General features: G+C 44.8%; 1 protein-coding gene across 1 annotated transcript; it reads left to right on the top strand.

Annotated features, from left to right (window-relative positions):
- Positions 1 to 17358: 17358 nt before the first annotated feature.
- LOC115123491 (E3 ubiquitin-protein ligase TRIM21-like) lies at positions 17359 to 47008 on the top strand. The gene is made up of 15 exons (XM_065025224.1): positions 17359 to 17575; positions 22523 to 22647; positions 22771 to 22924; positions 23493 to 23611; positions 27133 to 27309; positions 27669 to 27757; positions 29230 to 29325; positions 31202 to 31435; positions 34159 to 34306; positions 39743 to 39784; positions 40075 to 40101; positions 40583 to 40647; positions 40780 to 40890; positions 44385 to 44600; positions 45741 to 47008. Exons 2-15 carry the CDS (start codon positions 22590 to 22592, stop codon positions 45933 to 45935), a joined length of 1731 nt encoding a protein of 576 aa, XP_064881296.1. The 5' UTR covers positions 17359 to 17575; positions 22523 to 22589; the 3' UTR covers positions 45936 to 47008.
- Positions 47009 to 72089: the final 25081 nt, after the last annotated feature.

Genomic DNA, 72089 nt, shown 5'->3' with positions numbered 1-72089 from the left:
AAGCTTCAATTGACACAAGGTATGTTGAACAGTATAAAAAGCAGTTTGCATGTTCTGGAAAGCTTTTGTAAGAGACGAGGCACAACAGTTTTACTACAGCCCCTTCGATGTGAGTGAGGACATGCTCTCCCCTCTTTATCCTAAAGTCCATGATCATCTCCCTGGTCTTACTGATGTTGAGGGAGAGGTTGGTATCCTGGCACCTTTTTTGACGTTGACATTTTAGTAATTTAGCAGACGCTCTTATCCAGAATGACTTATAAGAGCAATTAGGGTTAAGTGCCTTGCTCAAGTGAACAGCGACAGATTTCAAACCAGCAACTTTTTGGTTACTGGCACCAACGCTCTTAACCATTATGCTACCTGCCGCACGCAAACACTAGTACCACAATGCTAAGTCTCTGACCTCCTCACTGTAGGCTGTCTCATCACCGTCGGTGATCAGGCCGACCATTGTCGAGTCGTCAGCAAACTCGATGGTGGTGCGTGGCTACGCAGTCGTGGGTAAACAGGGAGTACAGGAGGGGACTAAGCACACACCTGAGTGGCCCCCTTGTTGAGGGTCAGCGTTGGCGGAGATGTTGTTACCAACCTCACCACCGTGGCCCGGCCTGTAAGGAAGTCCAGGACCCAGTTGCAGTGGGAAGTGTTCAGTCCCAGGGTCCCACGCTTAGTGATGAGCTCTGAGGGACCCAGGAAGTCCAGGACCCAGTTGCAGAGGGAAGTGTTCAGTCCCAGGGTCCCACGCTTGGCGATGAGCTCTGAGGGACCCAGGAAGTCCAGGACCCAGTTGCAGTGGGAAGTGTTCAGTCCCAGGGTCCCACGCTTGGCGATGAGCTTGGAGGGACCCAGGAAGTCCAGGACCCAGTTGCAGAGGGAAGTGTTCAGTCCCAGGGTCCCACGCTTAGTGATGAGCTCTGAGGGACCCAGGAAGTCCAGGACCCAGTTGCAGAGGGAAGTGTTCAGTCCCAGGGTCCCACGCTTGGCGATGAGCTTGGAGGGGACCCAGGAAGTCCAGGACCCAGTTGCAGTGGGAAGTGTTCAGTCCCAGGGTCCCACGCTTGGCGATGAGCTCTGAGGGACCCAGGAAGTCCAGGACCCAGTTACAGAGGGAAGTGTTCAGTCCCAGGGTCCCACGCTTGGCGATGAGCTCTGAGGGACCCAGGAAGTCCAGGACCCAGTTACAGAGGGAAGTGTTCAGTCCCAGGGTCCCACGCTTGGCGATGAGTTTGGAGGGACCCAGGAAGTCCAGGACCCAGTTACAGAGGGAAGTGTTCAGTCCCAGGGTCCCACGCTTGGCGATGAGCTTGGAGGGACCCAGGAAGTCCAGGACCCAGTTACAGAGGGAAGTGTTCAGTCCCAGGGTCCCACGCTTGGCGATGAGCTTGGAGGGGACTATGGTGTTGAACGCTGAGCTGTTGTCTATGAACAGCATTCATCACATAGTTTTGTAAAGTGCAATTGAGATTAGCGTCGTCTGTGGATCTGTTGCGGCGATATGCGAATTGGAGTGCCAGCTGGCCAGCGCTTTGAGAACGTGGTTTTCCGTCTGGGGGCCACCGGCCTTGTGACTTTACCTGTTTAAATGTTTTGCTCACGTCGGCCACAAAGACACAGTGTTGTATTCCTTGAAGCGAGTGTAAAAGGCACTTGGCATGTTTTTTGGGGCAACTTGGCTGGGATTTCCCTTTTGTAATCCGTTATCGTCTGCAAGCCTTGACACATACAACGAGCATCGGAGCCAGCGTAATATAATTTCACCTTTCCTCCTACAGTATAATTGTCCTTTTGCATGCTTGATGTCTCGTCAGAGGTCGTAGCGGGCTTTCTGATATGTGTCCAAGTCTGTTTCCGGTTCCTCATAAGTGTTTGAGCTCTAGCCTTTAGCCTTTAGCCTTTAGCCTCTAGCCTTTAGCCTTTAGCCTCTAGCCTCTAGCCTCTAGCCTTTAGCCTTTAGCCTCTAGCCTCTAGCCTTTAGCCTCTAGCCTTTAGGATTTAGCCTTTAGCCTCTAGCCTCTAGCCTTTAGGCTTTAGGATTTAGCCTTTAGCCTTTAGCCTTTAGCCCAGCGCGGATATTGCCTGTAATCCACGTTTTTTTGTTTTGTATATGTTTGTATAGACACGGTGGGGACGATATCGTCTATGCACTTATCAAAGCCCGTGACAGTTATAGTAAACTCCTCAATGCTATCGGATGAATCCCGGAACATATCCCAGTCAGTACTAGCAAAACAGTCTTCATCTGCTCCATCTGAACATTTCCTTATTGTGCACATCACTGGTACTCCTGTTTGAGCTTTTGTTTGTAAGCAGGAAGCAGGAAATTGAGTCAGGGTCAGATTTGCCGAAGGGACGATGAGGGAGGGCCTTGTATGATGCGTTTACATTTCTAAAAGGTTGTAAATTACTGAAGGCCTGTGCTAAACAATGCTACAACCGTTACACTATAAACCACCAACATGTAAGCTAACATTGACCGAAACCAACTAGCCTAGAACTAGCTAGTTTCCAGACAAGCTACATTTGGTTAGCATCAAGCTAGCGAACTGTTAAATGTCATGTTCTGTGCAAATATTAACACTTTAATACATTTTACATATATTACCTAAACTAAACCGAGCCTTCGTTCATAGAAAATAAAACTAAATTGAACTAAAACGTTGTTAAAAAAAGTTTGGACGCCATCTTAATCCCTTCTCTTACATGTAAACCATTAGCAACCTAGCCAATCTCCATTACTTACAATGGGGTAAACCATTAGCAACCTAGCCAATCTCCATTACTTACAATGGGGTAAACCATTAGCAACCTAGCCAACCTCCATTACTTACAGTGGGGTAAACCATTAGCAACCTAGCCAAATCTCCATGACTTACAATGGGGTAAACCATTAGCAACCTAGCCAACCTCCATTACTTACAATGGGGTAAACCATTAGCAACCTAGCCAACCTCCATTACTTACAGTGGGGTAAACCATTAGCAACCTAGCCAACCGCCATTACTTACAATGGGGTAAACCATTAGCAACCTAGCCAACCTCCATTACTTACAGTGGGGTAAACCATTAGCAACCTAGCCAACCTCCATTACTTACAGTGGGGTAAACCATTAGCAACAAAGCCAACCGCCATTACTTACAGTGGGGTAAACCATTAGCAACCTAGCCAACCTCCATTACTTACAGTGGGGTAAACCATTAGCAACCTAGCCAACCTCCATTACTTCAATGGGGTAAACCATTAGCAACCTAGCCAACCTCCATTACTTACAGTGGGGTAAACCATTAGCAACCTAGCCAACCTCCATTACTTACAGTGGGGTAAACCATTAGCAACCTAGCCAATCTCCATTACTTACAATGGGGTAAACCATTAGCAACCTAGCCAACCTCATTTACTTACAGTGGGGTAAACCATTAGAAACCTAGCCAATCTCCATTACTTACAATGGGGTAAACCATTAGCAACCTAGCCAACCTCCATTACTTACAGTGGGGTAAACCATTAGCAACCTAGCCAACCTCCATTACTTACAATGGGGTAAACCATTAGCAACCTAGCCAACCTCATTTACTTACAGTGGGGTAAACCATTAGAAACCTAGCCAATCTCCATTACTTACAATGGGGTAAACCATTAGCAACCTAGCCAACCTCCATTACTTACAGTGGGGTAAACCATTAGCAACCTAGCCAACCTCCATTACTTACAGTGGGGTAAACCATTAGCAACCTAGCCAACCTCCATTACTTACAGTGGGGTAAACCATTAGCAACCTAGCCAACCTCCATTACTTACAGTGGGGTAAACCATTAGCAACCTAGCCAACCTCCATTACTTCAATGGGGTAAACCATTAGCAACCTAACCAATCTCCATTACTTACAGTGGGGAACTCAATATTTTGAGAGTCATATTGCACTTTTGCACATTACCTACCTGAATTAACAGGATAGGATGATGAGATGGAGAAACGTAGTAGGCATTCTCGAAGATTGTGAAGAAGAAGACTCCGAGACCTCACGATCTCACTAACGCTCCCATTTGACGTTACAGCTCCCCCTAGTGGCAGTACTCATACACGTTTGAACAAATGAAATAAAACATAAATAATATAACCGTACATATGCGCATATGGTACACAGTGATTGCACATTTGAGAAGATGATTGAGGGTAGAGATGTTCCGTGTTGACACCTCCTTAACCTGGCAGGTAGGTAGCCTAGTGTAGCCGAGTGTTGGGTCAGTAACCAGCAGGTAGCCTAGTGGTTAGAGTGTTGGGCCAGTAACCAGCAGGTAGCCTAGTGGTTAGAGTGTTGGGCCAGTAACCAGCAGGTAGCCTAGTGTAGCCGAGTGTTGGGTCAGTAACCAGCAGGTAGCCTAGTGGTTAGAGTGTTGGGCCAGTAACCAGCAGGTAGCCTAGTGGTTAGAGTGTTGGGCCAGTAGCCAGCAGGTAGCCTAGTGGTTAGAGTGTTGGGCCAGTAACCAGCAGGTAGACTAGTGGTTAGAGTGTTGGGCCAGTAACCAGCAGGTAGCCTAGTGGTTAGAGTGTTGGGCCAGTAACCAGCAGGTAGCCTAGTGGTTAGAGTGTTGGGCCAGTAACCAGCAGGTAGCCTAGTGGTTAGAGTGTTGGGCCAGTAACCAGCAGGTAGCCTAGTGGTTAGAGTGTTGGGCCAGTAACCAGCAGGTAGCCTAGTGGTTAGAGTGTTGGGCCAGTAACCAGCAGGTAGCCTAGTGGTTAGAGTGTTGGGCCAGTAACCAGTAGGTAGCCTAGTGGTTATAGTGTTGGGCCAGTAACCAGCAGGTAGCCTAGTGGTTAGAGTGTTGGGCCAGTAACCAGCAGGTAGCCTAGTGGTTAGAGTGTTGGGCCAGTAACCAGCAGGTAGCCTAGTGGTTAGAGTGTTGGGCCAGTAACCAGCAGGTAGCCTAGTGGTTATAGTGTTGGGCCAGTAACCAGCAGGTAGCCTAGTGGTTAGAGTGTTGGGCCAGTAACCGAAAGGTTGCTGCGATTGAATCCCTGAGTTGACGAACTAAAAATCTGTCATTCAGAGCGAGGCAGTTAACCCACTGTTCCCTGGGTGCAAAGACATGGATGTTGATTATGGCAGCCCCCCCCGCACCTCTCTGATTCAGAGGGGTTGAGTTAAAATGCAGGAAACACATTTCAGTTGAGTGCATTCAGTTGTACAATTAGCTATCCCCCTTTTTTCATACCCCACCATGCCTTCCTCTTTTCCGGTGATTGAGTTGAATCTCATCCGAATTGGGAGGTGTGAATCGCGATGACTCTAAAACTCGACGACGCTGCAAGTGAGCAAAATGTCCGTATATGGAGTTTCTTGCTAAGAGTTTGCGTTCCAAAATGTCACTGAGCCCATATACGGAGTTCCTGCTCAAGGGCCATGTTCCAATAAGAATGTCCGTGCCCATGTATGGAATTCCAATACGGACGACAATGCCCATATATGGAAGTTCTGTGGATTAGATGTGTCTAGCGCTGAGAGGACTGCTTCAAAAAAAATATATATATATATGTTATTGTAGTTGCTGTGGTTTGTTGGTTTATTCTATAGGTTGGACTACTTTGAACATCATCACTGCTAGTTTTAAAGCTTCTGAAAAGCTAACGTTAGCGCATGTGACAGATAATAAATAATAAATATTCTGTTGCAATCTTTACAAGGTTCCTATTTCCTATATTATATAATGCTTATTTCATCGAGAGTGTAAGTGTAGTTGAAATCTGGCCATAAAAAAATCAATGACCGATAAATACCTATTTTACATGTCTGTAAATGATCTATTTTCAACGTTCAGAAAATACATATTTTCAGTGTCGGAAATGGGATCAATATGAAATATTACAGGGCCTTCAGAAAGTATTCAGACCTCTAGACTTTTTCCACCTTTTTGTTGTGTTAAAGACTGAATTTAAAATAGATAAGATTGAGATTCTGTGTCATTGGCCTACACATAACACTCCATAATGTCTAAGTATATATTTTATATTATTGGCATGGGAAACATGTGTTAACATTGCCAAAGCAAGTGAGGTAGATAATATATAAAGTGAGTATATAAAGTGAAATAAACAATAAAAATTAACAGTAAACATTACACATCCAGAAGTTTCAAAACAATAAAGACATTACAAATGTCATATTACATATATATACAGTGTTGCAACGATGTACAAATGGTTAAGGGTACACAAGGAAAAATAAATAAGCATACATATGGGTTGTATTTACAATGGTGTTTGTTCTTCACTGGTTGCCCTTTTCTCGTGGCAACAGGTCACAAATGTTGCTGCTGTAATGGCACACTGTGGAATTTCACCCAGTAGATATGGGAGTTTATCAAAATTGGATTTGTTTTCAAATTCTTTGTGGATCTGTGTAATCTGAGGGAAATATGTCTCTCTAATATGGTCATACATTGGGCAGGAGGTTAGGAAGTGCAGCTCAGTTCCCACCTCATTTTGTGGGCAGTGAGCACATAGCCTGTCTTCTCTTGAGAGCCATGTCTGCCTACGGCAAGGTTATGCTCACTGAGTCTGTACATAGTCAAAGCTTTCCTTAATTTTGGGTCAGTCACAGTGGTCAGGTATTCTGCTGCTGTGTACTCTCTGTGTAGGGCCAAATAGCATTCTAGTTTGCTCTGTTTTTTTGTTAATTCTCTCTCTCTCTCTCTTCCTCTTTCTCTCTCTCTCTCTCTCTCGCTCTCTCTCTCTTTTGCTCTCTGTAAATAAAGCTGTGTCATTCTCATAGCAGTGAAACTGAATGTTAAGATTACGGATGATGTCACCTAGGGGAGGTATGTTCTGGGAAAAAAGGATGGGGCCAAGAATTGACCCCTGAGGGACCCCATAGTGAATAGGTGCTGGAGATGATACTGAAACATCCGTGCCGCATAAATATGACCTTAACCATTCAAACGGGCGACGCCAGAGATTCCCATCCACCTCTCTAGCCGGTTGACAAGAATGTTATGATCTATCGTATCAAACGCGGTTGAACTGCTGTCACAGCTTGATTAATAGCTCCGTCTGTACAGAAATAGTACTACTCTGGGTAGAACTGCTGTCACAGCTTGATTAATAGCTCAGTTTGTACAGAAATAGTACTACTCTGGGTAGAACTGCTTCAGCGACTACGTGACAGACGAGTCCTGATGTTGTTCCCTTCTTTCTCTCTCTCTCTCTCTCTCTCTCTCTCTCTCTCTCTCTCTCTCTCACCCTCTCACCCTCTCTCTCTCTCTCTCACCCTCTCACCCCCCCCTCTCTCTCTCTCTCTCTCTCTCTCTCTCTCTCTCTCTCACCCTCTCTCTCTCTATCTATCTCTCCATCTCCAGGGGCGGGAGGTAGGGAGGACTGCAGCCTTGGTGTCATTTGCCATGGCGTCTCGGAGAGGATGACCAGCAGAGAAAGGGTTGGAATGTGGATCTGGAGATGAGTGGGAGTAAAGTTGCTGAATCAGGGGTAAAAATAAATGAACAAATAATGAACAGATAATACTACATAAAGAAAATACACAATGCCTGAGGCTGATGCCACACACACACACACACACACACACACACACACACACACACACACACACACACACACACACAAAAACTTGCTATTTTAATTATTTTGTTTTTTCTTTGTTCTTGTCTTTTTTTCTCTCTGTTCTTTCTTATTGGTCGTTGGTGGGTAAGTGTTTGGTTGGGTTGGACAGGGATGGTGGCTCGGAGGGGTGGAGATTTGGGGAGGGGGAGGACTGTGGCGGGGGTCGTCAGATCTGAGCGTTCCATGCAACAGCTTGTGGGACAGTGGTGTCATCAGTCCATTGTTACAGCGGTGAGCTTAGATCTGTTATTTAGAGATACAAAATATGGAGTTCCAAAACGGAAGGCAATGCCCATATATGGAAGCTCCTGCTGTGGGTTATATGTGTCATATGAATTTGTGAGAAGTAGGACACCATCAATCATGTGGCACAATGCCATCATCTTCTTTGAACAAATCATGTGAAAAAAATCTAGGTTTGACCTGCTTTGGTAAACACATCTTTGAACTCTATGTACGTGACAGAAGAGCCCTGATGCAAACACACAAACACACTCTCTCTCTCTCTTTATCTCTCTCTCTCTCTCTCTCCCTCTCTTTATCTCTCTCTCTCTCTCTCTCTCTCTCTCTCTCTCTCTCTCTCTCTCTCTCTCTCTCTCTCTCTCTCTCTCTCTCTCTCTCTTTCTCTCTCTCTCTTTATCTCTCTCTCTCTCTCTCTCTCTCTCTTTATCTCTCTCTCTCTCTCTCTCCCTCTCTTTATCTCTCTCTCTCTCTCTCTCTCTCTCTCTCTCTCTCTCTATCTCTCTCTCTCTCTTTATCATGTCAAATCAATTCAATTCAAGGGGCTTTATTGGCATGGGAAACAAATGTTATCATTGCCAAAGCAAGTGAGGTAGATAATATACAAAAGTAAAATAAACAATAAAAATTAACAGTAAACATTACACTCACAGAAGTTTCAAAAGAATAAAGACATTACGAATGTCATATTAAGTCAGTATACAGTGTAGTGTTGTAACGATGTACAAATAGTTCATGTACAAAAGGGAAAATAAATAAACATAAATATGGGTTGTATTTACAATGGTGTTTGTTCAGGAGGTTAAGAACTGCAGCTCAGTTTCCACCTCATTTTGTGGGCAGTGACCACATAGCCTGTCTTCTCTTGAGAGCCATGTCTGCCTACGGCAGCCTTTCTCAATAGCAAGGCTATGCTCACTGAGTCTGTACATAGTCAAAGCTTTCCTTAAGTTTGGGTCAGTCACAGTGGTCAGGTATTCTGCCACTGTGTACTCTCTGTTTTTTTGTTAATTCTTTCCAATGTGTCAAGTAATTATCTTTTTTTTTCTCGTGATTTGGTTGGGTGTAATTGTGTTGCTGTCCTGGAGCTCTGTGGGGCGTGTTTGTGAACAGAGCCCCAGGACCAGCTTGCTTAGGGGGCTCTTCTCCAGGTTCATCTCTCCTGTAGGTGATAGCCTTGTTATGGAAGGTTTGGGAATCGCTTCCTTTTAGGTGGTTGTAGAATTTAACGGCTCTTTTCTGGATTTTGACAATTAGCGGGTAGCGGCCTAATTCTGCTCTGCATTATTTGGTGTTTTACGTTGCACACAGAGGATATTTTTGCAGAATTCTGCGTGCAGAGTCTCAATTCTATGTTTGTCCCTTTTTGTGAATTCTTGGTTGGTGAGCGGACCCCAGACTTCACAACCTTAAAGGGCAATGGGCTCGATAACTGATTCAAATATTTTTAGCCAGATACTAATTGGTATGGCAAATTGTATGTTCCTTTTGATGGCATAGAAGGCCCTTCTTGGCTTGTCTCTCAGATCGTTCACAGCTTTGTGGAAGTTACCCGTGGCGCTAATGTTTAGGCCAAGGTATGTATAGTTCCTCTCAAAATTTTTAGAAAAGGCTGTTGCGCAGCAACTCACTGCCTTCCTGAAGACAAAAAACAATGTATACGAAATGCTTCAGTCTGGTTTTAGACCCCATCATAGCACTGAGACTGCACTTGTGAAGGTGGTAAATTACCTTTTAATGGCATCAGACCGAGGCTCTGCATCTGTCCTCGTGCTCCTAGACCTTAGTGCTGCTTTTGATACCATCGATCACCACATTCTTTTGGAGAGATTGGAAACCCAAATTGGTCTACACGGACAAGTTCTGGCCTGGTTTAGATCTTATCTTTCGGAAAGATATCAGTTTGTCTCTGTGAATGGTTTGTCCTCTGACAAATCAACTGTAAATTTCGGTGTTCCTCAAGGTTCCGTTTTAGGACCACTATTGTTTTCACTATATATTTGACCTCTTGGGGATGTCATTCGAAAACATAATGTTAACTTTCATTGCTATGCGGATGACACACAGCTGTACATTTCAATGAAACATGGTGAAGCCCCAAAATTGCCCTCGCTAGAAGCATGTGTTTCAGACACAAGGAAGTGGATGGCTGCAAACTTTCTAGTTTTAAACTCGGACAAAACAGAGATGCTTGTTCTAGGTCCCAAGAAACAAAGAGATCTTCTGTTGAATCTGACAATTAATCTTAATGGTTGTACAGTCGTCTCAAATAAAACTGTGAAGGACCTCTGTGTTACTCTGGACCCTGATCTCTCTTTTGAAGAACATATCAAGACCATTTCAAGGACAGCTTTTTTCCCATCTACGTAACATTGCAAAAATCAGAAACGTTCTGTCCAAAAATGATGCAGAAAAATTTATCCATGCTTTTGTCACTTCTATGTTAGACTACTGCAATGCTCTACTTTCCGGCTACCCGGATAAAGCACTAAATAAACTTCAGTCAGTGCTAAATACGGCTGCTAGAATCCAGACTAGAACCAAATAATTTGATCATATTACTCCAGTGCTAGCCTCCCTACACTGGCTTCCTGTCAAAGCAAGGGCTGATTTCAAGGTTTTACTGCTAACCTACAAAGCATTACATGGGCTTGCTCCTACCTATCTCTCTGATTTGGTCCTGCCGTACATACCTACACGTACACTACGTTCACAAGACGCAGGCCTCCTAATTGTCCCTAGAATTTCTTGGCAAACAGCTGGAGCCAGGGCTTTCTCCTATAGAGCTCCCTTTTTATGGAACGGTCTGCCTACCCATGTCAGAGACGCAAACTAGGTCTCAACCTTTACGTCTTTACTGAAGACTCATCTCTTCAGTGGGTCATATGATTGAGTGTAGTCTGGCCCAGGAGTGGGAAGGTGAACGGAAAGGCTCTGGAGCAATGAACCGCCCTTGCTGTCTCTGCCTGGCCGGTTCCCCTCTTTCCACTGGGATTCTCTGCCTCTAACCCTATTACAGGGGCTGAGTCACTGGCTCTCTCATACCGTCCCTGGGAGGGGTGCGTCACCTGAGTGGGTTGAGTCACTGATGTGATCATCCTGTCTGGGTTGGCGCCCCCCCCTTGGGTTGTGCCATGGCGGAGATCTTTGTGGGCTATACTCAGCCTTGTCTCAGGACGGTACGTTGGTGGTTGAAGATATGCCTCTAGTGGTGTGGGGGCTGTGCTTTGGCAAAGTGGGTAGGGTTATATCCTTCCTGTTTGGCCCTGTCCGGGGGTGTCCTCGGATGGGGCCACAGTGTCTCCTGACCACTCCTGTCTCAGCCTCCAGTATTTATGCTGCAGTAGTTTATGTGTCAGGGGGCTAGGGTCAGTTTGTTATATCTGGAGTACTTCTCCTGTCTTATCCGGTGTCCTGTGTGAATTTAAGTATGCTCTCTCTAATTCTCTCTCCCTCTCCCTCTCCCTCCCCCTCCCGGAGGACTTGAGCTGTGGGACCATGCCTCAGGGTTACCTGGCATGATGACTCCTTGCTGTCCCCAGTCCACCTGGCCGTGCTGCTGCTCCAGTTACAACTGTTCTGCCTTATTATTATTGGACCATGCTGGTCATTTATGAACATTTGAACATCTTGGCCATGTTCTGTTATAATCTCCACCCGGCACAGCCAGAAGAGGACTGGCCACCCCACATAGCCTGGTTCCTCTCTAGGTTTCTTCCTAGGTTTTGGCCTTTCTATGGAGTTTTTCCTAGCCACCATGCTTCTACACCTGCATTGCTTGCTGTTTGGGGTTTTAGGCTGGGTTTCTGTACAGCACTTTGAGAAATCAGCTGATGTACGAAGGGCTATATGAATACATTTGATTTACATTTACATTACATTTACATTTACATTTAAGTCATTTAGCAGACGCTCTTATCCAGAGCGACTTACAAATTGGTGCATTCACCTTATGACATCCAGTGGAGCAGCCACTTTACAATAGTGCATCTAAATCTTTTAAGGGGGGTGAGAAGGATTACTTTATCCTATCCTAGGTATTCCTTAAAGAGGTGGGGTTTCAGGTGTCTCCGGAAGGTGGTGATTGACTCCGCTGTCCTGGCGTCGTGAGGGAGTTTGTTCCACCATTGGGGGGCCAGAGCAGCGAACAGTTTTGACTGGGCTGAGCGGGAACTGTACTTCCTCAGTGGTAGGGAGGCGAGCAGGCCAGAGGTGGATGAACGCAGTGCCCTTGTTTGGGTGTAGGGCCTGATCAGAGCCTGGAGGTACTGAGGTGCCGTTCCCCTCACAGCTCCGTAGGCAAGCACCATGGTCTTGTAGCGGATGCGAGCTTCAACTGGAAGCCAGTGGAGAGAGCGGAGGAGCGGGGTGACGTGAGAGAACTTGGGAAGGTTGAACACCAGACGGGCTGCGGCGTTCTGGATGAGTTGTAGGGGTTTAATGGCACAGGCAGGGAGCCCAGCCAACAGCGAGTTGCAGTAATCCAGACGGGAGATGACAAGTGCCTGGATTAGGACCTGCGCCGCTTCCTGTGTGAGGCAGGGTCGTACTCTGCGGATGTTGTAGAGCATGAACCTACAGGAACGGGCCACCGCCTTGATGTTAGTTGAGAACGACAGGGTGTTGTCCAGGATCACGCCAAGGTTCTTAGCGCTCTGGGAGGAGGACACAGTGGAGTTGTCAACCGTGAAGGCGAGATCATGGAACGGGCAGTCCTTCCCGGGAGGAAGAGCAGCTCCGTCTTGCCGAGGTTCAGCTTGAGGTGGTGATCCGTCATCCACACTGATATGTCTGCCAGACATGCAGAGATGCGATTCGCCACCTGGTCATCAGAAGGGGGAAAGGAGAAGATTAATTGTGTGTCGTCTGCATAGCAATGATAGGAGAGACCATGTGAGGTTATGACAGAGCCAAGTGACTTGGTGTATAGCGAGAATAGGAGAGGGCCTAGAACAGAGCCCTGGGGGACACCAGTGGTGAGAGCACGTGGTGAGGAGACGGATTCTCGCCACGCCACCTGGTAGGAGCGACCTGTCAGGTAGGACGCAATCCAAGCGTGGGCCGCGCCGGAGATGCCCAACTCGGAGAGGGTGGAGAGGAGGATCTGATGGTTCACAGTATCGAAGGCAGCCGATAGGTCTAGAAGGATGAGAGCAGAGGAGAGAGAGTTAGCTTTAGCAGTGCGGAGCGCCTCCGTGATACAGAGAAGAGCAGTCTCAGTTGAATGACTAGTCTTGAAACCTGACTGATTTGGATCAAGAAGGTCATTCTGAGAGAGATAGCGGGAGAGCTGGCCAAGGACGGCACGTTCAAGAGTTTTGGAGAGAAAAGAAAGAAGGGATACTGGTCTGTAGTTGTTGACATCGGAGGGATCGAGTGTAGGTTTTTTCAGAAGGGGTGCAACTCTCGCTCTCTTGAAGACGGAAGGGACGTAGCCAGCGGTCAGGGATGAGTTGATGAGCGAGGTGAGGTAAGGGAGAAGGTCTCCGGAAATGGTCTGGAGAAGAGAGGAGGGGATAGGGTCAAGCGGGCAGGTTGTTGGGCGGCCGGCCGTCACAAGACGCGAGATTTCATCTGGAGAGAGAGGGGAGAAAGAGGTCAGAGCACAGGGTAGGGCAGTGTGAGCAGAACCAGCGGTGTCGTTTGACTTAGCAAACGAGGATCGGATGTCGTCGACCTTCTTTTCAAAATGGTTGACGAAGTCATCTGCAGAGAGGGAGGAGGGGGAGGGGAGGGGGATTCAGGAGGGAGGAGAAGGTGGCAAAGAGCTTCCTAGGGTTAGAGGCAGATGCTTGGAATTTAGAGTGGTAGAAAGTGGCTTTAGCAACAGCGACAGAAGAGGAAAATGTAGAGAGGAGGGAGTGAAAGGATGCCAGGTCCGCAGGGAGGCGAGTTTTCCTCCATTTCCGCTCGGCTGCCCGGAGCCCTGTTCTGTGAGCTCGCAATGAGTCGTCGAGCCACGGAGCGGGAGGGGAGGACCGAGCCGGCCTGGAGGATAGGGGACATAGAGAGTCAAAGGATGCAGAAAGGGAGGAGAGGAGGGTTGAGGAGGCAGAATCAGGAGATAGGTTGGAGAAGGTTTGAGCAGAGGGAAGAGATGATAGGATGGAAGAGGAGAGAGTAGCGGGGGAGAGAGAGCGAAGGTTGGGACGGCGCGATACCATCCGAGTAGGGGCAGTGTGGGAAGTGTTGGATGAGAGCGAGAGGGAAAAGGATACAGGGTAGTGGTCGGAGACTTGGAGGGGAGTTGCAATGAGGTTAGTGGAAGAGCAGCATCTAGTAAAGATGAGGTCGAGCGTATTGCCTGCCTTGTGAGTAGGGGGGGAAGGTGAGAGGGAGAGGTCAAAAGAGGAGAGGAGTGGAAAGAAGGAGGCAGAGAGGAATGAGTCAACGGTAGACGTGGGGAGGTTAAAGTCGCCCAGAACTGTGAGAGGTGAGCCGTCCTCAGGAAAGGAGCTTATCAAGGCATCAAGCTCATTGATGAACTCTCCGAGGGAACCTGGAGGGCGATAAATGATAAGGATGTTAAGCTTGAAAGGGCTGGTAACTGTGACAGCATGGAATTCAAAGGAGGCGATAGACAGATGGGTAAGGGGAGAAAGAGAGAATGACCACTTGGGAGAGATGAGGATCCCGGTGCCACCACCCCGCTGACCAGATTTGATTTGATTTATCGTTTTTTGTGTGCTTTAGAGCAACGGTGTCTTGATGGAATTTGTATTTGTGGTCCTGGCGACTGGACCATTTTTGGAACACCATTATTTTTGTCTTACTGAGATTTACTGTCAGGGCCTGTGACTGACAGAATCTGTATAGAAGATCTAGGTGCTGCTGTAGGCCCTCCTTGGTTGGTGACAGAAGCACCAGATCATGAGTAAACAGTAGACATTTGACTTAAAAATTCTAGTAGAGTGAAGCCGGGTGCTGCAGACTGTTCTAGTGCCCTCGCCAATTCATTGACATATATGTTGAAGAGGATGGGGCTTAATCTGCATCCCTGTCTCACCCCACGGCCTTGTGGAAAGAAATGATAGTGTTTTTTGCCAATTTAAACCACACACTTGTTGTTTGTGTACATGGATTTTATAATGTCGTATGTCTTTCCCCCAACACCACTTTCCTTCAGTTTGTATAGCAGACCCTCATGCCAAATTGAGTCTAAGGTTTTTTTTAAATCAACAAAGCATGAGAAGACTTTGCTTTTGTTTTGGTTTGTTTGTCAATTAGGGTGTGCAGGGTGAATATGTGGTCTATCGTACGATAATTTGGTAAAAAGACTATTTGACATTTGCTCAGTACATTGTTTTCATTGAGGAAATGTACGAGTCTGCTGTTAATGATAATGCAGAGGATTTTCCGAAGGTTACTGTTGACGCATATTCCACTGTAATTATTGGGGTCAAATTTGTCTCCATTTTTGTGGATTGGGGTGATCAGTCTTTGGTTCCAAATATTGGGGAAGATGCCAGAGTTGTTAAAGAGTTTAAGTGTAGCCAATTGGAATTTGTTGTCTGTATATTTTTAATTTCATTGAAGATACCATCAACACCACAGGCCTTTTTGGGTTGGAGGGTTTTTATTTTGTCCTGTAGTTCATTCAAGGTAATTGGAGAATCCAGTGGGTTCTGGTAGTCTTTAATAGTTGATTCTAAGATTTGTATTTGATCATATACATGTTTTTGCTCTTTGTTCTCTGTTATAGAGCCAAAAAGATTGGCGAAGTCTTTTATCCACAGATCTCCGTTTTGGATAGATAATTCTTTGTGTTGTTGTTTGTTTAGTGTTTTCCAATTCTCCCAGAAGTGGTTAGAGTCTATGGATTCTTCAACTACATTGAGCTGATTTCTGAAGTGCTGTTCCTTCTTTTTCCGTAGTGTATTTCTGTATTGTTTTAGTGATTCACCATAGTGAAGGCGTAGACTCAGGTTTTCCGGGTCTCTACGTTTTTGGTTGAACAGGTTTCTCAATTTCTTTCTTAGATTTTTGCCTTGTTCATCAAAACCATTTGTCATTTTTGTGCATTTTCTTCAGTTTTCTATTTGAGATTTTTTTTAGATTTGATAGGGAAGCTGAGAGTTCAAATATACTGTTAAGTTTTTCTACTGCCAAGTTTACACCTTCACTGTTACAGTGGAACATTTTGTCCAGGAAGTTGTCTAAAAGGGATTGAATTTGTTGTTGCCTAATTGTATTTTGGTAGGTTTCCTAACTGCATTCTTTCCATCTATAGAATTTATTGGCTTTGATGCCTCCTGATGATTGAGTATTGCTCTGTTCAGGGTGACTATGGTTTTGCTGTGGTCTGATAGGGGTGTCAGTGGATATGTACATAGTCAAGCATACCATTGACTATGTACATACCCAGCGTGCAACAGAGCTGCAGGAGTTGTGACCCATTTTGTTGGTTATGTTGTCATAGTTGTGCCTAGGGGGCATATGTGGGAGGGAATGCTGTCACCTCCAGGCAGGTGTTTGTCCCCCTGTGTGCTGAGGGTGTCAGGTTCTTGTCCGGTTCTGGCATTTAGGTTGCCACAGACTAGTACGTGTCCCTGGGCCTGGAAATGATTGATTTCCCCTCCAGGATGGAGAAGCTGTCTTCATTCAAGTATGGGGATTCTAGTGGGGGGATATAGGTAGCACACAGGAGGACATTATTCTCTGTTGAGATCATTTCCTTATTAATTTCTAGCCAAATGTAAAATGTTCCTGTTTTGATTAATTTAATGGAGTGAGTTAGGTCTGCTCTATACCAAATTAGCGTACCCCCTGAGTCTCTTCCCTGTTTAACACCTGGTAGTTTGGTGGATGGGACTACCAGCTCTCTGCAACCTAGAGGGCAACTAGTGGGTCCGTCTCTCTCTCTCTCTCTCTCTCTGTCTCTGTCTCTCTCTGTCTCTGTCTCTCTCTCTCTCTCTCTCTCTCTCTCTCTCTCTCTGTCTCTCTCTCTCTCTCTGTCTCTGTCTCTGTCTCTGTCTCTGTCTCTCTCTCCCTCTCTCTCTCTGTCTCTCTCTGTCTGTGTGTGTGTTAACTTCTGACATACCTCCCTACTAATGATCCAGCAGTTTCAGAGAGAGAGATAAGTTTACCATCTGTTACGTAAAGGTAGATGTGTGTACCCAGACAGAGAGGAGCTTCTCTGGGAACCAAGTTATTGACCCACCACTTGTTGATATGGGATTTATACTTGTCATATAATAAAAAATATTTAGTTTATTTCATGTCTATAAGATATTCATATTAGCCATAATTGTTATATGGTTCCTTCAATTTAATTCCATTAATTTCCTTTAGGTCAAAGGTAAACCCCAGAGGACACACGCACGCACACGCACACACACACACACGCACACAAACACACACACACATACACACGTGAACTTCAGCCCTGGTCAAACAGGTTAGGCCACATTTAAGGGGGCGGGGCTGGTAAGGGGGCGGGGCTGGTAAGTGGGCGGGGAGGTAAAGAAGAACAGTATGCTGCACACACACTCAGACGTCCATAAACCTGAACAGAGAGGTGAGAGAAAGACAGAGAGAGGGAGACCAACTTACCAACAGCTGAAAAACCAACAGCTGAACAACCATCTTACCAACAACAGAACAACCATCTTACCAACAACAGAACAACCAACTTACCAACAACAGAACAACCATCTTACCAACAACAGAACAACCATCTTACCAACAACAGAACAACCAACAACACACCAACTTAACTTGCAGGTAATCTAATTCCACAATTTGAGTTACAGAATTAAAAAAATTATCAATCAAAATGATTTTTTAAAGACCTTTTTACATCAGCCAATGTTACAAAGCGCTGTACAGAAACGCAGCCTAAAACTCCAAACCGCAAGTACAGAAAGCAATGCAGATGTAGAAGCACGGTGGCTAGGAAAAGCTCCCTGGAAAGGCAGGAACCTAGGAAGAAACCTAGAGAGGAACCAGGCTATGAGGGGTGGCCAGTCCTCTTCTGGCTGTGCCGAGTGGAGATTATAACAGAACATGGCCAAGATGTTCAAATGTTCATAGATGACCAGCAGGGTCAAATAATAATAATCACAGTGGTTGTAGAGGGTGCAGCAAGTCAGCAACTCAGGAGTAAATGTCAGTTGGCTTTTCATAGCCAAGAATTCAGAGTTTGAGACAGCAGGTGCGGTAGAGAGAGAGAGACACAAAACAGCCAGTCCGGGTCAAGGTAGCGATCATTAAAAGTATCTCTTCCGCTCCTGCTGTCTCTAGAGAGTTGAAAACAGCAGGTCTGGGACAGGTAGCACGTCCGGTGAACAGGTCAGTGTTCCATAGCCGGAGGCAGAACAGTTGAAACTGGAGCAGCAGCACGGCCAGGTGGACTGGGGACAGCAAGGAGTCATCATGCCAGGTAACCCTGAGGCATGGTCCCAAGTCCTCCGGGAGGGGGAGGGAGAGGGAGAGAGAATTAGAGAGAGCATACTTAAATTCACACAGGACACCGGATAAGACAGGAGAAATACTCCAGATATAACAGACTGACCCTAGCCCCCCGACACATAAACTACTGCTGCATAAATATATCATAATGTAGGTTCTTATACAGATGGGTAATGGTATACGTTAGATAACACAGTTACAATGTGTACAATGTTCTACCTCTCCAAAGACGAGACTGTTTTCTATCCTGGGGGTGATTGGACTGGAGTTTTCAGAACCTACATTACCTGCACCAGAGCTTCAAATGAGTAGAGAGAGAGAGAGAGAGAGATCTATCTATTTCACTTGCTTTGGCAATGTAAACATATATTTCTCATACCAATAAAACCCTTAAATTGAATTGAGAGAGAGCGAGAGAGACAGAAAGACATAGAGAGAGAGAGAGAGACAGAGAGGTAGAGAGCGCAAGAGAGAGTTGCAGAGAGAGAGCAAGAGAGAGGTGGAGAGAGAGGTGAAGAGAGAGCAAGAGAGAGGTGAGGCGAGAGAGGGGGGGGGGGGGAGCATACCACTTTGAATGCTCTGAGAGACTCTGGGTTGAGATAAGTGACACCCCTATCAGAGTTATCTATCCAAAATGGAGATGTATGGATAAACCACTTCTCTAATCTTTTTGGCTCTATAACAAATAACAAACAGCAAAAACATATACATGATCAAATACAAATCAAATTTTCAACTGCAGGACAAAATACAAACCCTCCAACCCCAAAAAAGCCTGTGGCGTTGATGGTATCCTCAATGAAATGATAAAATATGTAAACAATGCACTGAGCAAATGTCAAATTGGCTTTTTTCCAAATTACCGTACGACAGACCACGTATTCACCCTGCACACCCTAATTGACAAACAAACAAACCAAAACAAAGGCAAAGTCTTCTCATGCTCTGTTGACTCAATTTGGAATGAGGGTCTGCTATACAAATTGATGGAAAGTGGTGTTGGGGGGAAAAACATAGGACATTATAAAATCCATGTACACAAACAACAAGTGTGCAGTTAAAATAGGCAAAATACACATTTCTTTCCACAGGGCCGTGGGGTGAGAAAGGGATGCAGCTTAAGCCCCACCCTCTTCAACATATATATCAACGAATTGGTGAGGGCACTAGAACAGTCTGTAGCACCTGGGCTCGCCTTACTAGAATCTGAAGTCAAATGTCTACTGTTTGCTGATGATCTGGTGCTTCTGTCACCAACCAAGGAGGCCCTACAGCAGCACCTAGATCTTCTGCACAGATTCTGCCAGACCTGGGCCCTGACAGTAAATCTCAGCAAGACAAAAATAATGGTGTTCCAGAAAAGGTCCAGTCGCCAGGACCACAAAAACAAATTCCATCTAGACACCATTGCCTTAGAGCACACAAAAAACTATACATACCTCAGCCTAAACATCAGCGCCACAGGTAACTTCCACAAAGCTGGAACGATCTGAGAGACAAGGCAAGAAGGGCCTTATATGCCATCAAAAGGAACATAACATTTGACATACCAATTAGGATCTGGCTAAAAATACTTCTATGAATCAGTCATAGAACCCATTGCCCTTTATGGTTGTGAGGTCTGGGGTCCGCTCACCAACCAAGAATTCACAAAATGGGACAAACACCAAATTGAGACTGCATGCATAATTCTACAAAAAGATCCTTTGTGTACAACGTTGAACACCAAATAATGCATGCAGAGCAGAATTAGGCCGATACCCACTAATTATCAAAATCCAGAAAAGAGACATTAAATTCTACAACCACCTAAGAGGAAGTGATTCCCAAACCTTCAACAATATAACAAAGCCATCACCTACAGACAGATGAACCTGGAGAAGAGTCCCCTAAGCAAGCTGGTCCAGGGGCTCTGTTCACAAACACAAACAGACCCCACAGAGCTCCAGGACAGCAACCCAATTTGACCCAACCAAATCATGAGAAAACAAGAAGATCATTACTTGACAGATTGGAAAGAAGTAACAAAAAAACAGAGCAAACTAGAATGCTATTTGGCCCTAAACAGAGAGGACACAGTGGCAGAATATCTGACCACTGTGACTGACCCAAAATTAAGGAAAACTTTGACTATGTACAGACTCAGTGAGCATAGCCTTGCTATTGAGAAAGGCCGCCGTAGGCAGACCTGGCTCTCAAGAGAAGACAGGCTATGTGCACACTGCCCACAAAATGAGATGGAAACTGAGCTGCACTTCCTAACCTCTTGCCAAATGTATGACCATATTAGAGAGACATATTTTCCCTCAGATTACACAGATCCACAAAGAATTCAAAAACAAATCCAATTTTGATAAACTCCCATATCTATTGGGTGAAATATCACAGTGTGCCCTCACAGCAGCAAGATTTGTGACCTGTTGTCACAAGAAAAGGGCAACCAGTGAAGAACAAACACCATTGTAAATACAGCCCATATTTAAGTTAATTTATTTTCCATTTTGCACATCGTTACAACACTTTGCACATCGTTACAACACTGTATATAGACATAATATGACATTTGTAATGTCTTTATTATTTTGGAACTTCTGTGAGTGTGTAATGTTTACTGTTATTTCACTTTTGTTTATTATCTACTTCACTTGCTTTGGCAATGTTAACATATGTTTCCATGTCAATACAGCCCTTAAATTGAAATGAAATAGAATTTGAGAGAGAGAGAGAGAGAGAGAGAGAGAGAGAGAGAGAGAGAGAGAGAGAGAGAGAGATGTTATTTCCTATTACATAAGATAAAAACATGATTGGTTATGATTGAGTATGGCACAGGTAAAGCTATTTTTCAAAATATTGATTATGGTCAAATATGATTATTGATTTTTAACGTAGACTTTCAGTTGTTGTGCTAATGCTTGTCAGTTAGTAATGCTAGTCAGCTATTAATGCTAGTTAGTTAGTAATGCTAGTTAGTTAGTAATGATACTCACCTAGTAATGCTACTCACTTAGTAATGCTGCTCACCTAGTAATGCTACTCACTTAGTAATGCTAGTTATTAATGTGAGTCAGTTAGTCATACTAGTCAGTTAGTAATGCTAGTCAGTTAGTAATTCTAGTTAGTTAGTAATGCTAGTTCATTAGTAATCCTAGTCACTTAGTAATGCTAGTTAGTAATACTAGTCAGTTAGTAATGCTACTTAGTTAATAATGCTACTTAGTTAGTAATGCTACTTAGTAATGATAGTTAGTTAGTAATGCTACTTAGTTAGTAATGCTAGTCAGTTAGTAATGCTAGTCAGTTAGTAATGCTACTTAGTTAGTAATGCTAGTCAGCTATTAATGCTAGTTGGTAATGCTAGTTAGTTAGTAATGCTATTTAGTAATGCTAGTTATTTAGTAATGCTAGTTAGTTAGTAATCCTACTTAGTAATGCTAGTTTGTTAGTAAATCTACCTAGTAATGCTAGTTAGTTAGTAATGCTAGTTAGTTAGTAATGCTAGTTAGTTAGTAATGCTAGGTTAGTTAGTAATGCTACTTCATTAGTAATGCTAGTTCGTTAGCAATGCTAGTTCGTTAGTAATGCTACTTAGTTAGTAAATCTACTTAGTCAGTAATGCTAGTTCGTTAGTAATGCTAGTTCGTTAGTAATGCTAGTCAGTTAGTAATGCTAGATAGTTAGTAATGGTTGTCAGTTAGTAATGCTAGTCAGTTAGTAATGCTAGTCAGTTAGTTATGCTAGTTAGTTAGTAATGCTAGTTAGTATTGTCTCACGATAGTACCTCTAACTTCCTTCATACATGCAAATGTTATCAACGAGTTCCTCTTGACTATATAGAAGTAAAATAAGAATATGTCAGTCAGGTTAACAAGTTCATCTGACTATAGGGAAGTAGGGTGAGAATCTGTCAGTCAGGTTAACAAGTTCATCTGACTATAGGGAAGTAGGGTGAGAATCTGTCCGTCAGGTTAACAAGTTCATCTGACTATACGGAAGTAGAGTACAAATCTGTCAGTAAGGATAACAAGTTCATCTGACTATAGGGAAGGTGAAAAATAGAGAGATGGTAGAGAAGATAAGTAAGCAGGAGGTTAGTGTGTGTGAGAAAGGTGTGTGTGTGTGTGTGTGTGTGTGTGTGTGTGTGTGTGTGTGTGTGTGTGTGTGTGTGTGCATTCTCTGTGCATGCTGTAAAACGCCATGTAGGTGTGATCTCTTTGATTTTACAGTATGGTATTATATTGGGGTATGTATCTATTTATCTAGGAGGAGGAGGAGGAGCGTTTGACAAACAGGACGACCTGTAAGCCTACCTGGCGACCTCTTCACTGAGATGCGAAGACGGTTCTCGAAGTCGGGGGTAAAGACCCCAAAAACCTCTGAACCCCAGGGTTAGATATGATTTATTTGACCAAATATGTGTTTTCATTCATGTTTTAAGAGTTATCCTCTGAGATCCAATGCAGGCAATCTTGTTGTATAATTGTTTTTTACACAAATACATTTAATTCCAGGAGTGCCTATCCCGATGTCTGCTGAACGACCCCAAACTTCCTCTGTAGCCTCCTCGCTTCCCACCCCAAGCCTTGCTGCAGCGTTAGCCAGGCGAAGGTTCACCCTGAGTGGGGCAGCTGACAGCCAGAACCAAGGACTGCCGGTCTACTGCAGGTGTGTTAAACTGGGTTTTGCCTGATCCATCAACACGTCACACGCAGAGTGGAGCCCTTTACAAACAAACACTAACACACTTCACTCACACACACTCTCTCTCTCCCCCCTTCCTCTCTCTCTCCCCCTTCCTCTCTCTCTCTCCCCCCTTCCTCTCTCTCTCCCCCTTCCTCTCTCTCTCCCCCCTTCCTCTCTCTCTCCCCCCTTCCTCTCTCTCTTCACCCTCCGCCATCCTCCCTTCTTTCCCTCTCTCTCTCCCCCCTTCCTCTCTCTCTCCCCCCTTCCTCTCTCTCTCCCCCCTTCCTCTCGCTCTTCACCCTCCGCCATCCTCACTTCTTTCCCTCCCTCTCCCTCTCTCTCTCCCCCCCTTCCTCTCTCTCTCCCCCTTCCTCTCTCTCTCCCCCCTTCCTCTCTCTCTCCCCCCCTTCCTCTCTCTCCCCCCTTCCTCTCTCTCTCCCCCTTCCTCTCTCTCTCCCCCTTCCTCTCTCTCTTCACCCTCCTCCATCCTCCCTTCTTTCCCTCCCTCTCTCTCTTCCTAACACTACCCCACTCCCCCCCCCAATCCCAGAATGCCATTGTCTCGTAGCTTCCTGTCTGAAGACCAGTTCCAGTGTTCCATCTGTCTGGATATCTTCATAAACCCCGCCTCCACTCCATGTGGACACTCCTTCTGCATGGCCTGCATTGGTAGGTAGTTGTACTTCAAATCAAATCAAATGTTATTTGTCACATGCACCAAATACAACTTACAGTGAAATGCTTACTTACAAGCCTTTAAACAACAATGCAGGTTTAAGAAGAGAAAAAAAAGTGTTAAGAAAGTATTTACTAAATAAACAATTAATAAAAAATAAACGAGAAAATACAAAAATAAATAATTAAAGAGCAACAATTAAATAACAGTAGCTGAGATATATAACGAGGGTATCTGAGGAAACAGAGTAAATGTTTGGGGGCACCGGTGAGTCAAGGTAATTGAGGTAATATGTACATGTAGGTAGAGGTAACGTGACTATGCACAGATAATAAACAGATAGAAGCAGTGTAAAAATGGGGGAAGGGGTCAATGCAAATAGTCTGGGCAGCCATTTTGTTTAGCTGTTCAGGAGTCTTATTGCTTGGGGGTAGAAGCTGTTAAGAATCCTTTTGGACCTAGACTTGGCGCTCCGGTACCGCTTGCTGTGCGGTAGCAGAGAGAACAGTCTATGACTAGGGTGGCTGGAGTATTTGACCATTTTTAGAGCCTTCCTCTGACACCACCTGGTATAGAGGTCCTGGATGGCAGAAAGCTTGGCCCCGGTGATGTACTGGGCCATACGCACTACCCTCTGTAGTGCCTTCGATGGTGCAGCTGTAGAACCTTTTGAGGATCTCAGGACCCATGCCAAATATTTTAAGTCTCCTGCGGAGGAATAGGTTTTGTCGTACCCTCTTCACGACTGTCTTGGTGTGTTTCGACCATGTTAGTTTGTTGGTGATGTGGACACCAAAGAACTAGAAGCTCTCAACCTGCTCCACTACAGCCCTTCGATGAGAATGGGGGCGTGCTCAGTCCTCCTTTTCCTTGAGTCCAAAATCATCTCCTTTGTCTTGATCACGTTGAGGGAGAGGTTGTTATGCTGTCTCCACACGGCCTCCTCCCTATAGGCTGTCTCATCATTGTCGGTGATCAGGCCTACCATTGTTGTGTCATCAGCAAACTTAATGATGGGGTTGGAGTCATGACTGGCCATGCAGTCATGAGTGAATAGGAAGTACAGGAGGGGACTGAGCACGCACTCCTGAGGATCCCCCGTGTTGAGGATCAGTGTGGCAGATGTGTTGTTACCTACCCTTTCCACCTGGGGGCGGCCCGTCTGGAAGTCCAGGATCCAGTTCCAGTTGTAACCCATGGCTTCTGGTTGGGGTATGTACGTACGGTCACTGCGGGGAAGACGTCATCGATGCACTTACTGATGAAGCCAGTGACTGATGTGGTGTACTCCTCAATGCCATCGGAAGAATCCGTAAAACGTATTCCAGTCTGTGTTAGCAAAACAATCCTGTAGCTTAGCATCTGCATCATCTGACCACTTCCGTATTGAGCCAGTCACGGGTATTTCCTTCTTTAGTTTTTGCTTGTTAGTAGGAATCAGGAGGATAGAGTTATGGTCAGATTAGTCAAATGAAGGGTGAGGGAGAGCTTTGTACGTGTCGCTGTGTGTGGAGTAAAGGTGGTCTAGAGTTTTATTTCCCTCTGGTTGCACATTTAACATGCTGGTAGAAATGAGGTAAAACGGATTTAAGTTTCCCTGCGTTAAAGTTCCCGGCCACTAGGAGCGCCACCTATGGATGAGCGTTTTCCTGTTTGCGTATGGCCTTATACAGCTCATTGAGTGGGGTCTTAGTGCCAGCATCGGTTTGTGGTGATAAATAGACAGCTATTAAAAATATACATGAAAACTCTCTTGGTAAATAGTGTGGTCTACAGCTTATCATGAGATATTCTACCTCAGGCGAGCAAAACCTTGAGACTTCCTCAATATTAGATTTCATGCACCAGCTGTTATTGACAAATAGACACAGACCACTACCCCTTGTCTTACCGGAGGCAGCTGTTCTGTCTTGACGATGCAGAGTAAATCCGCCAGCTGTATGTTATTCGTGCCGTCTTTCAACCATGACTCCGTGAAACATAAGAGATTACAGTTTCTAATGTCCCGTTGATAGGACAGTCTTGGTCAGAGCTCATCCAGTTCATTATACAGTGATTGCACGTTGGCTAATAGTACAGACGGTAGAGGTGGAATTCTTACAAGGCATCCCGACCTACGCCCCCTATATCTCTGTCTCTTCTTCATGTGATTGGCTAATAGTACAGAAGGTAGAGGTGGGTTACCCACAAACCCAGCCTCCTATAGCTCTGTCTCTTCTTCATGTGATTGGCTAATAGTACAGACGGTAGAGGTGGGTTACCCACAAACCCAGACGGCTGTATCTCTGTCTCTTCTTCATGTGATTGGTTAATAGTACAGAAGGTAGAGGTGGGTTACCCACAAACCCAGCCGGCTGTATCTCTGTCTCTTCTTCATGTGATTGGCTAATAGTACAGAAGGTAGAGGTGGGTTACCCACAAACCCAGCCGGCTGATTCTCTGTCTCTTCTTCATGTGATTGGTTAATAGTACAGAAGGTAGAGGTGGGTTACCCACAAACCCAGCCGGCTGTATCTCTGTCTCTTCTTCATGTGATTGGCTAATAGTACAGAAGGTAGAGGTGGGTTATCCACAAACCCAGCCGGCTCTATCTCTGTCTCTTCTTCATGTGATTGGCTAATAGTACAGAAGGTAGAGGTGGGTTACCCACAAACCCAGCCGGCTCTATCTCTGTCTCTTCTTCATGTGATTGGCTAATAGTACAGAAGATAGAGGTGGGTTATCCACAAACCCAGCCGGCTCTATCTCTGTCTCTTCTTCATGTGATTGGCTAATAGTACAGAAGGTAGAGGTGGGTTATCCACAAACCCAGCCGGCTCTATCTCTGTCTCTTCTTCATGTGATTGGCTAATAGTACAGAAGGTAGAGGTGGGTTACCCACAAACCCAGCCGGCTGTATCTCCGTCTCTTCTTCATGTGATTGGCTAATAGTACAGAAGGTAGAGGTGGGTTACCCACAAACCCAGCCGGCTGTATCTCCGTCTCTTCTTCATGCGAATGACAGGGATTTGGGCCTTGTCCGGTGTCTGAAGTAAATCCTTCGCATCCGACTCGTTAAAGAAATCTTTGTTCAGTACGAGGGGAGTGATCGCTTCTCTGATAACTAGAAGCTCTTTTTGGTCATCAGAGACGGTGGCAGAAACATTGTGTATAAAATAAGTTACAAATAACCCAACAACAACAAAAACACACACAAGGAGCCCGTAAATAGGCAACCATCTCCTGCACCGACATTATCATTAGGGGAGCAATTAGGGCTAAGTGCCTTGCTCAAGGGCACATCGACAGATTTGTCATGTAGTCGGCTCGGGGATTCGAACCAGCAACCGCTAGGCTTCCTGCCACACACACACCAGTGTGCCTTAGAGCAAGCAGAGATGTTACTGACCTGCCCAGGTACCTATGAGCCCTATGTGACCCCAGTGGGCTCAACATGTGGTATGTTGTCATGGTGGTGATATTTATGTTCAGACGGGTGAATAAACGATCTGTTCTATTCTGTCCTCTGGTCCAGGTCGGCACTGGGACGGTGCTAAGCTCTGCCAGTGTCCTCTCTGCAAAGAGACCTTTAAGAAGCGTCCGGACCTTCAGATTAACCGGACCCTCAGGGAGATCACAGAGCAGTTCAAGTCCATGTCCGGGGTGTCTCGGTTGGGCAGCGGGACGTGGAGAGGTGTCCTTGGGGCTGGAGGTGAGGTATTTTAAAAATAAATTTAAAAAAATATATATATATATTTTAGGGAATGTTCTAGTTTTAAAGACAGATTATTTTACGGTAGATACTGTAGACAGACAGACAGACAGATAGATAGATAGATAGATAGATAGATAGATAGATAGATAGATAGATAGATAGATAGATAGATAGATAGATAGATAGATAGATATTACATAGACAGTGAGTGGGGGAATAGGTTATGGAACAGCTGCCTGCAGAGACACATGGACTACAGGCACTACCATTAGACCAGCCCCCGGCATGGAGGTGTGCTGTTCTTGATAATACTGTACGTTATTGTATTGATGTACTGTATGTTTCTATTATTCTAGGAGGAGGAGGAGGAGGAGGAAGGGGAGGGGGAGAGGACAGAGACCATCAGGATTCCAGCACCATAGAGAGGGAGTGGATGGACACTAAGGTGGGAGGGAGGGAGGGAGGGAGGGAGGGAGGGAGGGAGGGATATAGAGGTATAGAGGTGGAGAGGGAGAGAGGTAGATATAGAGGTAGTTAAAACACTGTATATATATATAATATGACATTTGTAATGTCTTTATTGTTTTGAAACTTTTGTATGTGTAATGTTTACTGTTAATTTTTATTGTTTATTTCACTTTATATATTATCTACCTCACTTGCTTTGGCAATGTTAACACATGTTTCCCATGCCAATAAAGCCCTTGAATTGAATTGAATTGAATTGATATAGAGGTAGATAGGGAGAGAGAGAGAGATAGATATAGAGGTAGATAGGGAGAGAGAAAGAGAGATATATATAGAGGTAGATTGGGAGAGAGAGATAGATATAGAGGTAGATAGGGAGAGAGAAAGAGAGATAGAGGTAGATAGGGAGAGATAGATATAGAGGTAGAGAGAGATATATAGAGGTAGAGAGAGATATATAGAGGTAGATAGGGAGAGAGAGATAGATATAGAGGTAGATAGGGAGAGAGAGATAGATATAGAGGTAGATAGGGAGAGAGAAAGAGAGATAGATATAGAGGTAGATTGGGAGAGAGAGATAGATATAGAGGTAGATAGGGAGAGAGAAAGAGAGATAGATATAGAGGTAGATAGGGAGAGATAGATATAGAGGTAGAGAGAGATATATAGAGGTAGATAGGGATAGAGAGATAGATATAGAGGTAGAGAGAGAGATATAGAGGTAGATAGGGAGAGAGAGATGCTTCAAAGAGGTGAGGTTTTACCTGATCCATGTTCTGGTGTCTGTCTAATCAGAGGTAAGGTGTTATAGATGGTACCAGGTATCCCGGTCTAATCAGAGGTAAGGTGTTATAGATGGTACCAGGTATCCCGGTCTAATCAGAGGTAAGGTGTTATAGATGGTACCAGGTATCCAGGTCTAATCAGAGGTAAGGTGTTATAGATGGTACCAGGTATCCAGGTCTAATCAGAGGTAAGGTGTTATAGATGGTACCAGGTATCCAGGTGTCTGCCTAATCAGAGGTAAGGTGTTATAGATGGTACCAGGTATCCAGGTGTCTGTCTAATCAGAGGTAAGGTGTTATAGATGGTACCAGGTATCCAGGTCTAATCAGAGGTAAGGTGTTATAGATGGTACCAGGTATCCAGGTCTAATCAGAGGTAAGGTGTTATAGATGGTACCAGGTATCCAGGTGTCTGTCTAATCAGAGGTAAGGTGTTATAGATGGTACCAGGTATCCCGGTCTAATCAGAGGTAAGGTGTTATAGATGGTACCAGGTATCCAGGTGTCTGCCTCAAAGACCCAGTACAGCATCAAGTGGTGAGGGGACTGCAGGATACGTTTTGGCAAGTATTGGGTTATTTTGTGTTTGTAGCATGTATTCAAGCATTGTTTCTCCTCCTCTCGCCTCTATGTGTGTGTGTGTGTGTGTGTGTGTGTGTACCAGACCCAGCTACATATGTCCGAGGCAGAGATCCATCAGCTGATTCTACAGAGACAGAGGAAGATGGAGGAGATAATGTCATCACTGGCTCAACTACAGGTGACCTTTAGCCCCTAACCCTTAACCCTGGGGATGGACATTGACCTTTAGCCCCTAATGCTTAACCCTGGGGATGGACGTTGACCTTTAGCCCCTAATGCTTAACCCTGGGGATGGACGTTGACCTTTAGCCCCTAACCCTTAACCCTGGGGATGGACGTTGACCTTTAGCCCCTAACCCTTAACCCTGGGGATGGACGTTGACCTTTAGCCCCTAACCCTTAACCCTGGGGATGGACGTTGACCTTTAGCCCCTAACCCTTAACCCTGGGGATGGACGTTGACCTTTAGCCCCTAACCCTTAACCCTGGGGATGGACGTTGACCTTTAGCCCCTAACCCTTAACCCTGGGGATGGACGTTGACCTTTAGCCCCTAACCCTTAACCCTGGGGATGGACGTTGACCTTTAGCCCCTAACCCTTAACCCTGGGGATGGACGTTGACCTTTAGCCCCTAACCCTTAACCCTGGGGATGGACGTTGACCTTTAGCCCCTAACCCTTAACCCTGGGGATGGACGTTGACCTTTAGCCCCTAACCCTTAACCCTAGGGATGGACATTGACCTTTAGCCCCTAACCCTTAACCCTGGGGATGGACGTTGACCTTTAGCCCCTAACCCTTAACCCTGGGGATGGACATTGACCTTTAGCCCCTAATGCTTAACCCTGGGGATGAGTTACTACAGCACATACCTTAAACGATGTAACTTAACCCTGAACGTTTACCCTCAACTCTCTCTAAGGGCTCTCTTTTCGGCGTTAAGGTGGCGCTCTTTGTCAAATGCACTTTAGTTTTCCATTTTGTCACGTAAAAACAAACATTTTCCAGCCCAACATTCTAACATCAGCCCTGCGCTCAGATGGGAAGGCTGGAAATATTCGATGTAATCTACAGCTACTGTAAAACGGGGATGGGTTACTACAGCACATACCTTAAACGATGTCATCTACTGTAAAACGTTTGAATGTACGTAAAACAATAACTCCGTAGTCTACGTTGTTTTAATATTATATGCCCACGGGAAGAAATTATAGATGTCATTTATTTATTATTTATTAATACATATTTAGATATGGCCTAATGCTTTGTTTTGTTTACAATTTGATCCGGATTATTCCCTCTCTTTTCAGTGAATGTAATCTTGCTTATTGACAACGTTTGGCGTGTCCACACTCAGCCACAATGCAGTTTACAGTAGTCCTAGTCCCTATATCAGTGAGACCGCCATAATGCAGTTTACAGTAGTCCTAGCCCCTATATCAGTGAGACAGCTATAATGCAGTTTACAGTAGTCCTAGTCCCTATATCAGTGAGACCGCCATAATGCAGTTTACAGTAGTCCTAGTCCCTATATCAGTGAGACCGCCATAATGCAGTTTACAGTAGTCCTAGTCCCTATATCAGTGAGACAGCCATAATGCAGTTTACAGTAGTCCTAGTCCCTATATCAGTGAGACCGCCATAATGCAGTTTACAGTAGTCCTAGTCCCTATATCAGTGAGACAGCCATAATGCAATTTACAGTAGTCCTAGTCCCTATATCAGTGAGACAGCTATAATGCAGTTTACAGTAGTCCTAGCCCCTATATCAGTGAGATAGCCATAATGCAGTTTACAGTAGTCCTAGTCCCTATATCAGTGAGACCGCCATAATGCAGTTTACAGTAGTCCTAGTCCCTATATCAGTGAGACAGCCATAATGCAGTTTACAGTAGTCCTAGCCCCTATATCAGTGAGACAGCTATGTTTATATTTCATCACGGAAGCCATACAATTACTGAGAACAATGTAGACTGCAAACAGGTTGACCAATGCGCTAGGTTTGTTAAAAATAGAGCCCTAAAACTAACACACGCTCTCACTCCCTTCCCCAGCTTTCAGTGGAACGTGAGGCGGCAGGCGTCATGTGTGTGTTCAGTGCGCTGGTGTGCGCGGTTGAGAGGTCGCAGGCTGAGCTCATGGAGGTGATTGAGATCAGTAGGCGGTTGGCAGAGCACCAGGCGGACGATGTGATTCGTCAGCTAGAACAGGAAGTGAATGAGCTCAGGAAGAGAAGCCACGCCCTCTCCCAGCTGGCCCAATCAGACGACTACGTTCATTGTAAAAAGGTGAGAGGATGGGGGGAGGGAAACGAATACACGTGTAAAGAACAAGATGGTCGTTTTCCAGACTACATTGTAGATGTTGTATTACATCAATCAACGGTTGCACGCTATGTCATCTACTGCAGTATCATATAACACCTACTGCAGTATCATATAACACCTACTGCAGTATCATATAACTCCTACTGCAGTATCATATAATCACCTACTGCAGTATCATATAACACCTACTGCAGTATCATATAACACCTACTGCAGTATCATATAACACCTACTGCAGTATCATATAATCACCATGTCACCTACTGCAGTATCATATAACACCTACTGCAGTATCATATAATCACCATGTCACCTACTGCAGTATCATATAACACCTACTGCAGTATCATATAACACCTACTGCAGTATCATATAATCACCATGTCACCTACTGCAGTATCATATAATCACTATGTCACCTACTGCAGTATCATATAACACCTACTGCAGTATCATATAATCACTATGTCACCTACTGCAGTATCATATAACACCTACTGCAGTATCATATAATCACCATGTCACCTACTGTAGTATCATATAATCACCATGTCACCTACTGCAGTATCATATAATCACTATGTCACCTACTGCAGTATCATATAACACCTACTGCAGTATCATATAATCACCATGTCACCTACTGCAGTATCATATAATCACTATGTCATCTACTGCAGTATCATATAATCATCTACTGTAGTATCATATAATCACCACGTCACCTACTGCAGTATCATATAACACCTACTGCAGTATCATATAATCACCATGTCATCTACTGCAGTATCATATAACTCCTACTGCAGTATCATATAATCACCATGTCACCTACTGCAGTATCATATAATCACCACGTCATCTACTGTAGTATCATATAACACCTACTGTAGTATCATATAACACCTACTGCAGTATCATATAACACCTACTGCAGTATCATATAACACCTACTGCAGTATCATATAATCACCATGTCACCTACTGCAGTATCATATAATCACCACGTCATCTACTGTAGTATCATATAACACCTACTGCAGTATCATATAACACCTACTGCAGTATCATATAACACCTACTGCAGTATCATATAACACCTACTGCAGTATCATATAATCACCACGTCATCTACTGTAGTATCATATAACACCTACTGCAGTATCATATAACACCTACTGCAGTATCATATAACACCTACTGCAGTATCATATAATCACCATGTCACCTACTGCAGTATCATATAATCACCACGTCATCTACTGTAGTATCATATAACACCTACTGCAGTATCATATAATCACCACGTCATCTACTGTAGTATCATATAATCACCACGTCATCTACTGCAGTATCATATAATCACCACGTCATCTACTGCAGTATCATATAATCACCACGTCATCTACTGTAGTATCATATAACACCTACTGCAGTATCATATAATCACCACGTCAACTACTGTAGTATCATATAACACCTACTGCAGTATCATACAATCACCACGTCATCTACTGTAGTATCATATAACACCTACTGCAGTATCATATAATCACCACGTCATCTACTGTAGTATCATATAATCACCACGTCATCTACTGCAGTATCATATAATCACCACGTCATCTACTGCAGTATCATATAATCACCACGTCATCTACTGTAGTATCATATAACACCTACTGCAGTATCATATAATCACCACGTCAACTACTGTAGTATCATATAACACCTACTGCAGTATCATACAATCACCACGTCATCTACTGTAGTATCATATAACACCTACTGCAGTATCATATAATCACCACGTCATCTACTGTAGTATCATATAATCACCACGTCACCTACTGCAGTATCATATAACACCTACTGCAGTATCATATAATCACCACGTCATCTACTGTAGTATCATATAACACCTACTGCAGTATCATATAATCACCATGTCACCTACTGCAGTATCATATAATCACCTACTGCAGTATCATATAATCACCATGTCACCTACTGCAGTATCATATAATCACTATGTCACCTACTGCAGTATCATATAACACCTACTGCAGTATCATATAATCACTATGTCACCTACTGCAGTATCATATAACACCTACTGCAGTATCATATAATCACCATGTCACCTACTGTAGTATCATATAATCACCATGTCACCTACTGCAGTATCATATAATCACTATGTCACCTACTGCAGTATCATATAACACCTACTGCAGTATCATATAATCACCATGTCACCTACTGCAGTATCATATAATCACTATGTCATCTACTGCAGTATCATATAATCATCTACTGTAGTATCATATAATCACCACGTCACCTACTGCAGTATCATATAATCACTATGTCACCTACTGCAGTATCATATAACACCTACTGCAGTATCATATAATCACCATGTCACCTACTGCAGTATCATATAATCACCACGTCACCTACTGCAGTATCATATAATCACCACGTCATCTACTGCAGTATCATATAATCACCACGTCACCTACTGCAGTATCATATAATCACCACGTCATCTACTGCAGTATCATATGATGTGGTTTGATTATATGTTTAACACCTGGCATGAATCTGCAATGTAGTCAGCCTGGAACAGCTATTTCCACTCAATGAAAAACTTACACTCTTTGCTCCGCCCCCACCCTCAGAGCTACCCTGAACTCTGCACCCCTCCACCAATCAGAGACTGGTCTGGGGTATCGGTGAACTCTGACCTGGGAACGGGGCCCATCTATACATCGCTGTCTGTCCTGGTCCAACGTTTCCAGGAAGAAATCAGCAGGATGGTTCATTTTGGTGAGTACTGCTCCTCTCTCATCTCATCTCTCTCATTTCTCTCATCTCTCTCCTCTCTCATATCTCTCCTCTCTCATCTCATCTCTCTCCTCTCTCATATCTCTCCTCTCATCTCTCATCTCATCTCTCTCTCTCTCTCTCTCTCTCTCATCTCATCTCTCTCTCTCATCTCATCTCTCTCATTTCTCTCATCTCTCTCCCTCTCTCTCTCATCTCATATCTCTCTCTCCCTCTTTCATCTCTCCCTCTTTCTCTCCTCCCTCATATCTCTCTCTTTCTCTCCTCTCTCTCCCTCTTTCTCTCCTCCCTCATATCTCCCTCTTTCTCTCCTCTCTCATATCTCTCTCTCCCTCTTTCTCTCCTCCCTCATATCTCTCTCTTTCTCTCATATCTCTCTCCCTCTTTCTCTCCTCTCTCATATCTCTCCTCCTCTTATCTCTTCTTTCTTTCTCTCCTCTCTTTCTCTCCTCGTGTCTTTGGCATCATTAAAGTGAAGACTGTGATTTTATCAAATCAATTCTCTGTAATTATTATTAAGTAATTAAACCATGTAACATGTAACCATGTTAAAATCATGTAAATATAATTAACCAGGAAGTCGGGGCACCAAGAAAAGTCTTCAGAATACAAAGTTATAATTTTCCTAATATAACTTTTCAGATATTTTAATATCTGACCAATTAGTCTTCTAATTAATGAACAATTCTTTACCTCGCGGTAGTCTCATTCCAAACGTCGAAAGATGTTGGTTATCTGCACGAACCCGAGTCTTTGCCATGAATCATCCATACATCAGTTGTCTTAATCATTTATTTACGAACTAACTAAATAATCACAGAAATGTAATAAACAAACAACAATATATATGGTTACAAGGAAATGATAAAGGAAGTAGGTGTGGACTGAGAAGGCCGGGAAAGACAAGAGTCACTACACAGTTGATAATTATATTGATTGAAATGCTAATCCTTTGCACATGAACACTCACTCATTCGGGAACAATTGCAATCAATATATATATTTACGCTCAGTGTGTCGTCATGATCTCTGTTGGAATCGTCTTTCTGTTGGAAAGTTCATCTGAACTTCTCTTTGTGTCCCTGGAGACTTTCGTGGTTAGAATGGATACTTCAGAGTCCCATTCAGAAATGTTCTTATAGAATAGATGTTTCGGCGGTTGTCGGTCTTCGCATTCAGTCGACATAAATTCCTGCTGCAGACCAGTAATTAGTATTGAAGATTCGCTCTTATTCTGTCGGTATCGAAAGTCTCACAGTTGAACCATTTCCACCAGTGTAGCCAATGGTTAGGAATTCAACTCTTCTCTCTTTCTTCTCTCTTTTTCTCCTCTCCTCTCCTCTTTCTCTCCTTTCTTCTCTCTTTCTCTCCTCTCCTTCTCTTTCTATTCTCTCCTTCTCTTTCTATTCTCTTTCTCTCCTCTCCTTTTTTTCTCCTCTCCTCTTCTTCTCTTTCTCTCCTCTCTTTCTCTCCTCTCCTTCTCTTTCTCTCCTCTCTTTCTCTTTCTCTCCTCTCCTTCTCTTTCTCTCCTCTCTTTCTCTTTCTCTCCTCTCCTTCTCTTTCTCTCCTCTCTTTTTCCTCTCTTTTTCTCTTCCTTCTCTCCTCTCCTTCTCTTTCTCTCCTCTCCTTCTCTTTCTCTCCTCTCCTTCTCTTTCTCTCCTCACCTTCTCTTTCTCTCCTCTCCTTCTCTTTCTCTCCTCTCCTTCTCTTTCTCTCCTCTCCTTCTCTTTCTCTCCTCACCTTCTCTTTCTCTCCTCTCCTTCTCTTTCTCTCCTCTCCTTCTCTTTCTCTCCTCTCCTTCTCTTTCTCTCCTCTCCTTCTCTTTCTCTCCTCTCCTTCTCTTTCTCTCATCTCTTTCTCTCCTCTCCTTCTCTTTCTCTCCTCTCCTTCTCTTTCTCTCCTCTCTTTTTCCTCTCTTTTTCTCCTCCTTCTATCCTCTCTTTCTCTCCTCTCCTTCTCTTTCTCTCCTTCTCTTTCTCTCCTCTCCTTCTCTTTCTCTCCACTCCTTCTCTTTATCTCCTCTCTTTCTCTCCTCTCCTTCTCTTTCTCTCCTCTCCTTCTCTTTCTCTCCTCTCCTTCTCTTTATCTCCTCTCTTTTTCCTCTCTTTTTCTCCTCCTTCTATCCTCTCTTTCTCTCCTCTCCTTCTCTTTCTCTCCTTCTCTTTCTCTCCTCTCCTTCTCTTTCTCTCCTCTCCTTCTCTTTATCTCCTCTCTTTCTCTCCTCTCCTTCTCTTTCTCTCATCTCTTTCTCTCATCTCTTTCTCTCCTCTCCTTCTCTTTCTCTCCTCTCCTTCTCTTTCTCTCCTCTCCTTCTCTTTCTCTCCTCTCCTTCTCTTTCTCTCCTCTCTTTCTCTCCTCTCTTTTTCCTCACTTTTTCTCCTCCTTCTATCCTCTCTTTCTCTTTCTCTCCTCTCCTCTTTCTCTCCTCTTTCTTTCTCTCCTCGAATTTCAAATTAGGGAGGTGTTAAACAATGGAGGTATTTAAGTACTTTACCTGCAGAGAAGCAGAGAACCATTCACACAGACCTGATACCTGTAGAGAACCTTTCACACAGACCTGATACCTGTAGAGAACCATTCACACAGACCTGATACCTGTAGAGAACCTTTCACACAGACCTGATACCTGCAGAGAACCATTCACACAGACCTGATACATGTAGAGAACCATTCACACAGACCTGATACCTGTAGAGGACCATTCACACAGACCTGATACCTGTAGAGAACCATTCACACAGACCTGATACCTGTAGAGAACCATTCACACTGACCTGATACCTGTAGAGAACCATTCACACTGACCTGATACCTGTAGAGAAGCAGATAACCATTCACACAGACCTGATACCTGTAGAGAAGTAGAGAACCATTCACACAGACCTGATACCTGTAGAGAACCATTCACACTGACCTGATACCTGTAGAGAACCATTCACACAGACTGATACCTGTAGAGAACCATTCACACAGACTGATACCTGTAGAGAACCATTCACACTGACCTGATACCTGTAGAGAACCATTCACACAGACCTGATACCTGTACAGAACCATTCACACAGACCTGATACCTGTACAGAACCATTCACACAGACTGATACCTGTACAGAACCATTCACGCAGACCTGATACCTGTAGAGAACCATTCACACAGACTGATACCTGTAGAGAACCATTCACACTGACCTGATACCTGTAGAGGACCATTCACACAGACCTGATACCTGTAGAGAACCATTCACACAGACTGATACCTGTAGAGAAGCAGAGAACCATTCACACTGACCTGATACCTGTAGAGAAGCAGAGAACCATTCACACTGACCTGATACCTGTAGAGAAGCAGAGAACCATTCACACTGACCTGATACCTGTAGAGAAGCAGAGAACCATTCACACTGACCTGATACCTGTAGAGAAGCAGAGAACCATTCACACTGACCTGATACCTGTAGAGAACCATTCACACTGACCTGATACCTGTAGAGAACCATTCACACAGACCTGATACCTGTAGAGAACCATTCACACAGACCTGATACCTGTAGAGAACCATTCACACAGACCTGATACCTGTAGAGAACCATTCACACAGACTGATACCTGTAGAGAACCATTCACACAGACTGATACCTGTAGAGAAGCAGAGAACCATTCACACAGACCTGATACCTGTAGAGAACCATTCACGCAGACCTGATACCTGTAGAGAAGCAGAGAACCAGTCACACTGACCTGATACCTGTAGAGAAGCAGAGAACCATTCACACTGACCTGATACCTGTAGAGAAGCAGAGAACCATTCACACTGACCTGATACCTGTAGAGAAGCAGAGAACCATTCACGCAGACCTGATACCTGTAGAGAACCATTCACACAGACCTGATACCTGTAGAGAACCATTCACACAGACCTGATACCTGTAGAGAACCATTCACACAGACCTGATACCTGTAGAGAACCATTCACACAGACCTGATACCTGTAGAGAACCATTCACACAGACTGATACCTGTAGAGAACCATTCACACAGACTGATACCTGTAGAGAAGCAGAGAACCATTCACACAGACCTGATACCTGTAGAGAACCATTCACGCAGACCTGATACCTGTAGAGAAGCAGAGAACCAGTCACACTGACCTGATACCTGTAGAGAAGCAGAGAACCATTCACACTGACCTGATACCTGTAGAGAAGCAGAGAACCATTCACACTGACCTGATACCTGTAGAGAAGCAGAGAACCATTCACGCAGACCTGATACCTGTAGAGAAGCAGAGAACCATTCACACTGACCTGATACCTGTAGAGAACCATTCACACTGACCTGATACCTGTAGAGAACCATTCACACAGACCTGATACCTGTAGAGAACCATTCACACAGACCTGATACCTGTAGAGAACCATTCACACAGACCTGATACCTGTAGAGAACCATTCACACAGACCTGATACCTGTAGAGAACCATTCACACAGACCTGATACCTGTAGAGAACCATTCACACAGACCTGATACCTGTAGAGAACCATTCACACAGACCTGATACCTGTAGAGAACCATTCACACAGACCTGATACCTGTAGAGAACCATTCACACAGACCTGATACCTGTAGAGAACCATTCACACAGACCTGATACCTGTAGAGAACCATTCACACAGACCTGATACCTGTAGAGAACCATTCACACAGACCTGATACCTGTAGAGAACCATTCACACAGACCTGATACCTGTAGAGAACCATTCACACAGACCTGATACCTGTAGAGAACCATTCACACAGACCTGATACCTGTAGAGAACCATTCACACAGACCTGATACCTGTAGAGAACCATTCACACAGACCTGATACCTGTAGAGAACCATTCACACAGACCTGATACCTGTAGAGAACCATTCACACAGACCTGATACCTGTAGAGAACCATTCACACAGACCTGATACCTGTACAGAACCATTCACACAGACCTGATACCTGTAGAGAACCATTCACACAGACCTGATACCTGTAGAGAACCATTCACACAGACCTGATACCTGTAGAGAACCATTCACACAGACCTGATACCTGTAGAGAACCATTCACACAGACCTGATACCTGTAGAGAACCATTCACACAGACCTGATACCTGTAGAGAACCATTCACACAGACCTGATACCTGTAGAGAACCATTCACACAGACCTGATACCTGTAGAGAACCATTCACACAGACCTGATACCTGTAGAGAACCATTCACACAGACCTGATACCTGTAGAGAACCATTCACACAGACCTGATACCTGTAGAGAACCATTCACACAGACCTGATACCTGTAGAGAACCATTCACACAGACCTGATACCTGTAGAGATATTACTCACCTGTTTGAGCTGTTTACCTTTGTTATCTTTACAGGCGTACAAGTTCCAGTAGAATCCTCTCCAATACCACAGCCCAGTGAGTATCTATACATCAGATCCTATTTGTCACATGCACCGAATACAACAGGTGTAGATAGACCTTACCGTGAAATGCTTACTTGCAAGCCCTTAACCAACAATGCAGTTTTAAGAAAATACCTTCTTTTTTTTTTAAGTATGAGATAAGAATAACAAATCATCAAAGAGCAGCAGTAAATAACAATTACATAGATTATAAGTATATGAGATAAAGATTACAATTGAATAATGTAATTTATAATATTGCTGTTTTTTTTATATTTGGTTTCTTCTGTTCCTTTATTGAAGAGGTGATGCGGGTACAGGAGTATGCAGGTATGTAGAGATACAGAGGTCATCACTGTGTTATACTTTATTGAAGAGGGGATGCGGGTACAGGAGTATGCAGGTATGTAGAGATACAGAGGTCATCACTGTGTTATACTTTATTGAAGAGGTGATGTGGGTACAGGAGTATGCAGGTATGTAGAGATACAGAGGTCATCACTGTGTTATACTTTAAAAAGTTACTCACCAATGAATTTCCATTTATGAATTTCTACCCCTCCACCTCTTCTCCTCTCTCCACCCCTCTCTCAATACCTCCACCTCTTCTCCTCTCTCCACCCCTCTCTCAATACCTCCACCTCTTCTCCTCTCTGTCCTCCCTCTCTCCACCCCTCCACCTCTTCTCCTCTCTCCACCCCTCTCTCAATACCTCCACCTCTTCTCCTCTCTGTCCTCCCTCTCTCCACCCCTCCACCGCTTTTCCTCTCTTTCCTCCATTTCTATTCCCCACTTCCCCTTCCTCCTTTAGTGGACGTGACTATGGACTCAAGCACCGCCCACCCCAGGCTCATCCTATCAGGAGACGGGAAAATGGTTAGTTATATGGGGGTACTCCTACACATTGATCAAACTGCCCTAACGATCAAGGTGTGGGATTAACCTCGTGATAATTATAGTGACCCCCTCAAATAATGTGAAAAGCACTGACCTGCTCTCTGTCTATAGGTCAAATGTGGGGACCGTCACCAGCCGGTACCTCATAACTCTGAGAGGTTTGACCGTGTCGTGTGTGTTCTGGGTCGAGAAGGGTTCTCCTCAGGTCAACACTATTGGGAGGTAGGGTTAAACATTTTCTTAAACACTGTGTTGATCCTGGATCCTCATTTAGCTGTGTTGATCCTGGGTCCTCATTTAGCTGTGTTGATCCTGGATCCTCATCCTGGATCCTCATTTAGCTGTGTTGATCCTGGATCCTCATCCTGGATCCTCATTTAGCTGTTGATCCTGGATCATCATTTAGCTGTTGATCCTGGATCCTCATTTAGTTGTGTTGATCCTGGATCCTCATCCTGGATCCTCATTTAGTTGTGTTGATCCTGGATCCTCATCCTGGATCCTCATTTAGTTGTGTTGATCCTGGATCCTCATCCTGGATCCTCATTTAGCTGTGTTGATCCTGGATCCTCATCCTGGATCCTCATTTAGCTGTGTTGATCCTGGATCCTCATTTAGCTGTTGATCCTGGATCCTCATTTAGCTGTTGATCCTGGATCCTCATTTAGTTGTGTTGATCCTGGATCCTCATCCTGGATCCTCATTTAGCTGTGTTGATCCTGGATCCTCATCCTGGATCCTCATTTAGCTGTGTTGATCCTGGATCCTCATTTAGCTGTTGATCCTGGACCCTCATTTAGCTGTTGATCCTGGATCCTCATTTAGCTGTTGATCCTGGATCCTCATTAGCCGTGTTGATCCTGGATCCTCATTTAGCTGTTGATCCTGGACCCTCATTCAGCTGTGGATCCTGGACCCTCATTTAGCTGTGGATCCTGGACCCTCATTTAGCTGTGGATCCTGGACCCTCATTTAGCTGTTGATCCTGGACCCTCATTTAGCTGTTGATCCTGGACCCTCATTCAGCTGTGGATCCTGGACCCTCATTTAGCTGTGTTGATCCTGGATCCTCATTTAGCTGTTGATCCTGGATCCTCATTTAGCTGTGTTGATCCTGGATCCTCATTTAGCTGTGTTGATCCTGGATCCTCATTTAGCTGTTGATCCTGGACCCTCATTTAGCTGTTGATCCTGGACCCTCATTCAGCTGTTGATCCTGGACCCTCATTTAGCTGTTGATCCTGGACCCTCATTTAGCTGTTGATCCTGGACCCTCATTTAGCTGTTGATCCTGGACCCTCATTCAGCTGTGGATCCTGGACCCTCATTTAGCTGTGTTGATCCTGGATCCTCATTTAGCTGTTGATCCTGGACCCTCATTCAGCTGTGGATCCTGGACCCTCATTTAGCTGTGTTGATCCTGGATCCTCATTTAGCTGTTGATCCTGGATCCTCATTTAGCTGTGTTGATCCTGGATCCTCATTTAGCTGTGTTGATCCTGGATCCTCATTTAGCTGTTGATCCTGGATCCTCATTTAGCTGTGTTGATCCTGGATCCTCATTTAGCTGTTGATCCTGGATCCTCATTTAGCTGTGTTGATCCTGGATCCTCATTTAGCCGTGTTGATCCTGGATCCTCATTTAGCTGTTGATCCTGGATCCTCATTTAGCTGTGTTGATCCTGGATCCTCATTTAGCTGTTGATCCTGGTTCATCATTTAGCTGTGTTGATCCTGGATCTTAAATCTTTCTATTTGACCTTTTAAGTTTGTCCATTTATGTCTATTTCTTGTTCTATTTTAGGATAGAATAGAATAGGGTAGGATTATATTTGTAAAGCTTTTATAAATAATTATCTTAAATGTCAATTGGCCGATTCTGGAGAGTTTCATTATAATTGGTTTAATCAAGGTAATTTGCTTATAAATCACCTTCTGTTAAGCCAATTCAATTCACAACAGTTTTGTCTGAGAGCCCTGCTTGCCAGCTCGCATTGAATCTGTCTCGGAAGACTCTGGGGTATTGAGTTACATAGAAACAGCCATTGGCCCTACACTTTCATTCTATGGTCAGACTGTCAATTTGTGACGGAAGGACACGTCACAGTCTCACAAGCAGTACGAGTTCAGGAAGCCAGGCTAGAGCCCTGTCCTGTACGAGTTCAGGAAGCCGGGCTAGAGCCCTGTCCTGTACGAGTTCAGGAAGCCGGGCTAGAGCCCTGTCCTGTACGAGTTCAGGAAGCCAGGCTAGAGCCCTGTCCTGTACGAGTTCAGGAAGCCAGGCTAGAGCCCTGTCCTGTACGAGTTCAGGAAGCCGGGCTAGAGCCCTGTCCTGTACGAGTTCAGGAAGCCAGGCTAGAGCCCTGTCCTGTACGAGTTCAGGAAGCTAGGCTAGAGCTCTGTCTGTACGAGTTCAGGAAGCCAGGCTAGAGCCCTGTCCTGTACGAGTTCAGGAAGCCAGGCTAGAGCCCTGTCCTGTACGAGTTCAGGAAGCCAGGCTAGAGCCCTGTCCTGTACGAGTTCAGGAAGCCAGGCTAGAGCCCTGTCCTGTACGAGTTCAGGAAGCCAGGCTAGAGCCCTGTCCTGTACGAGTTCAGGAAGCCAGGCTAGAGCCCTGTCCTGTACGAGTTCAGGAAGCCAGGCTAGAGCCCTGTCCTGTACGAGTTCAGGAAGCCAGGCTAGAGCCCTGTCCTGTACGAGTTCAGGAAGCCAGGCTAGAGCCCTGTCCTGTAAGAGTTCAGGAAGCCAGGCTAGAGCCCTATCCTGTACGAGTTCAGGAAGCCAGGCTAGAGCCCTGTCCTGTACGAGTTCAGGAAGCCAGGCTAGAGCCCTGTCCTGTACGAGTTCAGGATGCCAGGCTAGAGCCCTGTCCTGTACGAGTTCAGGAAGCCAGGCTAGAGCCCTGTCCTGTATGTGTTCAGGAAGCCAGGCTAGAGCCCTGTCCTGTACGAGTTCAGGAAGCCAGGCTAGAGCCCTGTCCTGTACGAGTTCAGGAAGCCAGGCTAGAGCCCTGTCCTGTACGAGTTCAGGAAGCCAGGCTAGAGCCCTGTCCTGTACGAGTTCAGGAAGCCAGGCTATAGCCCTGTCCTGTACGAGTTCAGGAAGCCAGGCTAGAGCCCTGTCCTGTACGAGTTCAGGAAGCCAGGCTAGAGCCCTGTCCTGTACGAGTTCAGGAAGCCAGGCTAGAGCCCTGTCCTGTACGAGTTCAGGAAGCCAGGCTATAGCCCTGTCCTGTACGAGTTCAGGAAGCCAGGCTAGAGCCCTGTCCTGTACGAGTTCAGGAAGCCAGGCTAGAGCCCTGTCCTGTACGAGTTCAGGAAGCCAGGCTATAGCCCTGTCCTGTACGAGTTCAGGAAGCCAGGCTAGAGCCCTGTCCTGTACGAGTTCAGGAAGCCAGGCTATAGCCCTGTCTGATGATCAGAAGGGTGAGGGCAGAAGTTTTAATCAAGAGAGAGAGCTTTAGAAAATAGATCCATTTTCTCTAGCACTAAACATACAAGTATGTGTTTTACAGTTATAAGGAAGGTAAAATCTTATGGTTAGTCATTTTATAATTTGATTGTTACTATATTTAGAAAGCATATAAATTCTTTCAAGCCCTGTTCATCCACTTTTGTTGAATAGGAACCACATCGTATATAATATTCCATATTTTCATCAGATTTGTACTATGAACTTGAGCTTGTATCCTCAAAAGTGAGCACACCTTTTCACAGGTGGAGGTGGGCGGGAAGACTGACTGGGATCTGGGCGTGGCCAGCCGCTCCATCAACAGGAAGGGGAAGATAACGGTATCCCCTAGCAACGGCTACTGGTTCCTCAGCCTCAGAGATAAACACAACTATGTGTTCCGGACAGATCCCTCCACTGAGCTGCTTCTCAACCTCAGACCACAGAAGATCGGGGTGTATGTGGATTATGAGAAAGGACAGGTAGGATGTCACACATTCGTGCTCGTCAGTATTATTTTTTTTTGTGTGCAACAATTCCAGGGTTTTACAGAAATCCCAATTGAAGACTCCCGGAATCAAGAGGGAATGAGGAGGAAATCCAGAATACACACACACACACACGCACGCACGCATACACACACACACACACGCACGCACGCACAATATAACGTGGACTAACTTCCCCTTCCTCTCCCCTGTTCAGGTATCGTTCTACAACGTGGTACTAACTTCCCCTTCCTCTCCCCTGTTCAGGTATCGTTCTACAACGTGGTACTAACTTCCCCTTCCTCTCCCCTGTTCAGGTATCGTTCTACAACGTGGTACTAACTTCCCCTTCCTCTCCCCTGTTCAGGTATCGTTCGACAACGTGGTACTAACTTCCCCTTCCTCTCCCCTGTTCAGGTATCGTTCTACAACGTGGTACTAACTTCCCCTTCCTCTCCCCTGTTCAGGTATCGTTCTACAACGTGGTACTAACTTCCCCTTCCTCTCCCCTGTTCAGGTATCGTTCTACAACGTGGACTAACAATTCAATTCAATTCAAGGGCTGTATTAACATGGGAAACATGTGTTAACATTGCCAAAGCAAGTGAGGTAGACAACATACAAAGTGAATATATAAAGTGAAAAACAACCAAAATTAACAGTAAACATTACACATACAGAAGTTTCAAAACAGTAAAGACATTACAAATGTCATATTATATATATATATATATACAATGTACAAATAGTTCAAGGACACAAGATAAAATGAATAAGCATAAATATGGGTTGTATTTACAATGAATAACTCCCCCATTCTTCTCCCCTGTTCAGGTATCGTTCTACAACGTGGTACTAACTTCCCCTTCCTCTCCCCTGTTCAGGTATCGTTCTACAACGTGGTACTAACTTCCCCTTCCTCTCCCCTGTTCAGGTATCGTTCTACAACGTGGTACTAACTTCCCCTTCCTCTCCCCTGTTCAGGTATCGTTCTACAACGTGGTACTAACTTCCCCTTCCTCTCCCCTGTTCAGGTATCGTTCTACAACGTGGTACTAACTTCCCCTTCCTCTCCCCTGTTCAGGTATCGTTCTACAACGTGGTACTAACTTCCCCTTCCTCTCCCCTGTTCAGGTATCGTTCTACAACGTGGACGCTAAGCTCCACATCTACACCTTCCTGGCCTCCTTCTGTGAGTCCGTGTTCCCGTTCTTCAGTCCCTGCACCAACAAGTCAGGCAAGAACGACGGAGCCCTCGTCATCACACCAGTACTGCTCATGGACACCCATCCACTACAACCCAATGATTGTGACGAAGTGAACACCTGAGGCCCCTGACTCTAACCCACTAATATAGAAAAAAATGTGCTCTGGGCTACAGATTGGGGGAACAAACAAATGGTTTTTGACTATATTTTTGTTGTTGTTGTTGTTGTTGTTGTTGCTGTTGTTGTTGTTGTTGTTACTGCTGCTGTTGTTGTTGTTGCTGTTGTTACTGCTGCTGTTGTTGTTGTAGTTGTTGTTGTTGTTGTTGTTGTTGCTGTTGTTACTGCTGCTGTTGTTGTTGTAGTTGTTGTTGTTGTTGTTGTTGTTGCTGCTGTAGTTGTTACTTCTGTAGTTGTTGTTGTTGTTGTTGTTGTTGTTGTTGTTGTTGTTACTGCTGCTGTTGTAGTTGTTGTTGTTGTTGTTACTGCTGCTGCTGTTGTTGTTGTAGTTGTTGTAGTTGTTGTTGTTGTTGTAGTTGTTGTTGTTACTGCTGTAGTTGTTGTTGTTGTTGTTGTTGTTGGTGGTGGTGGTGTTGCTGTTGTTGTTGTTGTTGTTGCCTGATTTAGATATGTTTCTGTTTGTAATTTTCCGACATTAGATACATGCAGCTTATCTTCTGTTGTTTTGTTTCCCCGTAGAAGACTAAATCAATCGTTTGCTCACCAGAATAATATCATAAATCGATAGAATGAATGATTTAAGATTTCAGTTTGTCTCGGGATTCATATTTTATGTGGTTGAAATACTATCCCCTTTTTATGGCGCTCATTAAGCATCTCTATAGAATGTATCTAACTAAACTCTCAAGATGCGGAAATAAATCAATCTTATTTCTCCACTCCTGTTCCCGAGTCAACATTTAGCCTACATTTGGTGTATCATCTTACTGCAAGAAATGCTTAATTCTGCAACAGTTTTTATTAAGGCTATGTGAGAGGTTATGGACCTACAGTCAATGTCTAGATTTCAGTTTCCCATTTAACTCATCTGAACAGTAGGCTACATTTCCCTTGACGTGCAAACAGGCCTATTTGAAGTCCCCTTTTTGTGACTGTTGAATTTGTTCCTCACAATCATGACACATAACACTGCTATCATTCTGTTTTACCACTTCAATAAATCTTTACCAAACATTACTTTTCTGGGCCTCCCTTCTCTTTATTTTCATTCTCATTATTCTCATTTCACAGCTTTTTCTCTTATTGAATCAAACTTATTGATTGACATTTTGGGCAAAAAGGAAAAACTCAGCTACATCATTCATTGAATCAGATGACTCGGATTGTGGGAGCTTTTTTTGTTAGGCTTCAGTGCAGCTTTTGACATTATCGATCATAGTCCTGCTGCTGGAAAAACGTATGTGTTATGGCTTTACACCTCCTGCTATAATGTGGATAAAGACTTATTCATCTAACAGAACCCAGAGGGTGTTCTTTAATGGAAGCCTCTCAAACGTAATCCAGGTAGAATCAGGAATTCCCCAGGGCAGCTGTCTAGGCCCCTTACTTTTTTCAATCTTTACTAACGACATGCCACTGGCTTTGAGTAAAGCTAGTCTGTCTATGTATGTGGATGACTAAACACAATACACGTCAGCTACTACAGCGAGTACACACTTAACAAAGAGTTGCAGTTAGTTTAAAAATGGGTGGCAAGGAATAAGTTAGTTCTAAATATTTCTAAAAATAAAAGGATTTTATTTGGGACAAATCATTCACTAAACCTCAACTAAATCTTGTAATAAATAATGTAGAAATTGAGCAAGTTGAGGTGACTAAACTGCTTGGAGTAACCCTGGATTGTAAACTGACATGGTCAAAACATGTTGATACAACAGTAGCAAAGATGGGGAGAAGTCTGCCCATAATATTGTGTTGCTCTACCTTCAAATCAAATCTAATCAAATGTTATTTGTCACATACACATGGTTAGCAGATGTTAATGCGAGTGTAGTGAAATGCTTGTGCTTCTAGTTCCGACAATGCAGTAATAACCAACAAGTAATCTAACCTAACAATTTCACAACAACTACCTTATTAAACACACAAGTGTAAAGGGATGAAGAATATGTACATAAAGATATATGAATGAGTTATGGTACAGAACGGCATACAGTAGATGGTATAGAGTACAGTATATACATATGAGATGAGTAATGTAGGGTATGTAAACATTATATTAAGTGGCATTGTTTAAAGTGACTAGTGATACATTTTTACATCAATTTTTTCATTATTAAAGTGGCTGGAGTTGAGTCAGTATGTTGGCAGCAGCCACTCAATGTTAGTGGTGGCTGTTTAACAGTCTGATGGCCTTGAGATTGAAGCGCGGTGATACAGCCCGACAGGGTGCTCTCGATTGTGCATCTGTAAAAGTTTGTGAGTGCTTTTGGTGACAAGCCAAATTTCTTCAGCCTCCTGAGGTTGAAGAGGCGCTGTTGCGCCTTCTTCACCACGCTGTCTGTGTGGGTGGACCAATTCAGTTTGTCCGTGATGTGTACGCCGAGGAACTTAAAACTTACTACCCTCTCCACTACTGTCCCGTGGATGTGGATAGGGGGGTGTTCCCTCTGCTGTTTCCTGGACACTACTGTCCCGTGGATGTGGATAGGGGGGTGTTCCCTCTGCTGTTTCCTGGACACTACTGTCCCGTGGATGTGGATAGGGGGGTGTTCCCTCTGCTGTTTCCTGGACACTACTGTCCCGTGGATGTGGATAGGGGGGTGCTCCCTCTGCTGTTTCCTGGACACTACTGTCCCGTGGATGTGGATAGGGGGGTGCTCCCTCTGCTGTCTCCTGGACACTACTGTCCCGTGGATGTGGATAGGGGGGTGTTCCCTCTGCTGTTTCCTGGACACTACTGTCCCGTGGATGTGGATAGGGGGGTGCTCCCTCTGCTGTTTCCTCTCCACTACTGTCCCGTGGATGTGGATAGGGGGGTGTTCCCTCTGCTGTTTCCTGGACACTACTGTCCCGTGGATGTGGATAGGGGGGTGCTCCCTCTGCTGTCTCCTGGACACTACTGTCCCGTGGATGTGGATAGGGGGGTGTTCCCTCTGCTGTTTCCTCTCCACTACTGTCCCGTGGATGTGGATAGGGGGGTGCTCCCTCTGCTGTTTCCTCTCCACTACTGTCCCGTGGATGTGGATAGGGGGGTGCTCCCTCTGCTGTTTCCTCTCCACTACTGTCCCGTGGATGTGGATAGGGGGGTGCTCCCTCTGCTGTTTCCTGGACACTACTGTCCCGTGGATGTGGATAGGGGGGTGCTCCCTCTGCTGTTTCCTCTCCACTACTGTCCCGTGGATGTGGATAGGGGTGCTCCTCTGCTGTTTCCTGGACACTACTGTCCCGTGGATGTGGATAGGGGGGTGCTCCCTCTGCTGTTTCCTGGACACTACTGTCCCGTGGATGTGGATAGGGGGGTGCTCCCTCTGCTGTTTCCTCTCCACTACTGTCCCGTGGATGTGGATAGGGGGGTGTTCCCTCTGCTGTTTCCTCTCCACTACTGTCCCGTGGATGTGGATAGGGGGGTGTTCCCTCTGCTGTTTCCTGGACACTACTGTCCCGTGGATGTGGATAGGGGGGTGCTCCCTCTGCTGTTTCCTGGACACTACTGTCCCGTGGATGTGGATAGGGGGGTGCTCCCTCTGCTGTTTCCTGAAGTCCACAATCATCTCCTTTATTACATGACATTACATTTCATTCAACAAAGTGTGTTCCCTCAGGCCACTACTCTACTACCACAATAATAGTCGATGAACAGCATTCTCACATAGGTATTCCTCTTGTCCAGATGGGTTAGGGCAGTGTGCAGTGTGGTTGCGATTGCGTCGTCTGTGGACCTAGTGGGTCTAGGGTGTCAGGTAGGGTGGAGGTGATATGGTCCTTGACTAGTCTCTCAAAGCATTTTACACCAATGTACACATGACAAGACACCCATAAAAACCTCAAATAGATATAAATCGCACCATTTCTTTTGAAGGTATTGTTTTCTCTTTATTCAACACTATTTTTCATGACCCTAAATACGTCCGCGGTTATGCTGCATTCACGTCCTAGTGGGAACTAGGAAACTCTTAACATTTCCCACTTGCTAACTGGACGTGTATAACTACAGCCAGTTAGCAAGTCTGATATTTCCCGAGTTTCCTAGTTTCCAACTAGGACGTGAACGCAGCATAATGCACTTAATGCCAATGGAAAGTGAAGAGAATTCTACTATACTTCACGTTATTGAACACTAGATGTCAGGCTCCCTCACAACAGATAAGAAGTTGTTGGCCATCGAGACAAACACTAAACATACAAATAGATGTATGTTTTTCTATACAGATCAGACATCAATCGGTCACTATAGAACATAAGTTTACCATTAGCTTAACAGTCAATGTCTGCATGTCCTCCACTGATTTAGAAAGAAAAGGAAACAACAATCCCTCTCCACCCTTCTCTCTGTCTCTCTCTGTCTCTCTCTCTGTCTCTCTCTGTCTCTGTCTCTCTCTCTCTCTCTCTCTCTCTCTCTGTCTCTGTCTCTGTCTCTGTCTCTCTCTCTGTCTCTCTCTGTCTCTCTCTGTCTCTGTCTCTGTCTCTGTCTCTCTCTCTGTCTCTGTCTCTGTCTCTCTCTCTCTCTCTCTCTCTGTCTCTGTCTCTGTCTGTCTCTCTCTCTCTCTCTCTCTACCTCTCTGTCTCTCTCTCTCCCTCTCTGTCTCTCCCTCTCTGTCTCTACCTCTCTGTCTCTCTCTCTCTCCCTCTCTGTCTCTCTCTCTTCATCCCTCTCCACCCTTCTCTCTCCCTCTCTGATTTCTGTTCTGTATGGGGAGTCTCTCCCTCTCTTTCTCTCTCCCTCTCTGATTTCTGAAAGGTATTTCTGTTTGATCCTACAGCCTGTCTGGACACGTTCTGAATAACAGTTAAAGCAGGGAGGGACACAGACGAGGAGAACAATAAACCTATCGGGTAGAAACGTGCAGTACTGATACCTGACCACTAGAGGGGGTGCTAGACTCTCATAAATAGATCTGATGAAATGGAGCACGGATGCAGTTGGTTTCCACTGACGGATGGAAAGCCCGGCACTTTTATATAACCTTTATATAACTAGGCAAGACAGTTAAGAACAAATTCTTATTTTACAATAACGGCCTACCCCCGGGTGCGCTGCCCTATGGGACTCACAATCACGGCTGGTTGTGATACAGCCCGAAATCGTGTCTTTAGTGACGCCCCCCTAGCACTGAGATGCAGTGCCTTAGACCACTGCGCCACTCGACAGCCTTAGATAGACGTCTGCCTGTGCTGGAGGCCCCTTTGCAGCTCCCACTTGGTAAGTCTTCTTTCGGGTGGTGGTATCGTTTATTCAAATATGTCTACCGTTTTTGTCGTTACTTTTCTGAACCCACTGCCCCCTCAAGTCGTCGTGATGTCGTTAAGTTTCCACTTCCCTCTCCATTGGTTTGCCCTGTACAGAGCTGCACCCGCCCGGTTGTGCCTTTCCCCCCTGTACAGAGCTGCACCCGCCCGGTTGTGCCTTTCCCCCCTGTACAGAGCTGCACCCGCCCGGTTGTGCCTTTTTCCCCTGTACAGAGCTGCACCCGCCCGGTTGTGCCTTTCCCCCCTGTACAGAGCTGCACCCGCCCGGTTGTGCCTTTCCCCTGTACAGAGCTGCACCAGCCCGGTTGTGCCTTTTTCCCCTGTACAGAGCTGCACCCGCCCGGTTGTGCCTTTCCCCCCTGTACAGAGCTGCACCCGCCCGGTTGTGCCTTTCCCCCCTGTACAGAGCTGCACCCGCCCGGTTGTGCCTTTTTCCCCTGTACAGAGCTGCACCCGCCCGGTTGTGCCTTTCCCCCCTGTACAGAGCTGCACCCGCCCGGTTGTGCCTTTCCCCTGTACAGAGCTGCACCAGCCCGGTTGTGCCTTTTTCCCCTGTACAGAGCTGCACCCGCCCGGTTGTGCCTTTCCCCCTGTACAGAGCTGCACCCGCCCGGTTGTGCCCTTTTTCCCCCCTGTCCGGAGAATGCGCGCGCCCGGTTTGGTGATATTATTTGAGATGCTGAAACAATAAGTTAGGAGCGCATGTTGGACAGAGCCCTCGATAAACCACGGCCCAGTAGATGGAGCTAGGCATGTTGCTCTAGCACTCGTAGCTGTTTCAAGACAATAGAGAACTCCGGGGGGGGGGGGGGGGGGGGGGCGAGGACAAATCATGACGTCAGTGATCTTCAGGTCGGAGCTCTAGAAAGATGCCCGAGTTTCCGACTTGGAATTTCAAAACGATTTTTCCCAAGTCGGAAGTCGGAGATTTCCGAGTTCCTGGTTGTTTTTGCATGGGACACATTATGGTCGCGTTCCCCTGCTCGGACGTCGAATGTATCAACCAATGGTTGCGTTGGTACGTCATTAATTGTGTCATCGACTGACAGATTGCTATAACATATGATGTGGTTAGCTGATACCTAAAATACCTATCCAGGCGTTGTGAGGTCTGTCAGGCGTCAGCAATGCAACCATTATTACGCAGAGATAGGCCTCTCATTTTACAATGTGTCCATGATGGTTCTGTATAGTTATAATGATCACAGGAGGTTGGTGACACCTTAATTAGGGAGGACTCGTGGCTCGTGGTAACAGCTGGAGCGGAATCAATGGAACGGTATCAACTACATCAAACTCGTGGTTTCCATGGTTACCAGGTGTTGGATGCCATTTCGTTTGCGCCGTTCCAGACATTATTATGAGCCGTCCTCCCCTCAGCAGCCCCCACTGATGATAATATATTTGATATCGCAGTGAATTTGGTCTATGGTCTTAATAAGTACAATTAATGTATCTTTCAGTAGCAAACAGGGAAACGACAACTAGTTCCAGCCGGTTGGAAACATGGCTGAGGATAGAATAGAAACCGTCTGGCGCTGAGTTTGGCCCTTGTTTATCTGACTTCTTCGGTTATCTTCTGTCCAAAAACACTATTTATTTTGCTCAACTAGAGCTTGAAATCAGTTGAAAAGGTTGGTTTGACTGACGTGAGAATTACACCAAGGGGATCCACGGACACAGAGGAGGGTCATCTTTCTACACATCTATGTGTAATGCTGGATGTCATGGTTAACAAAAAGATCAGGACATTGAAATGCTACCTGAATTGACTAAAAACACACACAGCATCACAGCCAGCATGTTGTGTATCTGCGTCTCTCTCTCTCTCTCTCTCTCTCTCTCTCTCTTTCCCCTCTCTATCTCTCTCTCTCTCTCTCTCTGTCTCTCTCTGTCTCTCTCTCTCTCTCTCTGTCTCTCTCTCTCTCTCTCTGTCTCTGCCTCTGTCTCTCTCTCTCTCTCTCTCTCTCTCTCTCTGTCTCTCTCTCTCTCTGCTAGAGAACAGGTTTGAATAGAGACTTGTTTTGTACAGTCTCATTTGGAAACTTTGCTCAATCACAAGACCTGAGACATTATTGTCAATTGAACCTTGTCCTCCCACTAAGCATTTACCAACGGCTTCTGGACGTCTTTTTTTGGTTTCGTCTGAACCGGCCCTGATTTCAACGTCTAAGAAACGTTTGTTTGTTTGTTTCAGATTTGATCCAGCCTTTATTTGGCCCAAACATAGATGTCTGTGTTTAATTCAGAGTTGATCTGGTCTGAACCTGCCTTGATTTCAACATCCACAGACATCTGGTCTGGACCTGCCTTGATTTCAACATCCACAGACATCTGGTCTGGACCTGCCTTGATTTCAACATCCACAGACATCTGGTCTGGTCTGGACCTGCCTTGATTTCAACATCCACAGACATCTGGTCTGAACCTGCCTTGATTTCAACATCCACAGACATCTGGTCTGAACCTGCCTTGATTTCAACATCCACAGACATCTGGTCTGGACCTGCCTTGATTTCAACATCCACAGACATCTGGTCTGGACCTGCCTTGATTTCAACATCCACAGACATCTGGTCTGGACCTGTCTTGATTTCAACATCCACAGACATCTGGTCTGGACCTGCCTTGATATCAACATCCACAGACATCTGGTCTGGACCTGCCTTGATTTCAACATCCACAGACATCTGGTCTGAACCTGCCTTGATTTCAACATCCACAGACGTCTGGTCTGGTCTGGACCTGCCTTGATTTCAACATCCACAGACGTCTGGTCTGGACCTGCCTTGATTTCAACATCCACAGACATCTGGTCTGGACCGGTCTATATTTGGCCGAAACATCTATAATTGGTTGAGTCTGGACTGGACCAAATCTGAACCAATCAAAGACATCTATTTTCACGTGTTTGGACAGCGGAGTACAGTACAGCTCAGTAGAGTACAGTACAGCTCAGTACAGTACAGTACAGTACAGTACAGCTCAGTAGAGTACAGTACAGTACAGTAGAGTACAGTACAGCTCAGTACAGTACAGTACAGTACAGTACAGTACAGCTCAGTAGAGTACAGTACAGTACAGTAGAGTACAGTACAGCTCAGTACAGTACAGTACAGCTCAGTAGAGTACAGTACAGCTCAGTAGAGTACAGTACAGTACAGCTCAGTAGAGTACAGTACAGTACAGCTCAGTAGAGTACAGTACAGTACAGCTCAGTAGAGTACAGCTCAGTAGAGTACAGTACAGTACAGCTCAGTAGAGTACAGTACAGCTCAGTAGAGTACAGCTCAGTAGAGTACAGCTCAGTACAGTACAGTACAGCTCAGTAGAGTAGAGTACAGCTCAGTAGAGTACAGCTCAGTAGAGTACAGTACAGCTCAGTAGAGTACAGCTCAGTAGAGTAGAGTACAGCTCAGTAGAGTACAGTACAGCTCAGTAGAGTACAGCTCAGTAGAGTACAGTACAGTACAGCTCAGTAGAGTACAGCTCAGTAGAGTACAGTACAGTACAGCTCAGTAGAGTACAGTACAGCTCAGTAGAGTACAGCTCAGTAGAGTAGAGTACAGCTCAGTAGAGTACAGTACAGCTCAGTAGAGTACAGCTCAGTAGAGTACAGTACAGTACAGCTCAGTAGAGTACAGTACAGCTCAGTAGAGTACAGTACAGCTCAGTAGAGTACAGCTCAGTACAGCTCAGTAGAGTACAGTACAGCTCAGTAGAGTACAGCTCAGTAGAGTAGAGTACAGCTCAGTAGAGTACAGTACAGCTCAGTAGAGTACAGTACAGCTCAGTAGAGTACAGCTCAGTAGAGTAGAGTACAGCTCAGTAGAGTACAGCTCAGTAGAGTACAGCTCAGTAGAGTACAGCTCAGTACAGTACAGCTCAGTAGAGTACAGCTCAGTAGAGTACAGTACAGCTCAGTAGAGTACAGCTCAGTAGAGTACAGTACAGCTCAGTAGAGTACAGTACAGCTCAGTAGAGTAGAGTACAGCTCAGTACAGTACAGCTCAGTAGAGTACAGCTCAGTAGAGTACAGTACAGCTCAGTAGAGTACAGCTCAGTAGAGTACAGTACAGCTCAGTACAGTACAGCTCAGTAGAGTACAGCTCAGTAGAGTACAGTACAGCTCAGTAGAGTACAGTACAGCTCAGTAGAGTACAGCTCAGTAGAGTACAGTACAGCTCAGTAGAGTACAGCTCAGTACAGTACAGTACAGCTCAGTAGAGTACAGCTCAGTAGAGTACAGCTCAGTAGAGTACAGTACAGCTCAGTAGAGTACAGCTCAGTAGAGTACAGCTCAGTAGAGTACAGTACAGCTCAGTAGAGTACAGCTCAGTACAGTACAGTACAGCAGAATACAGTACAGCTCAGCAGAATACTGTACATTACAGTAGAGTACAGCTCAGTAGAGTACAGTACAGCAGAATACTGTACATTACAGTAGAGTACAGTACAGTACAGCAGAATACAGTACAGTACAGCAGAATACAGTACAGCTCAGTAGAGTACAGTACAGCTCAGTAGAGTACAGTACAGCTCAGTAGAGTACAGTACAGTACAGCTCAGTAGAGTACAGCTCAGTAGAGTACAGTACAGTACAGCTCAGTAGAGTACAGTACAGTACAGCTCAGTAGAGTACAGCTCAGTAGAGTACAGCTCAGTAGAGTACAGTACAGTAGAGTACAGTACAGTACAGCTCAGTACAGTACAGTACAGCTCAGTAGAGTACAGCTCAGTACAGTACAGCTCAGTAGAGTACAGTACAGTACAGCTCAGTACAGTACAGTACAGCTCAGTAGAGTACAGTACAGTACAGCTCAGTAGAGTACAGTACAGTACAGCTCAGTACAGTACAGTACAGCTCAGTAGAGTACAGTACAGTACAGCTCAGTAGAGTACAGTACAGTACAGCTCAGTAGAGTACAGCTCAGCAGAGTACAGTAGAGTACAGCTCAGTAGAGTACAGTACAGTACAGCTCAGTACAGTACAGCTCAGTAGAGTACAGTACAGTAGAGTACAGCTCAGTAGAGTACAGCTCAGTAGAGTACAGTACAGTAGAGTACAGCTCAGTAGAGTACAGTACAATACAGCTCAGTAGAGTACAGCTCAGTAGAGTACAGCTCAGTAGAGTACAGCTCAGTAGAGTACAGTACAGTACAGCTCAGTAGAGTACAGCTCAGTAGAGTACAGCTCAGTAGAGTACAGTACAGTACAGCTCAGTAGAGTACAGCTCAGTAGAGTACAGCTCAGTAGAGTACAGTACAGTAGAGTACAGTACAGTACAGCTCAGTAGAGTACAGCTCAGTAGAGTACAGTACAGCTCAGTAGAGTACAGCTCAGTAGAGTACAGCTCAGTACAGTACAGCTCAGCAGAGTAGAGTACAGTACAGCTCAGTAGAGTACAGCTCAGTAGAGTACAGTACAGTACAGCTCAGTAGAGTACAGCTCAGTAGAGTACAGTACAGTACAGCTCAGTAGAGTACAGCTCAGTAGAGTACAGTACAGTACAGCTCAGTAGAGTACAGCTCAGTAGAGTACAGCTCAGTAGAGTACAGTACAGCTCAGTAGAGTACAGTACAGTACAGCTCAGTAGAGTACAGTACAGCTCAGTAGAGTACAGCTCAGTAGAGTACAGTACAGTAAAGCTCAGTAGAGTACAGCTCAGTAGAGTACAGTACAGTACAGCTCAGTAGAGTACAGCTCAGTAGAGTACAGCTCAGTAGAGTACAGTACAGCTCAGTAGAGTACAGTACAGTACAGCTCAGTAGAGTACAGTACAGTACAGCTCAGTAGAGTACAGCTCAGTAGAGTACAGTACAGTACAGCTCAGTAGAGTACAGCTCAGTAGAGTACAGTACAGTACAGCTCAGTAGAGTACAGTACAGCTCAGTAGAGTACAGTACAGCTCAGTAGAGTACAGTACAGTACAGCTCAGTAGAGTACAGCTCAGTAGAGTACAGTACAGTACAGCTCAGTAGAGTACAGTACAGCTCAGTAGAGTACAGTACAGCAGAGTACAGTACAGCTCAGTAGAGTACAGTACAGCAGAGTACAGTACAGCTCAGTAGAGTACAGTACAGCAGAGTACAGTACAGCTCAGTAGAGTACAGCTCAGTAGAGTACAGCTCAGTAGAGTACAGTACAGCTCAGTAGAGTACAGTACAGTAGAGTACAGTACAGCTCAGTACAGTACAGCAGAGTACAGTACAGCAGAGTACAGTACAGCTCAGTAGAGTACAGCTCAGTAGAGTACAGTACAGCTCAGTAGAGTACAGCTCAGTAGAGTACAGCTCAGTAGAGTACAGTACAGCTCAGTAGAGTACAGCTCAGTAGAGTACAGCTCAGTAGAGTACAGTACAGTACAGCTCAGTAGAGTACAGCTCAGTAGAGTACAGTACAGTAGAGTACAGCTCAGTAGAGTACAGCTCAGTAGAGTACAGTACAGTAGAGTACAGCTCAGTACAGTACAGCTCAGTAGAGTACAGCTCAGTAGAGTACAGCTCAGTAGAGTACAGTACAGTACAGCTCAGTAGAGTACAGCTCAGTAGAGTACAGTACAGTACAGCTCAGTAGAGTACAGTACAGTACAGCAGAATACAGTACAGCTCAGCAGAATACTGTACATTACAGTAGAGTACAGTACAGTACAGCTCAGTAGAATACAGTACAGCTCAGTAGAGTACAGTACAGCTCAGTACAGTACAGCAGAGTACAGTACAGCTCAGTAGAGTACAGCTCAGTAGAGTACAGTACAGCTCAGTAGAGTACAGCTCAGTAGAGTACAGTACAGCTCAGTAGAGTACAGCTCAGTAGAGTACAGCTCAGTAGAGTACAGTACAGTACAGCTCAGTAGAGTACAGCTCAGTAGAGTACAGCTCAGTAGAGTACAGTACAGTAGAGTACAGCTCAGTAGAGTACAGCTCAGTAGAGTACAGTACAGTAGAGTACAGCTCAGTACAGTACAGCTCAGTAGAGTACAGCTCAGTAGAGTACAGCTCAGTAGAGTACAGCTCAGTAGAGTACAGTACAGTACAGCTCAGTAGAGTACAGCTCAGTAGAGTACAGCTCAGTAGAGTACAGTACAGTAGAGTACAGCTCAGTAGAGTACAGCTCAGTAGAGTACAGTACAGTAGAGTACAGCTCAGTACAGTACAGCTCAGTAGAGTACAGCTCAGTAGAGTACAGCTCAGTAGAGTACAGTACAGTACAGCTCAGTAGAGTACAGTACAGTACAACAGAATACAGTACAGCTCAGCAGAATACTGTACATTACAGTAGAGTACAGTACAGTACAGCTCAGTAGAATACAGTACAGCTCAGTAGAGTACAGTACAGCAGAATACTGTATATTACAGTAGAGTAGAGTACAGTACAGCAGAATACAGTACAGCTCAGTAGAGTACAGTACAGATCAGTAGAGTACAGTACAGCTCAGTAGAGTACAGTACAGCAGATTACTGTACATTACAGTAGAGTAGAGTACAGTACAGCTCAGTAGAGTACAGTACAGCTCAGTAGAATACAGTACAGCTCAGTAGAGTACAGTACAGCAGAATACTGTACATTACAGTAGAGTAGAGTACAGTACAGCTCAGTAGAGTACAGCTCAGTAGAGTACAGCTCAGTAGAGTACAGTACAGCTCAGTAGAGTACAGTACAGTACAGCTCAGTAGAGTACAGCAGAATACTGTACATTACAGTAGAGTAGAGTACAGTACAGCTCAGTAGAGTACAGTACAGCTCAGTAGAGTACAGCTCAGTAGAGTACAGTACAGCTCAGTAGAGTACAGTACAGCTCAGTAGAGTACAGTACAGCAGAATACTGTACATTACAGTAGAGTAGAGTACAGTACAGCTCAGTAGAGTACAGTACAGCTCAGTAGAGTACAGTACAGCTCAGTAGAGTACAGTACAGCAGAATACTGTACATTACAGTAGAGTAGAGTACAGTACAGCTCAGTAGAGTACAGTACAGCTCAGTACAGTACAGTGCAGCTCAGTAGAGTACAGTACAGCTCAGTAGAGTACAGTACAGTATAGCTCAGTAGAGTACAGTACAGTACAGCTCAGTAGAGTACAGTACAGTACAGCTCAGTAGAGTACAGTACAGCTCAGTAGGGTACAGCTCAGTAGAGTACAGTACAGTACAGCTCAGTAGAGTACAGCTCAGTAGAGTACAGTACAGTAGAGTACAGTACAGTACAGCTCAGTAGAGTACAGCTCAGTAGAGTACAGTACAGTACAGCTCAGTAGAGTACAGCTTAGTAGAGTACAGTACAGTACAGCTCAGTAGAGTACAGCTCAGTAGAGTACAGTACAGTAGAGTACAGTAGAGTACAGCTCAGTAGAGTACAGTACAGTACAGCTCAGTAGAGTACAGTACAGTACAGCTCAGTAGAGTACAGCTCAGTAGAGTACAGCTCAGTAGAGTACAGTACAGTACAGCTCAGTAGAGTACAGTACAGTACAGCTCAGTAGAGTACAGCTCAGTAGAGTACAGCTCAGTAGAGTACAGCTCAGTACAGTACAGCTCAGTAGAGTACAGCTCAGTACAGCTCAGTAGAATACAGCTCAGTAGAGTACAGTACAGTACAGCTCAGTAGAGTACAGCTCAGTACAGCTCAGTAGAGTACAGCTCAGTAGAGTACAGCTCAGTAGAGTACAGTACAGCTCAGTAGATTACAGCTCAGTACAGCTCAGTAGAGTACAGCTCAGTAGAGTACAGTACAGTACAGCTCAGTAGAGTACAGCTCAGTACAGCTCAGTAGAGTACAGCTCAGTAGAGTACAGCTCAGTACAGCTCAGTACAGTACAGCTCAGTAGAGTACAGCTCAGTAGAGTACAGCTCAGTACAGTACAGCTCAGTAGAGTACAGCTCAGCAGAGTACAGCTCAGTAGAGTACAGTACAGTAAAGCTCAGTAGAGTACAGCTCAGTAGAGTACAGTACAGTACACCTCAGTAGAGTACAGCTCAGTAGAGTACAGTACAGCTCAGTAGAGTACAGTACAGCTCAGTAGAGTACAGTACAGTACAGCTCAGTAGAGTACAGTACAGCTCAGTAGAGTACAGTACAGCTCAGTAGAGTACAGTACAGCTCAGTAGAGTACAGTACAGTAGAGTACAGTACAGTACAGCTCAGTAGAGTACAGCTCAGTAGAGTACAGTACAGCTCAGTAGAGTACAGCTCAGTAGAGTACAGCTCAGTAGAGTACAGTACAGCTCAGTAGAGTACAGTACAGTAGAGTACAGTACAGCTCAGTAGAGTACAGCTCAGTAGAGTACAGTACAGCTCAGTAGAGTACAGCTCAGTAGAGTAGAGTACAGCTCAGTAGAGTACAGCTCAGTAGAGTACAGCTCAGTAGAGTACAGTACAGCTCAGTAGAGTACAGTACAGCTCAGTACAGTACAGCTCAGTAGAGTACAGTACAGCTCAGTAGAGTACAGTACAGCTCAGTAGAGTACAGCTCAGTAGAGTACAGCTCAGTAGAGTACAGTACAGCTCAGTAGAGTACAGCTCAGTAGAGTACAGCTCAGTAGAGTACAGTACAGTACAGCTCAGTAGAGTACAGTACAGTACAGCAGAATACAGTACAGCTCAGCAGAATACTGTACATTACAGTAGAGTACAGTACAGTACAGCTCAGTAGAATACAGTACAGCTCAGTAGAGTACAGTACAGCAGAATACTGTATATTACAGTAGAGTAGAGTACAGTACAGCAGAATACAGTACAGCTCAGTAGAGTACAGTACAGCTCAGTAGAGTACAGTACAGTACAGCTCAGTAGAGTACAGCTCAGTAGAGTACAGTACAGTACAGCTCAGTAGAGTACAGTACAGCTCAGTAGAGTACAGTACAGCAGAGTACAGTACAGCTCAGTAGAGTACAGTACAGCAGAGTACAGTACAGCTCAGTAGAGTACAGTACAGCAGAGTACAGTACAGCTCAGTAGAGTACAGCTCAGTAGAGTACAGCTCAGTAGAGTACAGTACAGCTCAGTAGAGTACAGTACAGTAGAGTACAGTACAGCTCAGTACAGTACAGCAGAGTACAGTACAGCAGAGTACAGTACAGCTCAGTAGAGTACAGCTCAGTAGAGTACAGTACAGCTCAGTAGAGTACAGCTCAGTAGAGTACAGCTCAGTAGAGTACAGTACAGCTCAGTAGAGTACAGCTCAGTAGAGTACAGCTCAGTAGAGTACAGTACAGTACAGCTCAGTAGAGTACAGCTCAGTAGAGTACAGTACAGTAGAGTACAGCTCAGTAGAGTACAGCTCAGTAGAGTACAGTACAGTAGAGTACAGCTCAGTACAGTACAGCTCAGTAGAGTACAGCTCAGTAGAGTACAGCTCAGTAGAGTACAGTACAGTACAGCTCAGTAGAGTACAGCTCAGTAGAGTACAGTACAGTACAGCTCAGTAGAGTACAGTACAGTACAGCAGAATACAGTACAGCTCAGCAGAATACTGTACATTACAGTAGAGTACAGTACAGTACAGCTCAGTAGAATACAGTACAGCTCAGTAGAGTACAGTACAGCTCAGTACAGTACAGCAGAGTACAGTACAGCTCAGTAGAGTACAGCTCAGTAGAGTACAGTACAGCTCAGTAGAGTACAGCTCAGTAGAGTACAGTACAGCTCAGTAGAGTACAGCTCAGTAGAGTACAGCTCAGTAGAGTACAGTACAGTACAGCTCAGTAGAGTACAGCTCAGTAGAGTACAGCTCAGTAGAGTACAGTACAGTAGAGTACAGCTCAGTAGAGTACAGCTCAGTAGAGTACAGTACAGTAGAGTACAGCTCAGTACAGTACAGCTCAGTAGAGTACAGCTCAGTAGAGTACAGCTCAGTAGAGTACAGCTCAGTAGAGTACAGTACAGTACAGCTCAGTAGAGTACAGCTCAGTAGAGTACAGCTCAGTAGAGTACAGTACAGTAGAGTACAGCTCAGTAGAGTACAGCTCAGTAGAGTACAGTACAGTAGAGTACAGCTCAGTACAGTACAGCTCAGTAGAGTACAGCTCAGTAGAGTACAGCTCAGTAGAGTACAGTACAGTACAGCTCAGTAGAGTACAGTACAGTACAACAGAATACAGTACAGCTCAGCAGAATACTGTACATTACAGTAGAGTACAGTACAGTACAGCTCAGTAGAATACAGTACAGCTCAGTAGAGTACAGTACAGCAGAATACTGTATATTACAGTAGAGTAGAGTACAGTACAGCAGAATACAGTACAGCTCAGTAGAGTACAGTACAGATCAGTAGAGTACAGTACAGCTCAGTAGAGTACAGTACAGCAGATTACTGTACATTACAGTAGAGTAGAGTACAGTACAGCTCAGTAGAGTACAGTACAGCTCAGTAGAATACAGTACAGCTCAGTAGAGTACAGTACAGCAGAATACTGTACATTACAGTAGAGTAGAGTACAGTACAGCTCAGTAGAGTACAGCTCAGTAGAGTACAGCTCAGTAGAGTACAGTACAGCTCAGTAGAGTACAGTACAGTACAGCTCAGTAGAGTACAGCAGAATACTGTACATTACAGTAGAGTAGAGTACAGTACAGCTCAGTAGAGTACAGTACAGCTCAGTAGAGTACAGCTCAGTAGAGTACAGTACAGCTCAGTAGAGTACAGTACAGCTCAGTAGAGTACAGTACAGCAGAATACTGTACATTACAGTAGAGTAGAGTACAGTACAGCTCAGTAGAGTACAGTACAGCTCAGTAGAGTACAGTACAGCTCAGTAGAGTACAGTACAGCAGAATACTGTACATTACAGTAGAGTAGAGTACAGTACAGCTCAGTAGAGTACAGTACAGCTCAGTACAGTACAGTGCAGCTCAGTAGAGTACAGTACAGCTCAGTAGAGTACAGTACAGTATAGCTCAGTAGAGTACAGTACAGTACAGCTCAGTAGAGTACAGTACAGTACAGCTCAGTAGAGTACAGTACAGCTCAGTAGGGTACAGCTCAGTAGAGTACAGTACAGTACAGCTCAGTAGAGTACAGCTCAGTAGAGTACAGTACAGTAGAGTACAGTACAGTACAGCTCAGTAGAGTACAGCTCAGTAGAGTACAGTACAGTACAGCTCAGTAGAGTACAGCTTAGTAGAGTACAGTACAGTACAGCTCAGTAGAGTACAGCTCAGTAGAGTACAGTACAGTAGAGTACAGTAGAGTACAGCTCAGTAGAGTACAGTACAGTACAGCTCAGTAGAGTACAGTACAGTACAGCTCAGTAGAGTACAGCTCAGTAGAGTACAGCTCAGTAGAGTACAGTACAGTACAGCTCAGTAGAGTACAGTACAGTACAGCTCAGTAGAGTACAGCTCAGTAGAGTACAGCTCAGTAGAGTACAGCTCAGTACAGTACAGCTCAGTAGAGTACAGCTCAGTACAGCTCAGTAGAATACAGCTCAGTAGAGTACAGTACAGTACAGCTCAGTAGAGTACAGCTCAGTACAGCTCAGTAGAGTACAGCTCAGTAGAGTACAGCTCAGTAGAGTACAGTACAGCTCAGTAGATTACAGCTCAGTACAGCTCAGTAGAGTACAGCTCAGTAGAGTACAGTACAGTACAGCTCAGTAGAGTACAGCTCAGTACAGCTCAGTAGAGTACAGCTCAGTAGAGTACAGCTCAGTACAGCTCAGTACAGTACAGCTCAGTAGAGTACAGCTCAGTAGAGTACAGCTCAGTACAGTACAGCTCAGTAGAGTACAGCTCAGCAGAGTACAGCTCAGTAGAGTACAGTACAGTAAAGCTCAGTAGAGTACAGCTCAGTAGAGTACAGTACAGTACACCTCAGTAGAGTACAGCTCAGTAGAGTACAGTACAGCTCAGTAGAGTACAGTACAGCTCAGTAGAGTACAGTACAGTACAGCTCAGTAGAGTACAGTACAGCTCAGTAGAGTACAGTACAGCTCAGTAGAGTACAGTACAGCTCAGTAGAGTACAGTACAGTAGAGTACAGTACAGTACAGCTCAGTAGAGTACAGCTCAGTAGAGTACAGTACAGCTCAGTAGAGTACAGCTCAGTAGAGTACAGCTCAGTAGAGTACAGTACAGCTCAGTAGAGTACAGTACAGTAGAGTACAGTACAGCTCAGTAGAGTACAGCTCAGTAGAGTACAGTACAGCTCAGTAGAGTACAGCTCAGTAGAGTAGAGTACAGCTCAGTAGAGTACAGCTCAGTAGAGTACAGCTCAGTAGAGTACAGTACAGCTCAGTAGAGTACAGTACAGCTCAGTACAGTACAGCTCAGTAGAGTACAGTACAGCTCAGTAGAGTACAGTACAGCTCAGTAGAGTACAGCTCAGTAGAGTACAGCTCAGTAGAGTACAGTACAGCTCAGTAGAGTACAGCTCAGTAGAGTACAGCTCAGTAGAGTACAGTACAGTACAGCTCAGTAGAGTACAGTACAGTACAGCAGAATACAGTACAGCTCAGCAGAATACTGTACATTACAGTAGAGTACAGTACAGTACAGCTCAGTAGAATACAGTACAGCTCAGTAGAGTACAGTACAGCAGAATACTGTATATTACAGTAGAGTAGAGTACAGTACAGCAGAATACAGTACAGCTCAGTAGAGTACAGTACAGATCAGTAGAGTACAGTACAGCTCAGTAGAGTACAGTACAGCAGATTACTGTACATTACAGTAGAGTAGAGTACAGTACAGCTCAGTAGAGTACAGTACAGCTCAGTAGAATACAGTACAGCTCAGTAGAGTACAGTACAGCAGAATACTGTACATTACAGTAGAGTAGAGTACAGTACAGCTCAGTAGAGTACAGCTCAGTAGAGTACAGCTCAGTAGAGTACAGTACAGCTCAGTAGAGTACAGTACAGCTCAGTAGAGTACAGTACAGTACAGCTCAGTAGAGTACAGCAGAATACTGTACATTACAGTAGAGTAGAGTACAGTACAGCTCAGTAGAGTACAGTACAGCTCAGTAGAGTACAGTACAGCAGAATACTGTACATTACAGTAGAGTAGAGTACAGTACAGCTCAGTAGAGTACAGTACAGCTCAGTAGAGTACAGTACAGCTCAGTAGAGTACAGTACAGCAGAATACTGTACATTACAGTAGAGTAGAGTACAGTACAGCTCAGTAGAGTACAGTACAGCTCAGTACAGTACAGTGCAGCTCAGTAGAGTACAGTACAGCTCAGTAGAGTACAGTACAGTACAGTACAGCTCAGTAGAGTACAGTACAGTACAGCTCAGTAGAGTACAGTACAGTACAGCTCAGTAGAGTACAGTACAGCTCAGTAGAGTACAGCTCAGTAGAGTACAGTACAGTACAGCTCAGTAGAGTACAGCTCAGTAGAGTACAGTACAGTAGAGTACAGTACAGTACAGCTCAGTAGAGTACAGCTCAGTAGAGTACAGTACAGTACAGCTCAGTAGAGTACAGCTTAGTAGAGTACAGTACAGTACAGCTCAGTAGAGTACAGCTCAGTAGAGTACAGTACAGTAGAGTACAGTAGAGTACAGCTCAGTAGAGTACAGTACAGTACAGCTCAGTAGAGTACAGTACAGTACAGCTCAGTAGAGTACAGCTCAGTAGAGTACAGTTCAGTAGAGTACAGTACAGTACAGCTCAGTAGAGTACAGTACAGTACAGCTCAGTAGAGTACAGCTCAGTAGAGTACAGCTCAGTAGAGTACAGCTCAGTACAGTACAGCTCAGTAGAGTACAGCTCAGTACAGCTCAGTAGAATACAGCTCAGTAGAGTACAGCTCAGTAGAGTACAGCTCAGTAGAGTACAGTACAGCTCAGTAGAGTACAGTACAGCTCAGTAGAGTACAGTACAGTACAGCTCAGTAGAGTACAGCTCAGTAGAGTACAGTACAGTACAGCTCAGTAGAGTACAGCTCAGTAGAGTACAGTACAGTACAGCTCAGTAGAGTACAGTACAGCTCAGTAGAGTACAGTACAGCTCAGTAGAGTACAGTACAGCTCAGTAGAGTACAGTACAGTACAGCTCAGTAGAGTACAGCTCAGTAGAGTACAGTACAGTACAGCTCAGTAGAGTACAGTACAGCTCAGTAGAGTACAGTACAGCAGAGTACAGTACAGCTCAGTAGAGTACAGTACAGCAGAGTACAGTACAGCTCAGTAGAGTACAGTACAGCAGAGTACAGTACAGCTCAGTAGAGTACAGCTCAGTAGAGTACAGTACAGCTCAGTAGAGTACAGTACAGTAGAGTACAGTACGGCTCAGTACAGTACAGCAGAGTACAGTACAGCAGAGTACAGTACAGCTCAGTAGAGTACAGCTCAGTAGAGTACAGTACAGCTCAGTAGAGTACAGCTCAGTAGAGTACAGCTCAGTAGAGTACAGTACAGCTCAGTAGAGTACAGCTCAGTAGAGTACAGCTCAGTAGAGTACAGTACAGTACAGCTCAGTAGAGTACAGCTCAGTAGAGTACAGTACAGTAGAGTACAGCTCAGTAGAGTACAGCTCAGTAGAGTACAGTACAGTAGAGTACAGCTCAGTACAGTACAGCTCAGTAGAGTACAGCTCAGTAGAGTACAGCTCAGTAGAGTACAGTACAGTACAGCTCAGTAGAGTACAGCTCAGTAGAGTACAGTACAGTACAGCTCAGTAGAGTACAGTACAGTACAGCAGAATACAGTACAGCTCAGCAGAATACTGTACATTACAGTAGAGTACAGTACAGTACAGCTCAGTAAAATACAGTACAGCTCAGTAGAGTACAGTACAGCTCAGTACAGTACAGCAGAGTACAGTACAGCTCAGTAGAGTACAGCTCAGTAGAGTACAGTACAGCTCAGTAGAGTACAGCTCAGTAGAGTACAGTACAGCTCAGTAGAGTACAGCTCAGTAGAGTACAGCTCAGTAGAGTACAGTACAGTACAGCTCAGTAGAGTACAGCTCAGTAGAGTACAGCTCAGTAGAGTACAGTACAGTAGAGTACAGCTCAGTAGAGTACAGCTCAGTAGAGTACAGTACAGTAGAGTACAGCTCAGTACAGTACAGCTCAGTAGAGTACAGCTCAGTAGAGTACAGCTCAGTAGAGTACAGTACAGTACAGCTCAGTAGAGTACAGTACAGTACAGCAGAATACAGTACAGCTCAGCAGAATACTGTACATTACAGTAGAGTACAGTACAGTACAGCTCAGTAGAATACAGTACAGCTCAGTAGAGTACAGTACAGCAGAATACTGTATATTACAGTAGAGTAGAGTACAGTACAGCAGAATACAGTACAGCTCAGTAGAGTACAGTACAGATCAGTAGAGTACAGTACAGCTCAGTAGAGTACAGTACAGCAGATTACTGTACATTACAGTAGAGTAGAGTACAGTACAGCTCAGTAGAGTACAGTACAGCTCAGTAGAATACAGTACAGCTCAGTAGAGTACAGTACAGCAGAATACTGTACATTACAGTAGAGTAGAGTACAGTACAGCTCAGTAGAGTACAGCTCAGTAGAGTACAGCTCAGTAGAGTACAGTACAGCTCAGTAGAGTACAGTACAGTACAGCTCAGTAGAGTACAGCAGAATACTGTACATTACAGTAGAGTAGAGTACAGTACAGCTCAGTAGAGTACAGTACAGCTCAGTAGAGTACAGCTCAGTAGAGTACAGTACAGCTCAGTAGAGTACAGTACAGCTCAGTAGAGTACAGTACAGCAGAATACTGTACATTACAGTAGAGTAGAGTACAGTACAGCTCAGTAGAGTACAGTACAGCTCAGTAGAGTACAGTACAGCTCAGTAGAGTACAGTACAGCAGAATACTGTACATTACAGTAGAGTAGAGTACAGTACAGCTCAGTAGAGTACAGTACAGCTCAGTACAGTACAGTGCAGCTCAGTAGAGTACAGTACAGCTCAGTAGAGTACAGTACAGTATAGCTCAGTAGAGTACAGTACAGTACAGCTCAGTAGAGTACAGTACAGTACAGCTCAGTAGAGTACAGTACAGCTCAGTAGGGTACAGCTCAGTAGAGTACAGTACAGTACAGCTCAGTAGAGTACAGCTCAGTAGAGTACAGTACAGTAGAGTACAGTACAGTACAGCTCAGTAGAGTACAGCTCAGTAGAGTACAGTACAGTACAGCTCAGTAGAGTACAGCTTAGTAGAGTACAGTACAGTACAGCTCAGTAGAGTACAGCTCAGTAGAGTACAGTACAGTAGAGTACAGTAGAGTACAGCTCAGTAGAGTACAGTACAGTACAGCTCAGTAGAGTACAGTACAGTACAGCTCAGTAGAGTACAGCTCAGTAGAGTACAGCTCAGTAGAGTACAGTACAGTACAGCTCAGTAGAGTACAGTACAGTACAGCTCAGTAGAGTACAGCTCAGTAGAGTACAGCTCAGTAGAGTACAGCTCAGTACAGTACAGCTCAGTAGAGTACAGCTCAGTACAGCTCAGTAGAATACAGCTCAGTAGAGTACAGCTCAGTAGAGTACAGTACAGCTCAGTAGATTACAGCTCAGTACAGCTCAGTAGAGTACAGCTCAGTAGAGTACAGTACAGTACAGCTCAGTAGAGTACAGCTCAGTACAGCTCAGTAGAGTACAGCTCAGTAGAGTACAGCTCAGTACAGCTCAGTACAGTACAGCTCAGTAGAGTACAGCTCAGTAGAGTACAGCTCAGTACAGTACAGCTCAGTAGAGTACAGCTCAGCAGAGTACAGCTCAGTAGAGTACAGTACAGTACAGCTCAGTAGAGTACAGCTCAGTAGAGTACAGTACAGTACACCTCAGTAGAGTACAGCTCAGTAGAGTACAGTACAGCTCAGTAGAGTACAGTACAGCTCAGTAGAGTACAGTACAGTACAGCTCAGTAGAGTACAGTACAGCTCAGTAGAGTACAGTACAGCTCAGTAGAGTACAGTACAGCTCAGTAGAGTACAGTAGAGTACAGTACAGTACAGCTCAGTAGAGTACAGCTCAGTAGAGTACAGTACAGCTCAGTAGAGTACAGCTCAGTAGAGTACAGCTCAGTAGAGTACAGTACAGCTCAGTAGAGTACAGTACAGTAGAGTACAGTACAGCTCAGTAGAGTACAGCTCAGTAGAGTACAGTACAGCTCAGTAGAGTACAGCTCAGTAGAGTAGAGTACAGCTCAGTAGAGTACAGCTCAGTAGAGTACAGCTCAGTAGAGTACAGTACAGCTCAGTAGAGTACAGTACAGCTCAGTACAGTACAGCTCAGTAGAGTACAGTACAGCTCAGTAGAGTACAGTACAGCTCAGTAGAGTACAGCTCAGTAGAGTACAGCTCAGTAGAGTACAGTACAGCTCAGTAGAGTACAGCTCAGTAGAGTACAGCTCAGTAGAGTACAGTACAGTACAGCTCAGTAGAGTACAGTACAGTACAGCAGAATACAGTACAGCTCAGCAGAATACTGTACATTACAGTAGAGTACAGTACAGTACAGCTCAGTAGAATACAGTACAGCTCAGTAGAGTACAGTACAGCAGAATACTGTATATTACAGTAGAGTAGAGTACAGTACAGCAGAATACAGTACAGCTCAGTAGAGTACAGTACAGATCAGTAGAGTACAGTACAGCTCAGTAGAGTACAGTACAGCAGATTACTGTACATTACAGTAGAGTAGAGTACAGTACAGCTCAGTAGAGTACAGTACAGCTCAGTAGAATACAGTACAGCTCAGTAGAGTACAGTACAGCAGAATACTGTACATTACAGTAGAGTAGAGTACAGTACAGCTCAGTAGAGTACAGCTCAGTAGAGTACAGCTCAGTAGAGTACAGTACAGCTCAGTAGAGTACAGTACAGTACAGCTCAGTAGAGTACAGCAGAATACTGTACATTACAGTAGAGTAGAGTACAGTACAGCTCAGTAGAGTACAGTACAGCTCAGTAGAGTACAGCTCAGTAGAGTACAGTACAGCTCAGTAGAGTACAGTACAGCTCAGTAGAGTACAGTACAGCAGAATACTGTACATTACAGTAGAGTAGAGTACAGTACAGCTCAGTAGAGTACAGTACAGCTCAGTAGAGTACAGTACAGCTCAGTAGAGTACAGTACAGCAGAATACTGTACATTACAGTAGAGTAGAGTACAGTACAGCTCAGTAGAGTACAGTACAGCTCAGTACAGTACAGTGCAGCTCAGTAGAGTACAGTACAGCTCAGTAGAGTACAGTACAGTATAGCTCAGTAGAGTACAGTACAGTACAGCTCAGTAGAGTACAGTACAGTACAGCTCAGTAGAGTACAGTACAGCTCAGTAGGGTACAGCTCAGTAGAGTACAGTACAGTACAGCTCAGTAGAGTACAGCTCAGTAGAGTACAGTACAGTAGAGTACAGTACAGTACAGCTCAGTAGAGTACAGCTCAGTAGAGTACAGTACAGTACAGCTCAGTAGAGTACAGCTTAGTAGAGTACAGTACAGTACAGCTCAGTAGAGTACAGCTCAGTAGAGTACAGTACAGTAGAGTACAGTAGAGTACAGCTCAGTAGAGTACAGTACAGTACAGCTCAGTAGAGTACAGTACAGTACAGCTCAGTAGAGTACAGCTCAGTAGAGTACAGCTCAGTAGAGTACAGTACAGTACAGCTCAGTAGAGTACAGTACAGTACAGCTCAGTAGAGTACAGCTCAGTAGAGTACAGCTCAGTAGAGTACAGCTCAGTACAGTACAGCTCAGTAGAGTACAGCTCAGTACAGCTCAGTAGAATACAGCTCAGTAGAGTACAGCTCAGTAGAGTACAGTACAGCTCAGTAGATTACAGCTCAGTACAGCTCAGTAGAGTACAGCTCAGTAGAGTACAGTACAGTACAGCTCAGTAGAGTACAGCTCAGTACAGCTCAGTAGAGTACAGCTCAGTAGAGTACAGCTCAGTACAGCTCAGTACAGTACAGCTCAGTAGAGTACAGCTCAGTAGAGTACAGCTCAGTACAGTACAGCTCAGTAGAGTACAGCTCAGCAGAGTACAGCTCAGTAGAGTACAGTACAGTACAGCTCAGTAGAGTACAGCTCAGTAGAGTACAGTACAGTACACCTCAGTAGAGTACAGCTCAGTAGAGTACAGTACAGCTCAGTAGAGTACAGTACAGCTCAGTAGAGTACAGTACAGTACAGCTCAGTAGAGTACAGTACAGCTCAGTAGAGTACAGTACAGCTCAGTAGAGTACAGTACAGCTCAGTAGAGTACAGTACAGTAGAGTACAGTACAGTACAGCTCAGTAGAGTACAGCTCAGTAGAGTACAGTACAGCTCAGTAGAGTACAGCTCAGTAGAGTACAGCTCAGTAGAGTACAGTACAGCTCAGTAGAGTACAGTACAGTAGAGTACAGTACAGCTCAGTAGAGTACAGCTCAGTAGAGTACAGTACAGCTCAGTAGAGTACAGCTCAGTAGAGTAGAGTACAGCTCAGTAGAGTACAGCTCAGTAGAGTACAGCTCAGTAGAGTACAGTACAGCTCAGTAGAGTACAGTACAGCTCAGTACAGTACAGCTCAGTAGAGTACAGTACAGCTCAGTAGAGTACAGTACAGCTCAGTAGAGTACAGCTCAGTAGAGTACAGCTCAGTAGAGTACAGTACAGCTCAGTAGAGTACAGCTCAGTAGAGTACAGCTCAGTAGAGTACAGTACAGTACAGCAGAATACAGTACAGCTCAGCAGAATACTGTACATTACAGTAGAGTACAGTACAGTACAGCTCAGTAGAATACAGTACAGCTCAGTAGAGTACAGTACAGCAGAATACTGTATATTACAGTAGAGTAGAGTACAGTACAGCAGAATACAGTACAGCTCAGTAGAGTACAGTACAGATCAGTAGAGTACAGTACAGCTCAGTAGAGTACAGTACAGCAGA

Source organism: Oncorhynchus nerka, linkage group LG12, assembly GCF_034236695.1.
Source record: "Oncorhynchus nerka isolate Pitt River linkage group LG12, Oner_Uvic_2.0, whole genome shotgun sequence".
Classification (NCBI taxonomy): domain Eukaryota; kingdom Metazoa; phylum Chordata; class Actinopteri; order Salmoniformes; family Salmonidae; genus Oncorhynchus; species Oncorhynchus nerka.
This window is presented reverse-complemented; position numbering and strand designations above follow the sequence as displayed.

Bases quoted from the DNA above. Each gene is read 5' to 3' on its own strand.
- LOC115123491 (XM_065025224.1), top strand. From the start codon at position 22,590: ATGCGAAGACGGTTCTCGAAGTCGGGGGTAAAGACCCCAAAAACCTCT. The intron at 27,310-27,668 runs GTGAGGTATTTT...CTATTATTCTAG, and splicing joins AGGTGTCCTTGGGGCTGGAG to GAGGAGGAGGAGGAGGAGGA. The intron at 34,307-39,742 runs GTGAGTACTGCT...TTATCTTTACAG, and splicing joins CAGCAGGATGGTTCATTTTG to GCGTACAAGTTCCAGTAGAA.